Source organism: Adiantum capillus-veneris, chromosome 24 (genome assembly GCF_014529385.1).
Source record: "Adiantum capillus-veneris isolate H3 chromosome 24, ASM1452938v2, whole genome shotgun sequence".
Taxonomy (NCBI): Eukaryota; Viridiplantae; Streptophyta; class Polypodiopsida; order Polypodiales; family Pteridaceae; genus Adiantum; species Adiantum capillus-veneris.
Genome location: NC_140954.1, coordinates 62262755 through 62323702, shown reverse-complemented (window position 1 = coordinate 62323702; position 60948 = coordinate 62262755). Strand labels below are relative to the sequence as shown.

The following is a 60948-nucleotide window of genomic DNA, read 5'->3' as shown; positions in this document are numbered from 1 at the left end:
ACATAAATGCTATGGGGCAGGGCACGAATTCCGTTTCTTATAATTTCTGGAGAGACCACAGTGCCAACTCTCCACCATACTTTTGTATGGCACTTTTTCATGACGTGCACCGTATAATTAGCATTTTCACTTTGCGCCTGACTGCAAGACGAAATATTTAATTATTCACATTGCTTTGATGTAGCTTGACTCAAACATCGTCCTCCGGCTTGCACAATTGGACGACACCCGTACAGGATTATCAGGTCGGTACTACGATTCAACTTTTATAATTTGTTGATGCTTTTCGTATTTTTTGAGTTTGTCAAAGCTTCCTTAAGATTAGTTTAGCCAAATGCTAGAACACGTAACTCTCTCTCTCTCTCTCTCTCTCTCTCTCAAGTTCTACGAGAAATAAAAAAAAATTGACTACGCTTGATTGAGACTAAGATGGGTGTCTCAAAGATGGGTCCAGTGTCTAGAGACTAAATGTTTGATATTACTAGGCTGAATGGCAATCTGCAAACAACTAGCAAAGCAGGTTGTAGGTTTAGATGTAACCCTTTGCTTGATTCAATTACCCTTTTTAGTAGCCCTTTGTTGTATAGGGAGTGCTATGGGACACACCTTGCTTCTTTCCAAAACTCATCAAGTCCGAAGCTGAGCTATTATTGGTGCGTATCAATTGGTTCTACTCATATGCTCGTGTTCCAAAACAAAACCAGAGGTGACAACAATCACAATCGACTAACCAAGTAACCAACTGCGCTCTAAAATCTATCTGATTATGAACGGCAAAGGCCCACCGAGCTTTTCGATCTTTCGTGCCACGTCTTGGGTTCAAAACTAGTTGACAGATTTTCAGCTGTTGAGAGATTCAACAGGAGTAGAGTCGAGTGTCGAGTGTCGAGCAAGATCATGGCTGCTCGTATAGCTTGGTGCTCCTCCTTTTCCTCGCGTTCTCTGCGCTCGCCATCCTTCTCTGTATTCCCTCGCCTCTTCCGTTTCTCCTCTGAAGCGAGGCGTACGCTGCCCATCATCTCCCCCTCTGCTCAGGCGTCCTCTTCGTCGAGCTTCACACTGCCCAAGACATCCGACCTCCAGCAGACAAATCCTCCTCCTCTCCCCATTCTCTCCGACTCCCTCCAGTGGACCTCTCGCAGCCATGGCTGTGGGAGTCTTCGTATCGAGAACGTGGGAGAGAGTGTCCGCCTCTGCGGTTGGGTCGCATTGCATCGCATTCATGGCTCAGTCACTTTCATCACCCTTCGAGACCATACAGGCATTGTACAGGTGCTAGCTTATGCATGGCTGCCTTTCTAAGCTGTACTTTTGAGTTCTCAAATTGTGTGTTGATTGTCTAATTTTTTAACATCTTGAGGCATCCTCAAGATGTTGAAAATTGCCTTAATGTTGTGGCAGTGATTCCTGTAATGACTACCAGTATACAGATAGGTAGATAGTTGAACACCTAGACTATACATATGCTTTTGGTTACAAGAGAATTCTTATATGAATGCAGGAAATGACACATCATTGGGAGATGTTAATGGAGCTTAATTAAGGTGGTAATTGCTTTTGATGGTGGCTTGCCGAATTTTTTCCCAGCCAGCTCATTTTAAGTAGGAAAAAATAACTCTTTGAGGTAGTGGATTTATGTTTGACCCAAGTAGGCCTTTGAAGGGATTGCATAGTGGTGTGGATAAAGCTTGAGGACAAATCTAGCAGTTTAGAAGTTTTGGTCGAAGCAGGACAAATCTGGCAGTTTAGAAGTTTTGGTCTGTGTGCTTCGCTATTGTGGTTACAAGGAACTGAGATTGCTGACATGTATTTTGAAGCACCTTTTGTTTAATTTTTGTCCTCATGTCAGCATGAAATCTTGTCATTGTTGTACCTTTTGTGAAATTCTATTCCTTACCTTTGTTGATGAGCATGGTCCATGTTTGAGCGTTGAATCTAACTTTTGTTTACTTCCCAGGGGATATCTTGTTAAATTTGAAGCCTTTTTTTCTAGTAAAAAGAACTGATTTTCTGTCTACAACTTGTGAAGGTAACCACTGATCCTGAAGACTATTTGAATGCTCATTCAGTTGGCGAAAAGATGCGCCTTGAGTATGTGATCATGGTTGAAGGCCATGTAAGATCACGACCAAAAGATGCAATTAATTCAAGAATGGATACCGGGGCTATAGAGGTACATGTCAAGCCTAGATATGCTGATGCTTCAAATTAGAAGTTTGAGTAGTAGCACTTGCAATTAACGCATTGTCTTTATCATGGAGTGCTATCTTTTCATTTGGGTTGGAAGACCAACGTTCTTTTGGTTTGAACTCAAATAGATTTTGTTGTGCTGGAAATATTCTATTAGATGAGATTTGTGCAGTATGATATCATGCATGACAGGAGGGTGGAGAGATCAGTGTCAGACAATGGGGAGCAACATTCTGATAGACCACCGGATGCTGCACACAAGCAAGAGATTCCGCTTGATCAGGTGGCTCGGCTGTTTGAGGTACCGTCTGAGGGTTCTTTAGATCAGCATGTTCAGCAGGCGGGTCTTCTGATAGACCACCGGATGTTTCCTGGAGGGTGGAGAGATCAGTGTTATACTGGGGAGCAACCTTTTGATAAGGCAACGAATGTGAGCCAGCTTGTTCAGCAGTTGGGGTCTTCTGATATAACACCCAAACTTTTGATAAGGCACCGGATGTGAGCCAGCTTGCTTAGCAATTGGGGTCTTTTGATAGAGCACTGGATGTTTCCTGGAGGGTGGAGAGATCAGTGTTAGGTAGTGGGGAGCAACCTTCTGATAAGGCACCAAATGCGAGCTGGCTTGTGCAAGAACTAGAGATTGCATCAGACCAGCTGCCCAACGGTGTGAGGTACTGATTCAAGAAACGCAGACATTGTATACTGGGGTTGCAGCTGAGGTGTGCCTGCAAGTGGGTAGATGCCTTGGTATGAGGGCCAAACTGCCTGGACATAATGTGGCTTTGCATGGATATTGGTAGTCATACCTTCTTCGACATGACAAATTGCATTGTTGCAAACATGCATTGGAAACATGAAGATGTTGATTGCAAGTAACAAGATTTGTTAAAAGCCTATGATGACAAGGAAGGGTGACATCCAAACCATCATATCCACTTTGAAGTCTTGGGCATTGTTTGGACAACCATCTCTCCCATCTACTTGGAGAATTCCATCTATCCAGAAGAGGCATTGGATCATCATTGATCTATACACAGCTTTGGCAGCATATCAGGTCCACACCATTTGCATCTTCTTAGCAATCGGGAGCCACCAATTCCGAGCCAAAAGGTTCCAATTTGTGGCAACCACCGTGGGAGTTCGCAGGCATTGTGAACCTACATTCGAAGCCATATTTGTTGCAGAGGCGAGGATTCATCTAGAGTTTGCATCGTTCCACAATCTAGTTGAAGCCCTAAGAGGAGCCTCTATCTTTGAGGAGTTTCTTGGCGGTTTCTAGAGACATCATATGAAGTATTTGCGATGGTTTGTGGGCAATCCAAAGGACATACCCATCTTCATCATCCATCTGGCGTTGCTGTTGCCAATCTTACAGCATAGGCTTGCTGCTTACCTCCGTGGATATCAGCATTGGCATATCTATCCATCCGCTCGAGCATCCCCTTGGTTTGTGTTTTGGTTCACACTCCGAGTTGGGGCATTGGTCTTCCAAGGCCTTCGTCTTGTGGATGAGGTCCTTGAATTCTTGTGAGTAAGTGTCCAAAGATTCCTTTCCCATCTCCAACTCAAACAATTTCGTGTAGCATTTGATCTTGTCCACTTGCACAAAGTGAGCTCGAAAGATCGATTGAAAATCTGTCCAATTAGTCAGCTGAGGACGTAACCCTGCCCACCATAGGTAGGCCTTGCCTTGTAGCATGATTTGTATCTGACTGATGCGCTATGCATCGGTAAAATGGTGCAAGTCAAAGTAGGCCGTTCATTTTGCCAACCAATAGTCAATGGCGGTCTCTTCGCACTTCCTCGGCTCCTCTTTGAAGGGGTTGGGATGGAATTGAAGAGGCAAGGTGCACATGGCCGCGGATGAAAACTGGACCGGCATGGAACGAATCTTCAAGAGTTGCTTTTGCATCTCTTCTGGCTGGCGTTGGAGCACGGCTACTAGAGAGGCATAATGCATTAGAAAGGGCTGGAGATGGAGAAGGATGTCAAAGTCAACGATGAGAGAGAGAGAGAGAGAGAGAGAGAGAGAGAGAGAGAGAGAGAGAGAGAGAGAGAGAGAGAGAGAGAGAGAGAGTCTCCTGAACCAATCAACCTTGGCAATGAATAACTGAATGTACAATACAATGGGTGCAAGGGGTTGCATATATACCAACCTCAGTAAATTGCCCTACCCAGACTTTGACAAATAAGTAAAATAAATACCTAAAAGCCAAAATAAATAATGGGATCACTCTGGGCAGTTCACTTTAGATGCCAAAACTCTTAAATAGTGAGACCAAGGTGATGAAGAAGCTACCATGGACACCCAGCACTAGCTCCCTGCTGGATACACCTCGGATTCGCTACCCTCAACTTTGTACCTTGGAAGAATGCCATCTTGAGCATTGGTTGCCTTTTTAGAAAATTTGATATGTAGACCACACTACGTCCAAGAATCCCCATTCGTGATCTGTGAACACATCACGTCCAAAATACTCCAAGATAATGAACTGTGGAACACATCTTGTCCATAATCTGACCAACGACAATGGATTGGTGCACTCATCCATAGTGTTTTAGATTCGTCTGATTGGTTCCCTGCCAGATGCATGTGCCTTGAACTTCGGCCCAAGGTTCAAACACTGAGAACTTGAACTCCAACACAAGGGTCCAATTTAATTATACGGAGCACTTCTTGCCCTTCTCTGCTACTTACAAGCCTCTCTGTGGATGAAGTTGGTGGAGGCTCCGATCTCCATGTGACTAGAAGGAGGGAGTCCATGCCAATGTAGATCCCACTACACCAACAATCTCTTTGCTGTCCTTCCTTGAGTCAATATCACTGTTTTCATTTGTCCCGTGTAGAGCCTTTGTCTTTGCCTTTGGATCTGCAATCTTTAGACAAATGACCACGCTTTCCACAATTGTAATAACGGTTCTTGGTCTTCTTTTTGGAATTTGAAGCAACAGTGCTTCCACGCCTTTCTCAGAATCTGAATTTTGCCTTGAGTTATAACCCGACTTCTTCCTCGATGCGAAAAGAGCTGAGATCATCAAATTCCAGCTTTTCCTTCGTGATTTGTAGTGGAAGTGTTCTAGACATGCTTTCATACGCCTCAGGCAACTTTGTGAGAACCAAAGCAGCTAACTGAGTACTTGTCAGTGCACTTTTCATAGCCGATAGTTGATCATGAATAACTTTAGCCTTCATAAGAAATGATTGCATGGAACTTCCTCGTGGAAATTGCTCGCATCGTAGAATCCCGATCAAACATTCCAACGAGCTTGAACGACATATCGTTGGCAATCTTCAAAGTTTGAATGGTTTGAGAAATTTCCTTTTTAAGAGATTCCACAATGGCCGACATTACCTTCGCATTAGTAGCATCCCAATCGACACACGATTTGAGATACTCGTCATCTTGAAGGCGGGTGTACTTGTTGTTGGGATCCCTTGTAGGACGGGGCTCCGAGCTGTCGACAATGTCCCATAAGCCTTTCCGTGAGAACCAGAGTCGCATAATCAAGTTCCAATGGGCGTAGTTATTTCCGTTCAATTCGTCGCTGGCGCCCGAGTAAGGGGGGCCATGTTGAAGTTGCAAGATTTGGTAGTAAATGCCTTCTCGGACTCCAAAAGCCGCAAAATAATCACTAAGCCGGTCCATTCCTCTGCTACTCCTAAGCGGCTCTGCAAAATTTGCGTTTTTATGCCCTCTCTTAAGGTCCAAACTCCGCCTCTTCGTCTCCCAAGCCACATGTCGATGTGTGTCATTGATTCAAGAGATGGATTTGGGCTTGATGTTCACTGGTTGAAGAATATCATTAATCTTTGTGATTGCTTCTTCAAGGGTGTCCTCGTTTGTACACCTTGGTGGATGGAGCCCTCCTATCCTGACCTTGAGGCTAAGAGATTCTTGGCACTTGCAATCGGCATTCGTGGAAGACCGCTTGTATTTCGGCATCGAGCTTCTCCGTGATTTTATGTGTTGCCTCGTGTGCTTCCTTTTTGACCGCCAAGACTGTTTTGGTGAGGGATGCTTCCACCTTGTGGGCTTTTGCAAGCAGAGTTTGGCTCTCAGTTTGCTTTGTTTCTTCAAGCTTGCGCAAACGTCGCTTGAGTTCTTCATTCTCTCGGATGAGGGATTGAATGTGAGTTTCGAGGGTTGTGATTCGTGCATCTTGGCGTGCGATGGGGTCCTTCCTAGGCGCAGCTGCAACAACAAGAAAAGTCGTGCGTGTGTGAGCAGGGTTACCAAAGCAGGCCATGGAGCTCTTTGAGGCTGAAGAGAGAGAGAGGTCTCCTGAACCAATCAACCTTGGCAATGAATAACTGAATGTACAATACAATATGGGCAAGGGCTTGCATATATACCAACCTTAGTAAATTGCCCTACCCAGACTTTGCCAAAAAAGTAAAATAAATACCTAAAAGCCAAAATAAATAATGGAATCACTCTGGGCAGTTCACTTGAGATGCTAAAACTCTGACAAAGGAGAGCTTGCGGACGATGTCCGCACGCGTGTGTGGAGTTGGGAGGAGAAACTAGCGTTTCCTCTATGGGTTGAAGCATGCTAGTGGCACCAATCCTGTGTGGAGATGCATCATGTGATGCCCTGGTGCGGTACGCGAGTATGTAGTAGAGGCTTGCTTAGGGAAAATGCCCAAGGCACTTAGAAAAATGAGAAAATGATAGTAGATATAAAAGAAGAAAACAAGAGAGAGAGCGGGAGGGGAAGAGAGAGTGTTGTGCACGGGTGAGAGTTTGCGGTGAACAAATTGATCACACTCTCACTCACCGGCATCTATTTATAGATGGAATGCTTAACCTTCCTTTATGCTTAACAGCCTCAAGAGGAAGTGTGCTAGGAAACTTCCTCTAGGAAAGCTTAACCACCCTTGATGCTTAACCTCCTCGAGGGGAAGCTCCTTAGGAAACATCCTGCGGGGGAGGCTTAACCACCCTTGATGCGTAACTGCCTCAAGGGGAAGCTTCCTAGGAAACTTCCTACGGGGGAGGCTTAACCACCCTTGATGCGTAACTGCCTCAAGGGGAAGCTTCCTAGGAAACTTCCTACGGGGAAGCTACTCTCCCTTGGTGCTTAGCCACCTCAAGGGGAAACGTCCCAAGAAATTTCCCAATTATGGCACAAAAAGCAATCGGAAAAATCTCTTTCTTGTCCCCTATTCTCCATGAATCGCTTGCAAAATAAACATGCTCCAGAATGTAAAATCCCTCTTACCATGATGTGCACGCGGAGGTACTACCATGTCATAAGGACACCCTCATATAAATGGTAGCCGAGAGATGAGCTAAAACTTGAAAAACACACGCAACAACCATGTGACTGTCGCTAGCATCAACCTCCACACACGAGAATCCTTGTGCAAATGACAAAAAGGAAAAAAAAGACTTACCATAGATTCTCACCATCAGCTTGCATGTGCCTCCCTTGCTCTCTTCTCTTGCTAGTAGCGTCCCATACCACCCTATGCAAGAGGGTAGAGAGCTTGTCAAGCTAGGCCATCACGGACTCATGAGCTCTATGACATGACACGAGCCATACTCACGCAAAGTCAAGCATACAGAACGGACATCAGACTCATCTCTTAGCTATAGAGCCGATAGAGGCTCACCTCCGAGCCTGGGAGCCTGCAGCCAACGGGCTAGTTGTCACAAATTGCTGAGGTGTCAAGCCACTGAAGAACGGAGCGAACCTACAAATCCCGGCCGAGAAGCCTAAACCCTAAGAAGCATCAGCAGTAGAAGTAAAAGAAGCAAAAGAAGTTCCCACCAACTTATGGGACACCGTCCTATGGGGCCCAAGTGACCTCAAGATAATAAAATAGAGCGGGACCAACACACACACACACACACACACACACACACGCACAGACACAGAGGCTCATTTTTGCAGAAGCTGATGATGTGGCAGGCAATACGGATTTCCGGATTTCGCGCTGACATGATGACGTGGAAGATTGTATGGACAGTCTTGGATTTTGCGTTGACAAGCTGTATCGATTTTCAAAAATTGTATTGAAGCTTTTTGGGCGCCAGCTTTTGGACGAGTTGCTTTTGAGTTTGAAGCTTTTCATGTAACTGCTTTTCATGGCCAAGGGCCTTTAAATATGAGCCAAGGGCTCATTCTTTGGCATGCTTCTTGGAGAAGGTGCAAAGTCTGGAGTACCGACGTTGTACTAAGTTCAAGCAATATAAAGAAATACCGAAAGGGGCACCAACCTTTGGGGCCAGTGCTCTCTTGGGGTGGAACACCGCCACTCCGCGTCTCGTGTCTGTTCAGTGTGTCCTTTTCCGTTGGCACGTGGTGCTCGTCTTGTGACACTAGTCTCTACCACAAGGGCTGGTGTCCTATACCACCAAGCCCAGCTGCCAATGGCCTAGAGTTCAAGTGTCGTGATCATACAAGATGGCTCACAAATGAGACCTCAATCCTATTTATAGGACTTCTTAAAATCCCTTCTTAACCTCTTTTCAACTAAGGGTGCGTTCACATGCAAGGTTGGTTCACACTGGCCGGACATAGCTCAGGGGTCCATCCTAATGTCTGGGGACGTAACAGAGAGGTTGTTTGAAGGCCGCACAAATCCTGCATGCTGCCATACATCCGAAATTCTTGAAGTCATAGATAGACACTCCCAAGCAACAAACTCAGCCCCGTGTACAGTAGCATGGCTACCCCCAATCCTATCCGAAGTGTCCTCAAGCATGTTGAAGTCCATCCTCCCAATTCAACAGTGCTCGGCATGAGGCAAAGACTCCACAATATGTGACAAAAACTCAGTCCGTGCACTCGCGTGGTTGGACGCTTAAATGCTCAAGAAATTCACAAGGCTACCTTGATACTGCATAGTGACCCACTGGGCCTTGCGTGGCACAATAATATCACTGTCCACAATGGATTCCTACCATGAGTTCGAGTCAGTTATACATACACCTCCTTAAATGCCTCCAGGCCCAAAAGTAGTTGACCAAAATGTCTCATAGCAACCACACAAGATCTGTCCACAACGCCAAACACGGCTCTCACAAAGGTGATGCTCCGGGATCACGTGTATATCCATCGCACCATCCACAAGGCATCTGTGAGTGATGCTCCTGGATCATGTGTATATCCATTGCACCATCCACAAGGCATCTGCGAAACTCCCGTCTCAGGTGACCCCTCTTGATGTAAAAATTGAGGTCCACCAAGCCCCTACACATTCCATGAGATAATCCTCATGGCGTTAGTGAGAGAAAACCAATGTTGCCATAGCTGCCAACCTCGCAATCTTCGAGGCCCGCTTGGATGGGGAGTAATCTGTATCTGAGTGACCCCGAGATAAGCTTGTTTGAAGTGTCTGTCCGATCCATGCCCTAGATGAACGTGTAGTCCGTAGAGCTATATCCTCTGTCAAGGTATCCTCATGTACATATACACAACAAGATGCACTCTGGGTGTTTGCAAAGAAGTATACCACAACGTGTGTACAACCTGTTGCATCATGCAGCGTCACTGAGAACTTGGCCAACGGCCATAGGGTCAAGTCTGTCACTCCCAAGTCCCTCGTATGATGAGAGAACTCAAGAGCTTGGACATGGAGCCAATCCAACTCTGTATGTATAGTCTACTCTATGTGATCCCTACCACACAACGGAAAAGAGAAACCAACCGTTGTGTCCAAGGCATTTGCATCTTTGGTTGCTTGAATAAGAACATGTACTCCTGGAGTCAAGAGATGGGTCACCAAGAAAGCGTGCAAAGTCGTAGTCAAAAAATCCCATCGCCGACGGCTGACAAATGTCAAAGCTGGCGAGCTCTTGAGGGACCGAATCAAAAGGAGAAGCGTGCACCAAAAGTGGCATCCTCAGGTAGGGCTCCCCCCCCCCCCCCCCCCCCCCCCCCCCCCCAAGCCAGTAGGCTCGTTGCAAAAGCTTTGCTGAGAGATCGTCGAGTGGCAGGATTGTCCTGTTCTCTAGGCCGATGGAGGAGGGGTATGAGACGGGCTAGGAGCCGAGATTGAGGGTCTAGTGGGTGAGATGGGAGGGGCAAGGGGAGAGGGTGGGGGAGGGGCATGAGGAGGCGGGGTAGTGGAGGCGATAGGCGGGGGAGGAGGAGGAGCTGGCGGTGGCGAGACTAGGGTGGAAGGAATCTCTTCAAATACATCCAGTTGTAGAGGGTCAAAACGGTTCCCTATAGGAACCCAATGCTGCTGGCTTGTCGTAGGTCGGCCAGTAGGGGGGCTTGTATAGCGAGCGTGTCCCCGACGGCGATGGCCATGCACTTGTTGCCAATGCTCAACTCATTGGGCACCCGACTCTAAAGAGTTGCCAACCTGTGCTTCCTTCCCTGATGTAAGGTGCAGCGGATGTAAATGTTGATGATCATGGTGTGTGCAACTAGAGGATATGCATCTACTCTAAGTGTCTGGACATGCACGGTCTGCGAATAGACTCAGAAAGGTGCCAGAACACTTCCTAGGCTAGACTGACTGAACCCTTATCATGAAGTAGCTTGTCCAAATGCACATAGGGTTAGATTTGCACGTGATATTCCCTCCTTTTTAAAGTGAGGTACGGGTACAGATCTGCATGGCTTCTTTGTAGGCTGCCAACATCTCGGGATAATCTTTGAAAAACTCTTCATTAACCCACACTGCTCCGTGGGTTCCTCTATCCTTGAACTTCAAAAAGTACTTCCTCACTTACTTTTTTGAACCATGGCGAAACCGATGCAACAACACTTGCTCCAGCTCCATAACTTCAGCTTCATCGATGATCTCCGGTTCTTCTTCTTCCGAAATGTCCTTTGGAGGCATTCCTTGAAACACTTCAACCAAGAAACAGGGAAAACGTTGTGCATTGACCATGAGTTAGGCAATTGCAATTTCATTGAAACCTCATTTATCTTTTTAATGACAGGAAATGGACCATACATTCGAAAAGACAGCTTTGGACACTTCTTTCCAACTTGCTTAAGACGTTGCTTCATGATTCTTAAATACACTCAATCTCTTCCTTGATCGAAACTTCCTGACGATGCTTATTAGCCTTCCGTGAGCAAGACTCCTGAGCCTTGCTTAGCCGAAGCTTCACACTCTCAAAAATCTCATCCAACGACTGACTTTCAGCATTGGCATCAGGCATTTGACTGATCGAGCGAGTCAAAAGTGACTGGAACGGACGGCCAAAAGCTGCCTCATACGGAGTTTGACCAATGGCAGAGGAAAAAGAGTCATTCAAAATAGCCCGAACCAATGGGAGATAGAGCTCCCAATGAGACTGTTGATCATGCACATATGACTTAAAAACAATTGATTGTAAATCTCTGTCTGACCATTTGACTGTGGATGAAAAGCCGATGAAAAATTCAACTTAGTGCCAAAATTTTCAAAGAGTGCGCGCCAAAAATTGGACGTGAACTTAACATCCCTATGTGAAACAATCGATTTCGGCAAGCCACAGAGGGGGAATCAAAGAAACCGGCCTACTTTCAAAAAGGGCAGTAGACTTTACTTCAAACCTTGATTTAGCTTTCACCCATTATTAGTCATCTATTCTACCTGTACTTTGAAGACACAACAAAGGGGAGAGGGATACAGGCTGCTAGATTGCACCTGTATGAGTAGACCGACACCAAATTGGCCCCTAACTTAGGCGCCCCTTTCGGTACTTCTTTATTGTTTAAAAGAGGGAATAAACGCTGTGGTTCCTTACAAGCTGCCCCGCACAAACTTGGCTGAATTTCAACTGTTCCGGCCCGATTTCGGCAGCATAACTGTACTAGGACCCTTCACAGTCAGTATTCCCACGCATTGAATGACCTTCCCGACGCATACGGGCACTTTGCAAAACCTGGCGAGAATCTGCAGCACGCTGTTCTCTGTTTTCAGCCCCGAAAATGCTCCAGATCACCTGTATAGCGGTCCCTTCGCGTCCCCAAACCTCCTGGGGGTATTAGGGACCGTTTAGGGCCAAAACCCTAAACCTGCAAAAATACACAGCAGGCTGTAATTTACTGTTTCGGGCTCCATTTCGCGTGCCGGTCGCATCCGTAGCAAGTCCTCGAGCTCCCACACCTGTAGGGCTACTTGCCCTTTGAATCGGACGAGATTTTTGGCGTGAAACCTCTCCGAATTCACCTGTACCTGCGGGGGATTAGCCGCTAGCTAATCCAGTACCTGTGCAAGAGGCTCTTGCCTCGGCAATCGCGCATGAACCTACACAACTGTACATTGGTCAAATGAAAAGCCCACTAGAGGGGCATAACATACTGCCATAGGGGAAAGAGAGGGTAGTGCGTAGCGTGCAGGGCATCACTCCTGGCACCGCACTGTACATAGGAGGGAAAGCAAGCACTCCATAGCTCTTAACCTGTGACAAAAACTGAAAATGAGCCTCTCCCAGCTTAAAAATCAGCGCCACTTCTTGTTGCATGAGGAAAGTGCACCAGAATATGCCACTTGGCGCATTTACAAGCATTTTCCCGTTTCGGGGTTGCCGCCTAAAAATCTCCCAACCGGTTGCGCAGTTGACTTCATGGCAGAGTAAGAAAATGTTCTCCTTCTCATTCCGGAGGTAATGACGCAAACACATTTTCAGGTCCCAAAATAGCAGTTCCCTAAATTTTAGGAGATACTGCCATTGTATCTTTCTAGGTCTTCTGACCCCCTTTGTACACTGCAGCCACACCCAGAACTGAAATGTAGGCTCTGTAGCAAAGGATTTCACTTTGGCTAGTCAATGACCCCACTTTGGCTAACCATAGTCTTTGTCCAACCTTAGTGCTCTCTTGCCCTCAGGCCTGGACTCCCTCTGGACAGTTCCACACTAGCTATGCAATGCAGGGCAGTTAGAAATGGGTGTTTCCAAAAAGTGAAAGTAAATAGATAATAAGAAAGAAATCAACAAAAAGGATAGATAGTAGTTACACGCTGGTGACATACTCCCCTCTTGAAATCTCAAACGTCCTCGTTTGTATCTATGTCGTACATGCTCACAGTCAACGCTGATGTATTCAACACCTGTCGACACATACATGCTCATTGTCAACTTTGGTGTATTCAACACCTCGTCAACACATGTATTGCCTGCGTGTGAACCCTGTCCCAATGACATAGTGGTAGCTTTGCACTTTGCCATTGCTTTGAGTCACTAACTTTCCAATGACAAAATGCTAGCTACACATTTTGCCACTGTCCTATAGTACACGCTGGATCCCGTAACACTTTCGAGCATACCCAAACCGACAGTTTAAGAATGCAGTTACACATGTACTCTTTAATAGAAGCAATTACTGTATTCTTGACAAACTGACAAGAAATACTCACTTCTATAGCACCAAGCACACTTTTGGACATTCCATAAGAGCAATTGCCAAACTGACGATGTGTACAGCTCTAACATTCATGTAACAGGTATTTCATTTGAGGTCACTTTAAATACCATGTACATCATTTGTTTCAGAAGCCATTGTCACACTGACAATCCATGTAGCTTTGAAACTCAAGGGGTCAAGGTAGGTTGCAAATCGAAGGCTTCCAGGTAAAGTGATAACACACTTGGTGACTCTGCAAGTTCACCTTCTTCCATCCACTTAGCATCCATTGGTGGATAGTTTCTGAACTTTACCAAGTAACGCCTAGCAACCTTGCCTTTCACTTTCCTTTCTTTATGTGCCAAAATCTGTTCCGGGACCAAGATCTCGTCAAGTTCCTCGACTTCCGGCTGATCTTCAGCTGGCATATCTTCTGGCACATCACCCACATAGGGTCTGAGAAGACTCACATGAAACGCATTGTGAATCTTCCAACTGTTAGGCAATTTCAGCCTATATGCAACATCACTGATTATGTCGCACACTTGAAAAGGCCCATAGTAACTCATGCTGAGCTTTGGAAACAGTCTTTCCTTGCTCTTCATCTTCTTTAACCTTGTCTTTTCAAAGCGTAGAAGCACCCAATCACCAAGTGAAAATACCACTTCACGAAGGTGACGATTAGCTGCTTTCTTTTGCTTTGCTCGAGTCTTTTCCAAGGCCACTTTGACCTTTTTGTACATTTCATCCATGTCCTGAACATACTTATCTGCTTCAAATATCTTGTCCTTTGTATGCAGTATGGGAGGAACTTGCTTGCCACCTTCAACTATCTCAAAAGGTGCCTTGCCAGTTGATGAATGCACTGTATTATTGTATGCATACTCCACCAATGGCAAATATTGCTCCCACTCTCCTTTATGCTCTGACACGTAGCACTTTAGCAGATCTAGGACAATAGAATTTGCCTCTTCTGACTGCCTATCTGTTTGAAGATGAAATGACGAAGAGAATTTGAGCGTGGTGCCCATATTCTCAAACAAGCCTCTCCAGAACAAACTTGTCATGCGTGGGTCACGGTCGCTAACAATCGACTGTGGCATGCCATGATACTTGAAAATATTGCTTATAAACAAGCGTGCCATCTGATCTGGCTTTATCTTCTTCGTGACAGGAATAAAATGAGCCTGTTCGCTAAATTTGCAAATAATGGTCCGAATACCATCGTTTCCTGTCTGCGTTCTCAGAAGATCAAATATAAAATCCATAGCAATACTTTCCCATGGTTTATCTGGAATAGGTAGTGGTTGCAATAACCCTGGTGCCTTTTGCCTGTCAAACTTGACCTTCTGGCAAATTAGGCATTCTCGCACAAAGGCATCCACATCTCTTCTCAATGTAGGCCAATAGAAGAATGTCTCAACCGCTTTAACTGTAGCATCGATACCACGATGCCCTGCATACGGTGGGACATGACTCTCTTCCATAACTTTGCGTCGCAATGGCTTTGTGACACACAATTTGCCATGCATCATCATGAACCCATCTCTGAGAAGATAGTGTTCATGACGTTGTCCATCCATTAGCTGCTCGAAGACCCTTGCAAAATCTTCATCATTGGCATACTGTTCTCTCATATCATCAAGTTCATGATGATAAGGAATTGACACAGCTGAAATTTGTGGCTTCCTTGACAAGGCATCAGCCACAACGTTCTTCTTGCCTTCCACATGCACAATCTGAAAATGGAACATGGACAAGATGTTTGCCCATCGCATATGCTTCTCAGATAACTTTGTCTGTGTCAAGAAGTATCGCAAGGTCTGATGGTCCGTTTGGACAACAAAATCTGCACCTAGCAGGTAGTGTTTCCAACTTAAGAGCGCATGAATCACAGCCAGTAACTCTTTCTCATAGACCTGCATGGTCATCTCTGGCCCTTGCAAAATTCTGCTCTCATAGGCTGCTACCCTGCCATCTTGCATTAGCACTGCACCAATGCTACTACCGCAGGCATCACACTGGACCACAAATGACTTCCTAAGATCTGGCAACACAATGACTGGATCTGAAGTCATCTTTTCCTTTAAGAGATTAAAAGCTGAAATCTCTTTCTGTGTCCATCTAAAGGTGACTGCCTTCTTTTGAAGAGCATGTAAAGGTGAAGCAATCTCAGCAAAATTTCGGATAAACCTTCTGTAATAGGAGCATAGTCCCAAGAAGCTTCGGACATCATGCACCGTCTTCAAATCTGGCCATGACTTGATCGCTTCAACTTTTGCAGGATCCATTTTGACACCATCCTTTGAGACAATGTGTCCGAGAAAATGAATCTCTTCCAGAAAAAATTCACTTTTCTTTGCATTGATGAGCAACCTATGACTGCGTAGCTCTTTGAACACAATGGCCAAGTGATGCCTATGCTCCTCTTCATTCTTTGAGTAGACTATCATGTCATCAAAGAATGTACCAACAAACTGCTGGTGTGGACGGAAAATTCTATCCATCATCCTATTGAACGTAGCACGAGCATTTGTGAGACCAAAGGGCATCACTAAAAATTCGTAAAGGCCAAACGTTGTTCTAAAAACAGTCTTGTGCACATCCTCTGATCTAATGCGGATCTGATGGTACCCACTCTTTAGATCTATCCTGCTAAACATAGCTGCTCCTTCTAATTTGTCCAGAATGTCATCAATTCTAGGTATAGGGAACCTATTCTTGATGGTATTCTTGTTCAGTGCACGGTAGTCGATGCACATACGCCATGAGCCATCCTTTTTCTACACCAACAACACTGGAGAACAGAATGGGGATGAACTGGGCTGAATCAACCCCTTTTCTAACAGCTCCTGTACTTGGCCCATTATCTCTTTCTGCTGAGCCGCACTAACCCTGTACAGAGGCTTATTTGGTGGGCTACTGCCTGGCACCAAATCTATCGCATGGTCCTCGGGTCATTCTGGCGGTAATTGAGACGGTAATGAATCGGAAAAACAGGCACTATACTGTCGTAAAAACATTGACCTTTCTTTATCTAGCACAGATAAATTTGATTCATCACAATCTGACACTTCACGTGCAAAAACCAAGTACGCAGAAAGATGCTTTTTCATTACAGAAGTAATAGCAGAAGCTGATACAGTGGGAATAGGCTCCCCTTTAAGCTTTACATCCAGAATGTGAGTCTTTCCCCTGCTCTGTACAGTGATCTTTTTGTTGTAGGCATCCATGATTCCCTGTACACGAAACAACCAAGGAATACCTAACAACACATCACATCCGTCCAGTGGCATGATGTAAAATTCTTCAGCATCTACATAGGACCGGATATGTAGGCGCAACTTTCCGATGATGGGTGTCACAGCCTATGTATGGCCAGGACATGCCAAATCTGCCTCGGTTGTATACCCCATCTCTTCAGGTCTGATTCCCAACTTTGAAGCCAATTCTGGGGAAATGAAGTTGGCTTTGGCCCTTGGATCAAAGAAGATAAGCACTGTTTGATCCCTGACCTTTCCCCATGCTCTGCAAAGCTCACTTGCATCTGAATTTGGCTTATCGCCCACCATATCTGGCACTAGACCAGCCATGGGCTTCTTTCCTTTCGTGTCCTCCTTGTCTTCAGAATCAACTGGCCTTTTCTTTGTAGGATAGTTGTAAGCAATATGGCCAGGCTGCTCACAGATAAAGCATTTGTTCTCTGACCCAAGGACCTTATTTTGCTCTTCCGACTTGCGAGGAAAACGTCTTTTCCATTTCTTCGCTGGTCCCTTTTCTGATTCAGCCGTAGCTTTGTCTTTCCTTGCGTTGGCTGGCTCCTGAGTCCCTTTCGGAGCCTCCTTGGGAACATACTTCTTCGCTGAATTTTTCTTGGCTGATCCTTCCTTGACGCAAGTATTGAATTCACAATCTTCTCCCTTGAGCAAACCATTGCCAGTGTTTGCTACCTCGATGAGTTGCGTCAAAGTAGTGACTTTGGTCTTCGTGCAGTATTTTCTCAATCCTTTGGGTAGGCCACGACAGTATTTTTCAATCTGTTCTGTCAATGGCACAAACCTATAGGAAGTCACTGGAAGTAGAGCTTTCCAAAACTTCCGATTGTAATCATCTAGATTCTTGCAAGTAGCAGCATTAAGCTGGTGCCATTCTGTCATGACATCTGCTTCAAAGTCATCAGATAACCATGCTGTTGCAAAAATCTGCTTGAAGTAAATCCATGTGGACGGAGCTTGCCCTTGCAGCAATAAAGTTGTCCACCATTGTCCTGCATTCCCTGTTAAGAAAGTGGCTGCGGCTGCCTTGCGGACCTTTGAAGCCTCTGTAAAGTTTCCCCCTGCATAGGCCTTGTCAAACTGTTGGAGGAATGAGAGAGCCTTCTTCCTGTCATCAAACCCTGTAAAGGTCGTGAAAGTCACACCTTTGCCACCTTCTTTGTACGGAGTTGGCTTCTCCAGCGGCGTCAAATTGTCATATGGAAGTGACTGAAACATGGGAACACTGTTAGTGTTCATTTGTGTTCCCTGACCGCAATTAAGTTGACCTAGAAATGCCATATTTGGCTGCTGATTTGTAATTCCAGCCATACCAAAATTTGCCTGTGGCATCCCAAATTGGCCCTGAGTGCTTTGAAACCCTGGTAGCATGCCCGTGACACCATACATGGGGTTAGGCATCATCGTTTGAGCACCCCCGAACACTGTTCCTGGCGTGTAAAACTGATTTCCAGGTGCATGACCAGCCATGCTTTGGAATACCGATCCACCTCCAAAATAGCCAGGGTGTACTGAAGGTGGTGGGAAGACTTGTTGCATAGCCTGTAGGTTGCTTCCCTGCCCATTAGAACCAGCTATAGGCTGCTGAAAAGTGGCTGGCTGAACTGATACAGCTTGAAAGACTGGCATCTCAGCCACCTGTTCCTACACCTTAGGCATAGGTTGTGGAGACTGCATGTTCTCCGTCAAGTGTATAGGTGTTTCCATTGACTATGCAGTATGAATCACCTGTGCTCGAGCCTTAACAGGCTTTTGAATATGATCCAGTGACCCAACTTGCTGAGACGGAAGAGGAGGTTGCAGAAAGGCTAAAAACCTCGGGTTCTGCATTACTTGTGTGAACATAGCCACAACAGTAGCCAACTGGGTCCTGAATATATCATCATCCGTCTGTGGTGGTCTTGAAGACTCACCCACTTCATGTGTCTGTTGACCCTGTGAAGAGGAAACCTCTTCAGTCATATCATCTGGACTGTCAGCCATAATTGCAATTTCCTGTGCCTGGTCTATGATCCCCTGTGTCTTCAAACCCAAACTGACCAAGGCTCACTTCTATGGGAAAAAGTGATTTAGTCCTGTGGATGGAACCATGAAACCGGCATGTACTTTCAAAAAGGGCGGTAGACTTTACTTCAAACCTTGATTTAGCTTTCACCCATTATTAGTCGTCTATTCTACCTGTACTTTCAAGACACAACAAAGGGGAGAGGGATACAGGCTGCTAGATTGCACCTGTATGAGTAGACCGACACCAGATTGGCCCCTAACTTAGGCGTCCCTTTCGGTATTTCTTTATTGTTTAAAAGAGGGAATAAACGCTGTGGTTCCTTACAAGCTGCCCCGCACAAACTTGGCTGAATTTCAACTGTTCCGGCCCGATTTCGGCAGCATAATTGTACTAGGACCCTTCACAGTCAGTATTCCCACGCATTGAATGACCTTCCCGACGCATACGGGCACTTTGCAAAACCTGGCGAGAATCTGCAGCACGCTGAATTCTTTGTTTTCAGCCCCGAAAATGCGCCAGATCACCTGTACAGCGGTCCCTTCGCGTACCCGAACCTCCTGGGGGTATTAGGGACCGTTTAGGGCCAAAACCCTAAACCTGCAAAAATACACAGCAGGCTGTAATTTACTGTTTCGGGCTCCATTTCGCGTGCCGGTCGCATCCGTAGCAAGTCCTCAAGCTCCCGCACCTGTAGGGCTACTTGACCTTTGAATCGGACGAGATTTTTGGCGTGAAACCTCTCCGAATTCACCTGTACCTGCGGGGGATTAGCCGCTAGCTAATCCAGTACCTGTGCAAGAGGCTCTTGCCTCGGCAATCGCGCATGAACCCACACAACTGTACATTGGTCAAATGAAAAGCCCACTAGAGGGGCATAACATACTGCCATAGGGGAGAGAGAGGACAATGCGTAGCGTGCAGGGCATCACTCCTGGCACCGCACTGTACATAGGAGGGAAAGCAAGCACTCCATAGCTCTTAACGTGTGACAAAAACTGAAAATGAGCCTCTCCCAGCTTAAAAATCAGCGCCACTTCTTGTTGCATGAGGAAAGTGCACCAGAATGTGCCACTTGGCGCATTTACAAGCATTTTCCCGTTTCGGGGTTGCCGCCTAAAAATCTCCCAACCGGTTGCCTAGTTGACTTCATGGCAGAGTAAGAAAATGTTCTCCTTGTCATTCTGGAGGTAATGACGCAAACACATTTTCAGGTCCCAAAATAGCAGTTACCTAAATTTTAGGAGATACTGCCATTGTATCTTTCTAGGTCTTCTAGGTCTTCTGACCCCCTTTGTACACTGGAGCCACACCCAGAACTGAAATGTAGGCTGTGTAGCAAAGGATTCCACTTTGGCTAGTCAATGACCCCACTTTGGCTAACCGTAGTCTTTGTCCAACCTTAGTGCTCTCTTGCCCTCAGGCCTGGACTCCCTCTGGACAGTTCCACACTAGCTATGCAATGCAGGGTAGTTAGATTTCCCGAGGGGTGTTTCCAAAAAGTGAAAGTAAATAGATAATAAGAAAGAAATCAACAAAAAGGATAGATAGTAGTTACACGCTGGTGACAACCAATGCTTTATAAACAACCGTGCTACATCTTGTGCGGTGATTGTGGCCTTACAAGGAATTAACATGCAAAACTTGTTGAAATGATCAACAATTGTCAAACATTGAGTGTTCCTTGAATGCAAAGTAGGTGGAAGGTTAGTCACAAAATCCATGGAAATATCTTGAAAAGGTCCATCGGGAATAGGCGGCAGAAGCAAGAGGACTTGCTGCTTACCTTGAGGAGCTTTTATCTTTTGACATATAGTGCACTATGTGACATAACGAAACACATCTTTTCGCATTTTAGGCCAATAAAAGAATCTTTCTATTTTCTCCAAAGTGGTGTTCATTCCCCTGTGCCCACCCGTGAGAGAGTCACGTGCATCATGCAATATGGTTTGCCTGAGAGAGGGCAACACACATAGATGTTGATGAAAATACAACAAACCATCACGAATGAGATAGTTGCTTGGCCCTTGGGAAGCAAGAGCTTGCAACCATTGCTTATCAAACTCGGAATCCGTATACTAGTTCTTAATGCTGTTGAAAGACACACGCTGAAGAGAAACTGTGGATCCTGACTCAAGAGCCAAAATCTGTCCTTTGCAACTTAACGTATCTGCAACAGGGTTAGCTTTTCCAGGCACATACTCAATCAAACCTCCAAATTGCTCAAAAAATTGTGACCACCGTGCTTGGCGATCACTGCAATGTGCACTAGGCATAGACTGGAGCCACTTGAGGGCTTGGTGATGTGTGTGAACTATAAACTCTCTACCATACAAAAAATGCTTCCAATGCTTAAGAGAGTGAATGACAGACAAAAGTTCTTTATCATAAACTGAATAGTTCTTTTTTGCACTATTGAGCTGCGAAAGCCTCAATGACTGCCTCGGGTAAATCTCGCGCTGACGGCGAGTCTTTATCCCTTTCAAAACATTAGTCATGGGTGTGGCAATGTGTGTAAAATTCTCTATGTGCGAACTATATCTTGACATAAACCAAGAAAAGAACGCACATCATATGCAATTTTGGGCAAATCCCAATTACGTACCTGTTCCACCTTCGTGGGGTCTAGCTTGACGCCTTCTGCAGAAATGATATAACCGAGATAAGTAACTTCAGTGAGAAAAAACTCAGATTTCTTAGCTGCAATGTACAATTGACACTCATCCAAATGGGTCAATACCCTTTCTACATCCCTTTCATGTTGTTCCCACGATGCAGAAAAAATGAGAATGTCATCAAGAGAGATGAACACATACACCAACCATATCGCCAAAACGGCCTACCATGAGACGGTTAAATGTACCCACGACACCTATCAATCCAAAAGGCATAACTACATACTCCCATTGCCCTCGCTTTGTGCGAAAAGCGGTCTTGAAGATGTCGCCTTTGAATACCCTCACCTGATGGTATCCACTTTTGAGATCGACCTTGCTAAAGACCTTTGCCCCATTGAGCCTATCAAGGATATACTCAATGCGAGGCATCGGAAACTTGTTCTTGACGGTCATCTTGTTCAATGCCCTGTAATCAACACACAAACGAGACGAACCATCCTTCTTGCTGACAAACAAAATAGGAGCAGCAAAAGGACTTACACTAGGACGTATGAATCCTCTAGCCACCAACTCCTGGAGTTGCCGCTCTAACTCTTCCTCCTGTGTCTTGTTCAGACGGTAGGGAGCCTTACTGACTGGTTGTGCCCCCTCCGTAAGCTCGATGCGATGGTCCTCCGGCTGCTTGGGTGGGAGACGGGGTGGAAGATCATCCTGCAAAAAGAGATGCTTAAACTTGGTAAACAAAGCTGAATACCTGTCTGGAGCCTGAATGCTCTGGGTAACTGGAGTAGCATAGATGAATGCTGCTTGTGCTCCTCGGTGTAATTCACGCTTTACCTACACATGAGAAATGAGAGGCAAAGAATGCAGACCCTCCTCAACACGAATGACCATGGGAGAGTCACTCTTGGCATTTAATGTGAGAGTATTATCCTCCCAATCAATGAGAGGGTCATGCTCACGAAATCATCTAATGCCCAAAAGCATATCACATCCTAAGAGAGGAAACACGACAAATTTTCTACGGAAAGAAGCTTGTTCAACTGTAAACAACACATCAAGGCACTCTTGTGTGATGAGAGAGTCCATACTGGGAGCGAAGCTTGACACCTCGAGAGGAGATGTCTGACTAACCTCTAGGCGAGCTCTCTCTACAAGAGAGGCACTAATCACATCATGCAAACTGCCTGGATAAAACAATATGACAAAACGCTGACCCTTTACATGACCATAACACTTCATGGGAGACTCATCAATGTGTGTGTCAGAGACATGAGAAGATTTAACTTGGTTCATTAAAGTGCTTGTGGTTGCTGTGGGTGCCTTAGGTTCTTTAGTTGGGCTGTCTTAGGACAAGCCGCTTTAATGTGACCTTGACGTGACATTGATAACAATGACCTTCCTTTACATAAATGACTTGTTCTTCTGCTATTATGTATCCTCCTATAATTCCTTTTGCGGCTTTTTCATCAGGGGTGAGCTTAGGTTTAGCAGGTGTTTTAGCTTTACCTTTAGATTTATTGTTAGAGTTCTTTTCCAAAGAATTAGAGGAAGATTGGTTAGAAGAGTTACCGTTCTTACCATTCTTACCATTCTTAGCATTCTGAGGGTTCTAAGAAGTCTGGGAGGTACTTTGAGACGACTTGTTCTCCTTAGGCTTGCCCTTGTTGTGCTTCATCTCTTGGGAGAGAGCAATTGCTACCGCCTTGTTGAGATCCGCGGGGTCGAAGACTTCTACATCAAACTTGATATATTCGTTCAACCCGAAAAGAAAAGCCTCTTTGCGCTCATCATCCGATTTACGTAATTGGGTACCGAGCTACAAAACACAGTTAGAAAAAGACATGATTGGCATACCATTCTGCTTGATGTTGCTGCAATCTTCTTTCAACTGCGCTAGGTACTGTGGAGGCATAAACCGAGCCTTGAGCTTGTCTTGAAGTCGGCCCAATTGAAAGAAAGGGACGCGCCTTCCTCGGCTTCCTCTAGGTGCGCGGTCAATGTGCCTCTTTCCATGCGTGGTACCAATTAATGGCATCACCGGCAATGTACATAGTTGCCGTCAAAACCTTGCTATTGCCTGTCTTCTTAGTTGTCGCAAAATAAGCATTAAATTGATGCAACCAAGAATGAATAACACTAGCATCCATCTTACTGTCATACTTGCTGAAAGTCAACTTCTCAGTGACGCGGTTGTTGGAGTTCGAATCTCGGCTTGTGCCACTTGAGGAACCACCAATATCTTTGGCCGGCTCGGGTTTCGAGGTGATAACCTATCGGACCAACTCTCGCACGCATTGGTCTCTCTGCGCCTCACGCTCTGCCTCCAAAGGCGCTTGTCTCTCTTCGGCCGCCTCCTTTCTTGCTTCGGCCGCCAAGCGCGCTTGCTCACCCTCACGCTCAATAGCTACCTGTCTTTCTTCGGCCACCAAGCGCGTTTGCTCACGCTCACGCTCAATAGTTGCCTGTCTTTCTTCGGCCGCCAAGCGCGCTTGCTCACGCTCACGCTCACGCTCACGCTCACGCTCACGCTCACGCTCACGCTCACGCTCACGCTCACGCTCACGCTCACGCTCACGCTCAATAGCTACCTTTCTTTCTTCGGCCGCTAAGCGTGCTTGCTCACACTCACGCTCAATAGCTGCCTTTCTTGCTGCTTTTCTTTCTTTTCATTCCTTAGCCGCCAAGCACGCTTGCTCACACTCGCGATCCAAGGATGCCTGTCTGTCTTGGCGCTCCCGTTCCATGGATTCTTGTCTTTCTTGGCGCTCCCATTCCATGGATTCCTGTCTTTCTTGGCGATCACGCTCCAAGGTAACGCGTTGCGCTTCTTGGTGTAACATCATGTCCATCATCGATTTGACCAAAGCCTCCATAGGATTTGGTGCAATCCTTGGCGTAGATGGGGAAGGGGGAGGATCAGAAAAACCTCCTGGTGGGGAAAATTCTTCTTCGCCACTGCCATGCTCATCACCTCCATGCGAAGTATCCATTCTGCTTCGGGTAATGACCATACATTGAAGTCTTGGGGTCTTAAGTTCACGAGGAACTTGGGTTCTTGTGGGTCTTGGGTTCTTGGGTTCTTGAGTCTTGAGGTTCTTGAGGTTCTTCTTTAGCTTGCAATCTGTGTTAGAGAAGGATCTTCTCTTTACCCGAGCTCTTCTCTTTCCCGCGGGCGCACCCCTTGGCGGCCTCGCGCTCACACCAAGGTTGCTTTTTCCCACCTCACGTCGATTGGCCGGCCGCTAAGTGCACGGTCCGCTCTCAATGAGTGAAAAGAGAAACAAGGGGAGGCTGGACAAGCCCTTCTTTCTTGGGATTCCTGTCACTTTTCAAAAACACGATCAGGAATTGACACGCCCAAGTGGACTTGGGTTACGTGTGACCGCAACAAGCAAATTTTTTTTTTTGTGGTTCTTTCCTTGAGTGATACAGACACTGCCAAAGCTCTGATACCAATGTAAGGTGCAACGGATGTGACTGTTGATGATCATGTTGTGTACAACCAGAGGATATGCATCTACTCTAAGTGTGTGGACATGCACGGTCTGCGAACAGACTCACAAAGGTGCCAGAACACCTCCTAGGCTAGACTGACTGAACCCTTGTCATGAAGTAGTTTGTCCACATGCACATAGGGTTAGATGTGCACGTGACACCTGAGTCTCTTTTGTGCTTGGCCAGCCTTGGTAGGCTTTGTCTATGGCGCAGGACGTGCCATCTTGCGAGGAAAAGCCTTTGCAAGATGGCCCATCTGTGTGCATATGAAGCACTGGTTCTAGAGACCTGAATACTCCATGCTTTGGGGGAACCATCCACCACTCTCCCTAGGCAGTAGGACTACCTTCGGGAGAGCGTGGGTGTCCCGAACCAAAACGTGTACCGTAGGTATACTTGGGGCCTTGGCAGCGACTGAAACTGCCATGTGCGGTGTCTCCAAGACTGTTCTAATCTTGAGACCAATCTTGGACAACAGCAGGAGGTACTCTCTTCTCAGGCCGGGAAAGCAAACCGAAATGGGCAGATCTGCTTCCCCGACAAGAATATCAGAAGCTGGCCCATAATGTAATGCAGCAAATCATGGTATAAACTGGATCCCGCGGATGTAGACCAAATTGATGCACAACGGGTGGAACATATCAAATGCTTCGACTGTAACCCAAAGATGTGAGCATGATGGGGCCTGTAGGAGAATCGTCAAATGACTGTGTGACCCCCGGAAATCGCAATAGCCATGCAATCACGTCTCACGTCACAAATCCATCATGAATGCAAACGACATACTACCTGCCAAACCAGTTGTGCATATTGTTAAGAGTTACACCACTTTGCTGCTTCATCTAGGGTTAGGGCATGCTTGTATGGCTAGTGTGCTCCTGGTCCCTGGGCTGGCCACCCAGGTGCATCACATTTAGGCTGCATCTACCACTGTCTGTCCAGGCCGGGCCACCTTCGCTGGCCGAACATTTTCTGTCCAGGTGCCATTTATTAAGGCTTTCCCCATATTTTCCAATTTTGGGTCATTGGATGTTTTTTGGGGCTGGCCAACTTGGGCTTGGACCCATATATAGGCAGTCCCCGTCATTGATCTGACATACTTATATCGAGCTGGCGAGCATTATAAAGGGGGAGAGGCATTGAAGATACAGGCTGAGCGGCTGTACTTAAATTTCTTTTGCTGATTTTGTGCAGTATGATGCCATTTAAATTTACAAGTGGCCTTTTGTTTATGTAGGTAGTTGCAGAAAACTTACAGCTATTGAACTCTGTTCGGTGTGCTTTACCGTTCCTTATCACAACTCCTCCAGAATTCAAAGACGTCATTACAGAAGAAGTTCGACTCAGGTATAGCTGAAAACATTTCTGATTTTCTAACTGAATCAGATTTATGGAATGAAGTTTTTGTAAAACAAGAAGTTTTCGTGGATTGTCAAACAGAGTTGTTTACTGTCAGATATCGGCACCTTGATCTGCGACGCCCACAGATGAATACAAACCTGCGACTACGTCACAAAGTTGTCAAAGCAATTAGGCGGTTCCTGGAGGATGAACATGACTTTGTGGAGGTGTGTCCTAATGCTTTTGATAGTAACAGCAGGCAAGTTTCGAAGTTAGTTGCTTTAATTCTTGTTTGTTACAGATTGAAACTCCAATATTGTCAAGATCAACCCCTGAAGGTGCTCGAGACTATCTTGTTCCTTCCCGAGTACAGGTATCATGTTGCTTTGTGTATTGTTTTGTTAAAGGAACATTCCTTCTGTGAATGAAGAAGTTTTGCTATATCTTGATGTTTAGAAGCTGTTATGACAAGGAGACCTGATGATAATGCTACTTGGTTTGAATGCCACCTTGTATGACAAGCCCTTTGAAGTGATAATCTCTTTTGAACAAATTATATTTTACTTCTGTCTTTTGTTTCTTAACCACCTGTTTTTGATACTTTATCATTTCTACTTTTGTAGCCAGGGGAGTTCTATGCTTTACCACAAAGTCCTCAGCTTTTTAAGCAGATGCTTATGGTATCAGGTTTTGATCGATATTACCAGATTGCAAGGTAGTATGTTGGATGGAAGTATCTGTAATTGTTTCACATTCTGAAGAAGTGCCTGCTGAGTTATAAGAAGATTATTTATTGTAATAATGTGCAGGTGCTTTCGTGACGAAGATTTGAGAGCAGACCGGCAGCCTGAATTTACACAACTGGATATGGAACTGGCTTTTACTCCTCTCGAGGACATGCTTAAGTTGAATGAAGATCTTATTAGACATGTATATTAATTGTGAATTTACCCTGCAAGCTTATAAGCACTTCAGAACACTAATGATTTCATATTAATTTTAGGTTTTTCGAGAGGTGAAGGGAGTGGAGCTTCCGAACCCATTTCCTAGGCTTACCTACAAGGAAGCTATGACCTATTATGGCTCTGATAAACCAGATCTCCGATTTGGACTTGAGCTGGTGGATGTAAGTGGATTTCGCTTTATATTTTTGTCCTTGCCAAAGATACTGTACGGGGAATTTTAATTACATTTTTAATCAGGTAACCAACCTCTTCAAAGGGTCAAGTTTTCAGTTATTCAGTAATGCTATTGCATCTGGTGGGGTGGTGAAAGCTTTGTCTGTTCCTGGGGGGGCTGCAAAGTTTTCAGGAACACGTCTCAAGAAGGGGGATGTTTATCAGCAAGCAATCAGTTCAGGAGCAAAGGGTCTTCCATTCTTGAAGATACTAGATGAAGGTAAATTGAGCCTTTGAATTTATATTTCATTCTCCGCCATTGGAACTGGTAGGGTGTGAAGTACCAAGATCAGTAGGGTGCTAGAGCTTGAGTAAAAATTTCAGTTGGAAGTAAGGAAGTCGTTGTCTAATCATGTGGCAAGGCTGCCACTGGCCAAAAAGAAAGGCAGTGGCCTCCATCCAAGAGCCCAAGGAAAGATCTTAGAAGTTTTGGCTTTGTTAGGTCAGCAGTACTTTCTCGGAGCTTATGCCGAAAAGCACAGTGCAGACCAATAAAGAGACGTGTCAGGGCCTGGTGAGTGCGACATAAGTCTTCACCAGGTTACTTCGACTGCATGGATAAAGATAGTTTCAAAACAATGGCTAGTTGCTTGAATTTTACAATGACAAGAGCATGTTGTTTCCTTGGAGTAGCAGGCAGAGCTCTGGGAGAAGAATTGGATGACTCATGGCCATAATTTGTTTCAGACGTCTTAGTCCGGACTGGGTAAGAATTGACTGAGGAAAAAAGGATGGAAGGATGGAGCTGCTTTGCAAACCCACAATGGCGGCTGAGGGAGATGCCATACTTACTTGGGCATTGTGTTTTGTGACCAAGGTCATCATTCATGTAGGTTACTGACAGTCTTTCAGCCGCAATTTGGGGGGGGGGGGGGGGGGGGGGGGGGGGGGGGGTATGTTGGTCATATGCAAAACAAGGGAAGGTGGCTTCAAGGTGGAAGAGAATCGGTGGCTGAACTACGAAGGTGTGGAAGGTGGCAATGCAGGCAGATTGAAAATCAGAAGGGCAAGTGGGGGACAGGTTTCTCCCGCTTGGCCTGAAGCAAGCAGGGGGTAGCCCTGGAGAAGGGAAGGTGAGGAGTGGGGGGGTCGCTGGTGGAGGACGAGCAGGAGAGAATGGGAAAGCAAGGAATTTGGTATTATTTTGAAATTGATTCAGAATTGAACTTCTAGTACATATGCTGTCTATATATTGAAGTAGTTGAAACTTCCTTTTTGAGTATGGGAGTCAGCATATCATTCTGTTGGTGTTTGCCGTAGATGTTTAGCACTACTGTCGTAGTTCATTATCACAAACGTTAATGTAGTCAACACAGCAAAATTTACACTTTTCTTTTTAGCGTCTCCTTCAAATTCTAAGGCAAAGCAATCGCTTGCTATATTGTCTGTCAGGTGAGCTCGAGGGAATTCCCTCTCTCGTATCAAGTTTGAGCCTTGAAAGCACAACAGAGTTTTTGCAAAGCTGTCATGCAAAAGCTGGAGACCTTGTGCTTTTTGGGGTAGGCAAACCATCAGCAGTCAACAAAACCCTCGATGCTTTACGAAGATTTGTTGCAGAGCAGATTAACATCATCATGGAGGTGGTTGATAAGCCTGTGCAAAGAATGGCTTCTTCGTGCTTTTAAAGGAGAGGCTTTGAACAGGTCCTCACATCGTTTTTATCTGTGTGAACAGCCTGTTCATTCTATTCTTTGGATTACGGATTTTCCAATGTTCGAAACAAATGAGTCAGAGCAGAGGTTAGAGGTATTTGATGAAGTTTGTGGTTTAGATTTTTTCCAGTCTATGTATCTTTGTGGCACTCCTATGTCTATGTTTGTTTTCATCACAAGCGTTGCCTTGCAAGCAGGCCTTGCATCATCCATTCACTGCTCCCAATCCGGATGATATGGGAGACCTCAAGAAAGCTCGGGCTTTAGCGTACGATCTGGTCTACAATGGAGTTGAGGTGAACATGTACCAGTTTGTGGACTCAGAAGAGTTTTGAAATCTCAAGTTGTTGCAAATGCAGTAGATTTTTCAGTGTACAATAAGAGCTTGTATTTGGTATGGCAGATTGGTGGTGGCAGCTTGAGGATATATAGGAGGGATATCCAACAGAAGGTGCTGGAAATTATAGGCATTAGTCTGGAAAAGGTAATAATGGGTTGTCCATAATGTAGAAAATGCAAGAATGTGAGTTCTCATTTTTCAAAATGTCTTGCTGCAGGCAGAGGAGAAATTTGGCTACCTACTTGAAGCCCTCGACCTTGGTGCCCCTCCTCATGGTAATTTTTCAGAGACGCTGTTCTTGCATATTTGCCAATTTTGTGTGTGCATATTATTTGCCAGCAGATGATGCTTTCAAATATCAAGATTGGAAAGCAAAGCCATCTATAAGGCTTTTTTCTTGATACCCTATTTTAGCCTTTATCTAGCAATTTGGAGATGTAGCTCTAGTTGGGCCTTCTGTTATATTTGTGGATGTGCGGCTCGTCAAAGTGCTGCTGCTTGTGGTGTTATAAGCTTGAATTGTATGGGCTCATGTTTCATGAGGTGTTCGATGCAGGTGGAATTGCGTATGGGCTCGATAGGTTGGTCATGCTTCTTGCTGGGGAAAAGTCGATAAGGGATGTGATCGCCTTTCCAAAGACAACTGCTGCACAATGTGCCCTAACTCAGTCACCTTCTCAAGTTGATTCACTGCAATTGAAAGAACTCTCTCTCTCCCCAAATGTGAAGGCTGGCTCAACGCAGCACAACTCCTAATAGGTCACGAGTGAAATATTCATTTCATTCATCGCGGTTGCTGGGAGAAAAATATGTTGTTGCACTCAAATGACAGTAAAGCAGCTCCCCTTCATACATGACATTCTTTGGGGAGGATATTATTCCATTGCGTTATGTCAGCACTTGCAAGACTCCAAAATGTACATAGAAAAAGTGGCTTTGGCTTGTAACGGACATGTCTATGCTCGTACACGAAGTGCAGATATGCCCATACACGAAGTGCAAATGCAAGCATAGTTGCAAAAGGTTTTCTACTTACTAGGTCATTTGTACCGGAAATGTCGGCTGCAAAGTGCAAGTGACATTGATTTTGCAGAATGAATGTGTAGTAGTGGGTTTGGGGATTCAAAGCTAAGAGCATAGTTACATTTTACTGATGCAATATGCTTTTTTGCCTGCGGAAGGCCTTAGTAAAGCATGGAACCCTTGGGAGCAATTGTCGACTGTTACATAAAGCTTGTTGATTAATGCCACATGGCAAGTTAGTGATGTAAAACTTGTTTTCTTCCTTTTTTTTTTTGTGGAAAAGAGGCATTAACCACTTATTGTCTTTTGCATATGTAGGCCACTATGAGAGAGAGTTGACATTGGTTTTCCTATTTGTTCAAAGCCTGGCATCAAGAAGCGTGTCATCCTCGTATGTAATTAGTGTGACTTTTCAGCTTGTTTATGTAGGCTAGATTAAATAATGGGAAGGCTGTGTGAATGCAAATAATCAGGTACAGCATTTGTGGTGCTCATACTGCTCTTAAGATTCCCAACCGTATGGTTTGGCCTCTGGACGCTGGCTCTGTACACGTCCTCTTCACGCTGAGTTTGCATACACATATTTCTTTATATCTGTAGTCAAGTTGGTAATGAACTTAGCTGCAAATGACATTTTGCATTCCAAGCTAGATAGATTTGATAGTTTTCAGCTTTCCTCACTAGTGATATGTTCCTTTCTAAGTGTATTGATGGAGGCCTTTGGTCCGCAGACGCATTCTTGTTTTTAAGCTTTTCATAGCTTAGTTATGGTGAAGCTCACTTTGGCCATGTTTGAAGGAGAAAGGGAGTCCATTTATGATGAGATGCATTACATTCATAACCAATCCCCTGGATTGACTCATGTAATGCTGAGAAAGATTCTTGGCAAGAATTAATGCACATTGCAAACATGAAATGTTTCTAGGTTTGCGGGCATCCTTGTGCTTCTCATTTGTTTTCTGCAATCATGCTTCAATTCTTATTGAGGTTGTGCATTACTAACTGCAATATCCTCTTCGGAAAATCATCAAAAGAAGGTGGTGTACCTATTTGATATTCTTTAGCAGATTGGCAAGCCAATAAACAAGTATTCCACCTAAATGCTTTTGCGTCAATTGCCACATCCTACAGTTGTTCTAGTAGGATTCAATATACAATGGAGCTTGAATCTTTCGTTAAACAAAAGCCAATTTGTTCAAGACTAGCCACACATTGACAATGCATTTTTCGGATCCATAGAACCATAACTATGCCTCATGCACCCCACTCGGAGCATACATAGATTTTGAATAAGCACCTTGAAGTCGTCGAAAAAGGTTATGGTGGTATTTTATGAGTGAAAGTGGAGTCATAAAAGTGTATTTTACAAAGCATGGCGATGTGAAGAGGGGTAACTGTTGGTGCATACAGGTGACAATTTCCTTACTAGTACCATTGAGCTATTTGGGCTTGTCCCCAAGAACAAAGTGCTTGTAATTCTTTCTCTAGAGGCACTTGTTTGTAGTTAAGCAGTGGACCACCTGGTTGTTCTAGTTTTGGCAACATTTTGAGCTATCATTAGTATAGATGTATCCATAATCAATGCAGTTTAGGCTCACACAGCCACTCCCAACCACTTTCAGCCCAGGTTTAGAGTTATGCCAAATACTTGAGGTTGTTTTCGCTCTAGGCTCCTTAGGATGGCCTTCATTTAGAGAATTACCTTGTTTTGAATTAGATGGTAAATGTGTGTGTGTATGTGAAGTGAAACAAATTTACTAAAAAAATGTGTGTCTGTGTGTGATGACAGTGTTTCGCAAGATTCATTTGCAGTGAGTTAGTGAATAGCTCCTCTGTCGAGTGGATCTCCTACGCGTAGCAGAAGCCATCTGCACCTTTGCCAGCGTGTGTTTGTGTGTGTGTGTGTGTGCGCTGCTGCGGTGCTCTGCGCCTGCGCGCCAATGCCTCTGTGTGTGCTCGCGAAGCTGATGCGTACTCTGTCGCGTTGTTCTGCTTGCACGTTCTCTGTGCAACGTGTCAGAATTGAAACTTGCCTCTGTCTATTCGCCACTCTCCCAGCTTCTCTGCGCAACTGTCCCAGGTGTGCAGGTGTCCATCTTTGCTGCTACAACAATTGCGCGAGAAAATCTGCAGCTAGTGACAGTATACAGTCTTCCAGGCAGTAACAATATACAGCTTTCTCGACAATATTCAGTCTAAACCCTAATCCCTAGACAGTCCGTGTGACAGAATATAGTTTTTAAGGCATTTATTTTGCGAGATGTATGTCCTCTGTGGGAGATGTACATATTTCTGAGGGCACTGTAAATAGATACAACAAATCAAAATACAAAAAAACTTTTTTTTTTTTTTGGTTTTCGCTCGTGGTTCGCTTGTTGTATGTCAGAAATCCGATGTGTTTTCAAGCATCGTAAAGCCATGGACAATGTCTTAGAGAGTGCTTCTGAAATCAAAAGCTGTATGTATGAAGACTTTGAAGAGGCCCGAAAAGCATGGAATGGTCAGGCACATGCCCTTGAGGTGCGAATTCTAGTACAGGATCTTATGGATCCGGTCGCGCAATATGCTATGAATGCGGTCATCTTGTTTTTCATGGGCAAAATGTCTATTGCGCAGGATGTCGGACAATGGGGTGATTTCCTTTGCAAACGCCAAGCTGTTTGAGGCGTTTATTTTGGTGCTCTGGGTTTCTATGAGGTTTTAGTAGCAGACACTGAAGCTAGAAACCTTTTGCTGGAGATGTCTCCGCTCTTTTTTGGCACGCATATGACTCATGTTCTACCGTGGGCATTTACGAAGGACTACAAAGCCTTATTCGTCACAAATGTCCTATGTAGGTGGAAATTGTTGATTTCTTTCACACGTGGAGGCATTTTCTTCCGTTGTTGGCTGCTCAGCTTGGCAAGGTAATTTGCCCTCCAAAATTGGATGCGAATACCAATAGGTCTTGCATTCTTTGGGATACGGACAAGCATACCCCGGATGGAATTATGGTGGATTCAGGGAATCCATGGGTTGGCAAGCATCCTTTTAAACTCAAATGGGGCAAATGTGCAAACTCCTGTTTCCGATGTGGTAGATTTGGTCACATGCAATCTTAGTGTCCTGAACCAGTTCTACATCCCCCTCTTTTTGTTGTTCTTGCTTTTGCCCCTGCCCCTATAGGAAAATCTGTTTGGTAAAGCTAAATTGAATGGAGTTTCTACTATGAAGGTGATTCCCAATGTAGACAAAGGGAAAAGCAAAAATCCGCAGTATGCAAATGCAAGGAAAGGAAAAAATGTTGGGTCAGGTGATGTTAGCTCATGGGCGGTGCCTAAAAAGAAAGTGAAAATTCATACTCCAACTTCCTCCCGTAATTATGTTCCTCTGGTTAATGCCAACAAGAATGTATCATTTAAACAGCTTCCCTGCAATGACAATCGCACGTTGATTGATGCTTGGGAAAAAGCGATGCATTCTTATAAGGATGTGCTTTTGGGCGAGGCTTCCACCACTTAGGCAGATCCTATGGACAAGTCTCCTGCTTTCACTCAGCGGATGGGTTCTGGCATGGATGTGGTGGATGAAGATGTCCATATGGGCATCTCGACTTGATCCATGTGTTTCTTGCCGTTGTACATATGATTTCTAATGCACAATCGCATTAAATGCATTACATACAATGTGCGTGAGTTATGTAACCTTGACAAATGGCGATTGACCTGGCACTACCTACATACATGTAGGGCCGACATAATTGTTTTGCAAGAACACAACCAACATGAGTTTGATGGTCAATGTTCTTATTTTGTTGGTTATTGGATTGCATTATGCTTGTTTGCAAGACTATTCAGGTTTATTGATGTTGGTTCAGCATGAACTTCAGCCAGCTCTCTTGTACAATGATCCGCAGGGCCGTTGGATGGTGGTTCAATGCCTGTTGAACGGTCAGGTTTATGAATGTGGAGGTGTTTATGTGCATACAACATCTGGGCAAAGGGTTGCTCTATGGCGAGACATCTCTTCTCGTTTATGGACTTCAAATACATTCCTTTGCGGTGATTTTAATAATACCCTTGCAATGGATGATAGTACCATAGGTAATTCACACATGTTGTTTGCGGAAAGGCTAGAATGGGATAATCTGTTTGCTACTACTCCGATGATTGATTTATGGCGGTATTTGCACCCAAGTGCCTCTGGATTTACTTTTCAGCATGTTGCTCACTCTTCTTATCGAGCGTAGTTGGATCTATGGTATTTGCTTAATCTGCAACAATATGAGGATTTTGTATGTGAGGTTAGCATCGACTACACCTTACAGTTATCTAATCATTACTTTGTTTTGTTGAATGTGAGTTTTGGGCAGTCTCTTTGTGATCGACCTCTTTCTAGAAAACGTATGCTACATATTAGCAATGCTTATCTCACTCATGCGGCTTTTCTTGACATGATTTCTGATATTATTCCTCCGCTTCTTGCTCACATGCATTTTGATATTGATGCTGCCTGGTATCTCTTTGTTATGAGGGTGCAAAGTGTCATTTATGACAATGGCACGCATTACATGTAGTGCACTTGGGGGGATATTAAGGATGCGAAGCAAGCTTGTCAACAGTTGCAAGTGTTCGCTGATTTGCGGCCTTGTAAGAATCCCTAATTTAAAGGAAGCCTGCCAAGATTAAGGGGGACAAAGGCTTTGAATGGGGCTATTTTGGTAGGGTCTCCTCCACCTTTGACCCCTAAAAAGGTAGAGGGAAGGGGGGGGGGGGGGGTAACCATTTAAAAAGTAGGGAAGGGGGGGGTAAACCATTTGAAAAGTAGGGGGGTAGGGGGTCTTCTCTCTCTACCTTTTTGGCTAACTTGTAAGTGGCCTCTTAACTCTCCCATGCCACCTAAGCAAATCCGTGGGTCAAAGAGGTCAAAAAAATGACTTTTTTCAAAAACTTTCAAAAAAACTTTATTCCCCCCTAAAAAGTACCACCAACATACACATAATAAAAAAAAGTTTTTAAAGTTAAATTACTCAAAATTCAACATTTTTTGACTCTCTCCAAACTTTTAGAAAATCCCCCCCAAAATTGAAAACTCTCTCTCCTAATCTAAGCTCCTCTCTTACACCCATCCCCCTTGCACCTGCACCTGCTGCTGCACCTACGCACCCATCTCTCCATCCTTCAAGCTCCATCTCTCCATCCTACAAGCTCTATCTCTCCATCCTTCAAGCTCCATCTCTCCATCCTACAAGCTCTATCTCTCCATCCTTCAAGCTCCATCTCTCCATCCTACAATGCCTCTTGACGACGTGACCAATGTCCCAGCAAGCTCTTCACGCGGTAGGTCTCCAGGGCTTTTCCTACGCCTACCTCAAGAGTATGTTCCGACAAAGAAAACATGCTTGGGTACATTACCTTCAGCCAACGAACGCCGCGCTCAAGGGGAGAAGAATGTGGATCTCTGGACAGACGGATGCTTGTATCCAAAGGATCCTTCTCTCAATGTTCATCCGTCTTTTATAAACATTCCATCACTGTTGCAATACGTTGGAAATGGAGAGCAAGGTTTGTTGGGATACTGCAAGAGACTCAACAAAATCTTTGTGGACTTGATATGATTGCAGCAGTCCATGGCTGTTTTCTACAATTTGAGTGATGCAGGTTAGTTTAGAGTTGCCTACATGCTCTATGATGTGTCATAACATGCATTCTGAGGCTTTATGTTGTTGGCAGTTCTTGAAGGCAAGCTTGTGTTCGTGCTGAAGTTGGATGAGTGTGTAATTGTTAAAGGGAGAAAGTTGGAGAGAATGAGCATCACGCTTATGAATGAAGCCCTAGCTTATGCCAAGCAATCTTGCAGTTCGAGTGAAGCGACAAAGCCCTCTTTTAGTGTGCAATCAGAGAAGGATATATGGTGGCTTGGTGCAATTGAAGTTCCGAAAGAGACACATGAAGTCCTTGCATGGATTTTCAGTAGAATCCCATGGGTCACAGAGGTCATTAAAGCTCAAATAAACGGTGAGAAGCTCATGGTTCTAGGACGTGGGGAGTTTGATGTTGAATGGCATTTAGGTGGTGATCTAAAGACCATAAAGTGCATGCTTGGATGCAAACAAGGAGCAAATTCTTTACTTCCCTGTCCATTCTGTACGAAAGGGCACAAGACAAGTCGAGCAACTCAAGTGGAAGGTTAGGACGATGATAATGATGACCATATAAATAGGGAGTGGCAAATTTCTGTTCTTTCATGTGATATGCTGCAGGTGCCCAATAGGGATAGCAAAGATCCTGGGTGGAACCCCATAATTCCCTTCTCCCTCAACAATGTTCACTTTTGCACATTGCATGCGTTTATGCGAATATTTGATAGGATCTTAAAGCATCACATTGATTATGCTTTCACAATGAAGCCCCTTCAACGGTCAAAAGACTCCTTGCAGGAGGTGGAGACGCTCCTTAATGAGATTGGATGTCACCGATCAAGGGTGAACATTGTAGCAGAGACTTGTAGGGAGAAGACATATGAGGTGGCACAGAAGGTTTCCATGAATGGAGCCAAAGCACGTCGATTTTTCAAGAAGATGTCAAAGTCTCCAATGCAGGTATCCAAGGAAAGTGTCGATCTAGCAAGTGAGAAGCGGTGGGAGTTGTGGAAAGATTTGTGTTCATGCACGACGGACAAAGATCCCAATGTGGAGGTTGCTAACCAACGCAAGTTAGTATGGTCATCCTTTCAAAAGGTTGTGCAATTGATGAATCTTTCAAGCACCACCGTTGAGCAGCGAGAGGAGTTCAAGAAGGTGCTTTATGAATTCACAAAGGCCGCTAAGGACGGATGGTCTGAAAGCAAGATTACACACTACATGGTTTGTTTTAACGGACTTAATACATATGCAATGTTTGAAAATGTAACTTTTCTATTCGCTTATCTCCTTTTTGGTTGTTTTAGCACATTCTCTATGCGCATGGTGCATACTTCATGGACCGCTATGGTTCGCTTGATATATGGAGTACACAAGGCATGGAGAAGTCCCACTATCAAGCAAAAGGAGTCTACTTCAAGAATACTCGGCATGGTGGTGGTAGTTCACACTCCAACTACCTCCAAGAGATGTTTAATTGGTTTTTTAGGCACACCTTAGGGAGAACTCGTACTATTGAGAAAGCAAGAGAATCGATGTTAGCAAAGCAGTTACGCAACGCTTCCCGTACTGCAGCATCCGAGAAGTGGAAACGCTCGCGAGCGTCCCTCGGCCACGAAGCTTGGCGTGCAACTAAATATCGAAAAGGCAGCGTTTGGGCGTCGCGTCAGCCGTCCACATGATCCTGGTTTAGTTGTTCAATTCAATTGCTTTATTTGAGTTTCACTCAATTGGCCGCATAGTGTGAAAGGGCCCAAATCTCAAAAAAACCTATTTAAAGGTTGAAGGGGCTCATTTTGTCATCTTCCCTACTAGGTGCAACCATGGCACGAACAAAACAAACGGCTAGGATTGCATATCCAGAGGGGCCGGATGGCCAACGACTCAAAGGTACAGCAACAGAAGCTGGAACTTCACAAGCTCAAGGTGAAGTCCACACAGAAGAAGCTGGAGCTTCAAATCAGCATGGCCAGTCCTCTACAACAGCAAAAGAGAGACGGAAGCATCGTCTTGTTGTCTATTCATCGGACTCCAACGATTCTGATGGCAACAGGGAGGATGAGAGCGACCAGGGCAAAGAAACAAACAGCCAAAAGCAGCCGTCAGAAGGCTCCGAAGAGACACAAACGGATGAAGATGCCCCATGGGTTGGCGTCCAAATACAAACTTATCAGGCTCACATGTCTATTGGGGGTAAGACACTTCCTAAAGGGAGTGGACCTACACCATCACATCCGGTCGATAGTGAAGAGCACGAATCAGATGGAGAGTGGGTGGAATCCGATTATGAGGTGTTGGAAGTGCCTGTGCAGAAAAAAAAGAGAAAGAGCATTGTCTACAAGAAGAGGAAGCAAGCTGCCCCGACTCGTGCCAAAAATGCACCTCCACGTCGACCTCAGAAGGTACGAAAGCGCAGCCGTGCTTTTGCGGAGATTCGACACTATCAAAAGAGCACCGAGCTCTTGATTCGGAGGGCCCTTTTGCAAGGCTATGCAGGGAGGTTTTGCAATTGTACAACACTCAGTTTCGGATGGGCGCCGTGGCCATAGAGGCAGTCCAAGAGGCAGCAGAGCAATATTTAACTGGCATATTCGAGGATTCTAACCTCTGTGCCATCCATGCAAAGCGTGTAACCATTATGCCCAAGGATATGCAGCTTGCTCGCCGTTTGCGCCATGAGGAGTAGCTTGTAATTAGGCATCAACCTTTTTGTATTTACGGAACTCCAAGATTGGGAAGAATTTGAATACAAGCGTCTTTTGATTCTATATCCCACTCTGTGCATTGTATTGGGAAGAATTTGAATATAAGCGTCTTTTATTGTATACCCCAGTGCGCAATGTATTGTTTTAATTCTGCACCATGCAATGTAGCAGTGGTTCAAGTTTTGTCTACCTTCTATTGTATGTATGTAGCCATTAGCTTGTTATTGTGAAAAATTGCCTACGTTTAGCATCTTGGCTAAGTGGGGCATGCACTTCCTGATGTATCCATGCTATGTGACTCACTATTGCATGGCAAAAACATCTACAAAGTGTTCAAAATGGCTTGGAATGCCCCCAAGTTGGCTGCCACAAGGGCGCGCATTTGGGGCTTCCAGAGGCCTATGGATGGACATAATGCGCGCCCTTGTGGCAGCCTCTCCTAGTGCTTTGCTGACACTCTCCAGTGGTTTCCAGACAATTTTTACAAGCAATAAGTATGTTTTTTTTGCTTCAATGCTTCAATTAGCATAGATGCTGCTGGAATTCATCCCCCCTTAGTCCATGTCAGTCCTAAACTCCAGAAAGGGCTTAGATATTGCCACAAAGTTTACTCTTGTGGTTTGTTAATACAACTTTAGGTATCTGGGGCAAGATGGGCTTAAGGTTACCTGGGTATCCATGTCTTCCTGTTTTGCAACTGGGTATTATTGTCTTCTCACTCTGTTTTGTAACTGGATATGCTCCTATTCTCCAAGAAGGGTTTAGATATTACCACAGTTTTGTAGTTTGTTAATACATCTTTAGGTATCTGGGGCAAGATGGGCTTTAGGTTACCTAGGTATCCATGTGTTTCTCTTTTGCAACTGGGTATTAATGCCTTGAAACTCTGTTTTGTACTTGGGTATGCTCTTAGATGTGTCCAAATTCATCTGCCACAAGGGCGCGCATTTGCACACTTCATCTGCTGATGGAAAGCCCTAATGCGCGCCCTTGTGGCAACATTGTTTAGGCACTTCCAAGCCCTTTACTAGGCACATACATAACTTTGGAAGCCTAGAAATAACAAAGTATACATTTTTTAAATTTTAATGCCAACCAAACCCTTTAGTAGTCATAGCAAAAATTATGGTGCTTCTCATACACAATGGAAGCCCAACATATAAGAAATTCAAAACCTTGCAAGAAAGAGAGTCATAGACAGCAAAAAATAGTTTCATTAAAGAAATCAATGCTTTACATGATATCCGGCTTTTGCTTTAGGATCTTTCTAATTACAATTTTCTGGCGCTTGGCCTTTTGGGGTGGCTCCCTGTTAAGTAAAGTGGTTGTGATTTCTTGGGTGTCATTAACCCCTACAGCTTGGTTCATGCCGACATGGGCAATAAGGCACCCGTGAAAGTTTACACCGAAAGTGGATATTGCAAAATCTTTCTTTACAAGCACTACAAGGTTGGCCGTTTGGGCAAGTGTTGTTAAACACAACGCCTTGGAGAGTGAACGGAGAGCAAAAATGTTGTAGCGACCATTGGGAGAGTAGTCGGCATGGACAAACACCACGACACCAGTGGGAAGTGTGCCGAGGTAGTGAGCAAGTGCCGCTTGAGGTCCGAACGGCGTCCTCCTCCCCCCTGACCGTTGCGCCCAGGCGTCAACCTCCAGAACATCCTGCAGAACATAGGTTTTTTGAGATATGGCACAGAATTATGATATAACATTAACAAAATCATTTGTAACAATCAAATGTAAGTGAGCATCTATACCTCTTGTCTACGATCCTCCTCATCGGCATCCGGGTGCAAGTAAAGATCCACGCTTGACTTCCCCTTTGGATCAAGCAAAACAGGTGTTGCAGCAGGTGGTGGTGAATCCACTCTTGCGCGTTTAGCCAAACACATGGCTTGCACGGCCACAAACTCCTCCTCAGAGACCTTGACCTGCTCGGCCGCTGCCACCTCGGCTTGTGCGATCGCCACTGTGTCCGCCAAAGTATTCCCCATGGGCAGTAGGAGATCATAGTCATGGGAGGTGGTGGTATCAAGCTCAAACTTTCCATGGGCATCGAGGATGGCGAAACACTCATCCATGCGAAGCTCAAAGGATTTCTCCAGATCGTGCATAAACACAAACTCCTCCCCACCCACCACAATGGAGGAGAAGCGGGTAATCTCTACCTCAGGGATAGCATCCCGAGTGGTGGTTCCTTCTGGCGGTCCCGAGGATGAACCGACTGATGGAGAGGCCTCCAAGAGGTCTTGAATCCCTACAGGGTAGGTCAAGGCAAGCGTCCTCTCCTCTGCGGATGAGTCAATGGCCGCGGGCTTGGGGTCCTTCACATCAGCCAATACCCCGCCGATCTGCAAGTGAGGTAGCACTACGTCAGGGCCTGCTGGGCACTCGTGAAGGAGGAAGATCATTATGGCCTGAACAGAGAAAAAAGTGTTTCCGATCCTTCCCTTACGCATTGCTCGCACATCATCAGCTTCAAGCCGCACATATTGTCCTGCGGGTTGTGCTATGGTGGCAAAGCGTGCAAGCCGCTGATGAAATGGCCTGTCCCCTTGGTAGATGTGGTGGAGAAGGCCTTCAGGGACCCATTGCCCTGGTCGGTTTGGTAACTCAACAATGAATCTCCCCATGCACGTGGAAATGTATGAAGTAATGTGCTCAAAAGATTGAGAGTGGAGGGTCAAGGTGGTTTCCAAATCGGGTTGGGTTGTGAAAAATGCTTGAAGCTCAGGGCGATTTGCATGCCCAACCTCAGTAAGGAATGCATCTAAAGCACTAGTAGCAGCCATGTCTTCTCTTTGCGTGATTGGGTATACTAGGTCTCTCTGCAATGCTGGGATGAAAATGGTGAAATGAGGAGGTGGTCCTCCTTATATAGACATATTCTATCTCGAAAAAAATAAAAAATATGGATTTAAAAAATAAATTTACACCACCTTAAAACTCAAGTACAACACCTTAAAACTTTTCAAAATCTTTAATAAAATATCCAATATATAAACGATTAAAGTTACAAGCCAATTCACTTAGACAAGATGATTTCGTATGTAGCCCAATCTTTGTAAACAAGCATAGTGGCCTCCATCCGCCTTCCAATCTATACAACCAAAAATGGGCAATCAAAATACAAAAACCCACAGAAAATAAGAAAAGGTAGCTAAGGAAGCACAAAGCAGACCTTGCGTTGTTCTAGTTTGAAACTTGCATTACAGACATCCTCGAATCCCATTATGACAAAGTGTTCCCGAAGATTGGCAAGAGTCCAATGCGGATTCACTGCAACCACCTCCACCTCGTTATTGGGCATGCGGACATGAATTTCAAAGGATTGAATCTCTTCGGCTGTCATCTGCAAGGGTATCCATTTGCCACGTTTGTGCATCCACCTCTCATAGCTAAACCGTGCATACAAGGTGCACCTTGCTTTCAAATACCAAAGGCAAAGCTGTGTAGGGGACACATTGTACTTATAACGGTCACCATCATGCAAACCGTCAACATAGCCCCAATTGACACCTAGAATGGTGTCCATTGCATCTATGTCAACTTCTTTGCAAACAAACATTGTTGGTGTTTCTACAATCGGTAGAGAACGGAATGCATGCACAAACAAATGAATGGGACAATGCCAATTGAGACCCACCGATCTGGTTGCCTTACCAAACTTTAGGGACCCTTGGAAATCTTGCAGCACCTTGCGCTTGAAAGAAAGCAAAGCCCAATGGTCTGGAGTTGGCCATTCTGCACTCTGCAATGAGGGTGTCTCCACGGCTTCTAACCTACCATAGCTTTGGCTCGACTTCGGCACCACGTACTTGTGAGAGTACATGAATATTCGCTGCTCGGTAAGTTTTTTCGATGAAACATTAGGAAACATAAGCTCCCCAATGTGAGCATGCACAACCATGAACGTGCCTGAGAGGCACTCAAGCGGCTGCTCCTCAACTAAGCTGGATGGAAAAACATCTTTACAAATGTCCTTAGTTAAACATAATGATCACATAAACGTAAACATGACATATGCATGGGATAGCTAAACCATGAAAACTTACAATGAGGTGCAAATTGAGTAGAAGCTCTCTTGAGGTGGAGCTCAGCTGCACTGTAGACGTGTTGCACGATGGCCACCATTCCGGACTTTGTTTCTTTGAATGTCAATAGCCGGCCCTTCCAATGACGTTCCAATACGCCTCGACACCGTACGCGATGAGGTCCAGCACGTGACGGCTGCATGTAGATCCATGCACCCTTCTTGAACACTTGTGGGATCCATACCCCCTCTGAGTCTTTTGTGTTGTGCAACACAATCTCCTCTATCTCTGGTTTGGGCCGTCTATGCGTGGACATGCTTGGGAAGTTGGGCTTAGGAAGGGATTTGAAAGAGTTGAGTACTGTGGAGAGAGAATGAGGAGCTGAGGGGAGGGTGAGGTGAGCTGCCTATGGTGGCTATGGTGGCTTTGACAGTGGAGATAGAGAAAGAGAGGAGTGAGAGGTAGAGAGGATAGTGGAGCTGTGGGCTATGGAGTGTGGGGCTGTAGAGGGTTGATGGAGGTGTGAGAGAAGGGGGAGCTATGGAGAGAGAGGAAGAGAGTGGTGGAAAGCTTTTGGCTATGGCTGCCTTGATTGTAGAGAGAGAATGGGAGGAGGGAGAAGAGGGAGAGTGTGGGAGAGAAAAGTAATGAGGGAGAGAGAGAAAAGTGGATTTTGGGGAGAAAAATTGACTTTTTAAAGTTAGTTTATGTTTTGGGGCAGTTTTAGAGGCAAATGGGTCAACTTTGGAACTTTTGAAAAATTTTCAATTTTTTGGGTTTTTAAGCATGCGCGTCTTTTTTTTGGGGGGTCCCTCCCTCTTTTATGACACCTCTCTCCTCCTATTTACCCCCCCCCCCCCCCCCCCCCTAGCCTACCTCCCACCTCTCTCTAAGAACCAAGCATTGAAGAGGGAGACAATTAGGCTGCATCCCTACCATTCCTCCCCCTCTAGGTGATATCCCAAGAGCCTTCTCATTGGTTCTCCCTTAAGCCTTCACTAATCAAAAAGGCCCAAGGAGAGTCCATATTTTTCCTAATGTGTCTGACTCTGAGATGTCGGAGTTGTGCGAAGCCTGTGTGTGTATTCAACATAATGACAAGTGTAAACTTGCTAAATGGCAGACGCGTGCCCGTCAAGAGGCTTTCATGGATAAAGGCTGTGCTTCGAAGAAAATTTTTAAGCATTTGCATCATACGAGGGTCTCACAAGCAATCAAGCGGGTTATGCTTTTCCAAGGTGTTTGGACTTCTTCAAAGCAAGAACTTAATGATGCCAAGATTTTGCATTATCGACAGGTGTTTGTTGCTCCTTCTCATACATCCTCGGTTGCTTGCCATGCGCGTCAATTGATGCTTTCCTTTGTTCATCCGATCATATCCCCACAAGATGCATATTGCCTTGAGGACCCGTTCACTACCTCGAAATTGCATAGTGCGTTGCTTGCTTTTGGCCGTTGGCGGTCTCCTGGTTGGGATGGGCTTACTGTGGAATTCTTCCTCTCCTTTTGAGAGGCTCTTGAACTTCCATTGCTTTTCATGATAAATACAACATGGCAAAAACAGGATTTGGCACTATCTTGGAAAGAAGGTTTACTTAAATTGCTGCCTAAGCAAGCGCTTTGCGAGCGATTCTCTCACTGACGCCCGATTACTCTAATGCCACTGCTTTACAAGGTATTGGCTAAGATGCTGGTGCACCGCATTAAGGACCATCTTTTTGCAGGACTCCATTAGGCTCAATATGGTTTCATTCTACGTCGCTAGATTATGGACAATTTGGCTAATGTTATGATTGGAATGGAGTATGCTAAGTACACTCATTAGGATGTGCTGGTTATGCAAGTTGATATTAAAAAGGCCTTTGACACTGTACAATGGGAATTCATTGCTGCCACGATGAGGTGCCTAGGGTTTGGTCCTAAATTTGCCAATCTGGTTTATTTCTTGTATGCATGTAGCACGTCTTCAGGGATCTTGGAAGGCAAATTAACAGAATCTTGGCCTCTTGGTTGTTCGGTCAGGCAGGGTTGCCCCCTTAGTGCTCTGTTGTATGCTATAGCCACTCACCCGCTGTTGATATATCTTGATCACTTGACCTCTGTTGAGCGTCTTCATGGTTTGTGGTTACCTTCGGGTCGTACCTTTGTTGGCTAGGCTTACACAGATGATTTGTTGTTTATGCCTCGTAATCAGAAGACTAATGTCGAAGTGATTATGGAAGCCTTGGAACTTTTTGGCATTGCGGTTGGGCTTAAAGTCAACTTTTGTAAATCGAAGCTTCTCCCTCTTCGTTCTTGTGATTTGCACAGTCTATTGTGGCCAGGTGAGATTGTTTCTCCAAAAGTGATTACTAGGCATTTGGGTTATCCAATTGGATGGAATGTCACTCATTCTTAGAAAGTGGAGTGGGTTATGCAACGTTTGAATGTCAAATTTCACTATTGGAAGTTATCCACTTGGCCATTACATGTTCGTCTGCGAATTGTTCAGAGTATCATGTTAGCATATGTTCAGTTATTTTTTCCACTGATGCATTGGCCTCGTCGTTGTCTTGGTTCTCTTATGTTGAACATTATGTCCCTTCTGTGCTGGACCTATGCTTAGAAAAAAGGCTTGCGCTTGATGTTTATGGAGAAGCTTTGCACTCCTAAACGCCTGGGTGGCCTTAACATCTTGGATTTGTGCAGGCATGTTCTTGCTCGGAAAGCTACGTTGTTGCCTACACTTGCGCAACAAATTCAGCCTTGGACTCTTATATTTGCACACCTTGGTCAGCATGTTGTTACTTCCTCTTTTGGCCTTTGGCAACCATCTATCTGGGAGGTGGTTTTTGGAAAGATGGAAGGGTACATTCCTGGATGTCCTCTTGCTTCCACTTTAGTGTCTGCCTGGAAAGAGGTTACTATTCATCTTTCATGGAATCCCCAGTAGGAAGGTTATTCGATTCGCTTGGAGAGTCTCCATCGGAGCCGAGCATTTTCTCTTACTTTGGTCGACCGCTCCCCTCGCCAGGCTTACTTTCTCTCTGGCCGTGGTATTCGTGTGGTTGAGGATGTAGTCGATGAGGTTGATGAGTTTCCCTTCGCCGCTCGCCGTTTTGGATTGGGCATGCATTACCGTCAGTTTTGGAGAGAACTTCAAAGTATGTTGCTTGACTTTTTGCCAGTTTCACCTTTACCTGATGGAGATCACATGTTTGATTGGGATCTTTGAGAAACGCCTTTTTGAGATATTTTTGCAGGTCAAATTTATGCTCTTCTTCTACCACAATCATGGCTTGCTGATCATTGCAATGCCCTTTGGCACATGCACAAATCTGATCTCTGGTGGAGGAAGCTTCTCTCTGCCTTGTGGAAAAGCCATTTGCCTTTGAAGGAGCGACTGTTTCTTTGGCGTTGTTTGCTTGGAGTGCTTCCTATTGGCAATTTTCTTAGGGCGCATCATATTCGCCCCTCCTCTTGCGTCCATTGCTCCACTGCAGAAGAGGATATTTGTTACTTATTGTGGGATTGCTGCATTACTAGAGACTTCCTTCGCCGTGTATCAGCCTGTATTGCGGCTCTGCTTTCCTGGGGTTGTTTTTCACAAAAGATTCTGGGTATTTGGCATTTTCTCATCGACACTACATTGTTTTGCGGTCTTCTTTATGTGGGTGAGATACTGGGCTTATTGGACCCTGGGGAGTCAGCGTAATGCTTACATGTTTCATCGTACTCATGCAGACCCGTTTCCACTTTTAAAGCTTTCCCTTAGGCAATCGTTACGGTTTGCTTTGGAAGTTGGTAATATCACCGCAGAGATACATCGGCATTCCTATGAATGTTTCTAGCTACTCTATACAGTTGAGTAGTTCTATGTTCTTCCCCTTGTACATTACCCTTTCAATGGGTTTTCCTTGCTTTGAGGTTTCCCACTAGTAAATTAATCAAGTAGATTTACACAAAAAAAGTGTGTGTGTGTGTGTGAGAGTGTGTGTGTGTGTGTGTGTGTGTGTGTGTGTGTGTGTGTGTGTGTGAGAGAGAGAGAGAGAGAGAGAGGATGCCACTGACCTCCTAGCATCTAACCTCTTTAGGGAAGTTTTCTAGGAATGATCCCACCTTCCTTTAAACGGAGGTTATGCTTAGCCTCCCACTTAAAAGATGCAAACCACAAAGGTGGCTTTCTTTTTCATGAATTAGTGTTGAAAATAAGTAGGTTGCATTGCTTTAGCTCATCTATATCTTATATTAAAAAGAGATGAGTGATCTGCCACGTGGCTGCAAATCCATGCAACCCTGCCTCACTCCTCCATTTCTTTCTCATCTTACTTCACGACGGTTGCCATCGTGGCTATTCTCCACGTTGACTGCCTCCCTTGGATTGCGGGCGAAGTGGGCTACCAACTGTCACTCTCCCCACTTTGCTACCTCCCCCGGCAGTGCTAGATCTTCTTGAACAGTGGCCTGCAAATCCGTATTTTGCGCACTACATTCTACCTTTGCCTTGATTTAGGGAAATAGGGCTATATACACTTCCTCACCCCTCAACCCCCATCTCCTTAATCCTCTCACCTATGCTGCACCCTCAACGTCAACCTCCTTGCACTGAACGCTCACTTGCGCTCTGCATGTGTTGTGAACCATAGCCAGCCTCATTGCATTGCTCCAAGAGCTCTGTCCGCTACCTCAACCCTCGGTCCCCCAATCCCCCGATCTGTTCAGCCCCTCCCCTCCTAGCTTTTGTAGCGCAATTCTAATTTCGTAGAAGGGCAACCTCATAAGTCTACCACCTCTTATACGTCCTTAGGCATGGCCCTTTGATCCCTTGAAGTTGCAGCCCTTCTACTTGCTTGCGGCCAATGTGGCGATAGCCATGCACTCATACAAGCAGGTAGGCAGATCGACACGGACAACCAGACACCTTGATTTACAAGCGTGTGTGCGGCGAGAAGTGGTACAGGTAGCGGCAATTGTTCCAGCCCAATCACCTGAATCACCTTATAGTGCGGGCATCATTTTGAATTTTGTCTATCTTCCATGTGTATAAAACACACTCCTGTTGTTGCAGGCGTTATGGGTAGAGAGAGAGAGAGAGAGAGAGAGAGTAACATTCTATCATTTATTTTGGTTTTGGTTTGCAGCTCTCCTTGAACTATCTGGCATGGTAGGCGTTCTCTCTCTCTCTCTCTCTCTCTCTCTCTCTCTCTCTCTCTTCCTTCTTAAACCCCACCTCTCTCTCTCTCTCTCTCTCTCTCTCTCTCTCTTCCTTCTTAAACCCCACCTCCTTCATGCCGCGCTTTCCTCATCCCTGCTCCCTACAGTTTGCAACATAGCGAGTACCTCGAGCTGTGGGTATTTCCCGACTTTCTACCATCTGCAAGGAGCTCCTTGATCTTCCCCCATCCTCTTTCTCCTCGCGTGTTTCCATTGCATGCCATTCCAGGCATCAAACAGGGCAATGAGGTTGGTTTTTGACAAGCCATATAGCTCATGCAATGAGGAGCTGATCATCTTGGTGTCTTATACTACCGCTACTGCTGCTACAGCCCCAACTGATCACAGCTACGACAACTACAAGACCCACCACGTGATTATAAGCTGAGTTGGAGTTGGGAGTTGTGTGTGTCTCCACGTAGCCCATATTTTCTTTGAAGGTACATCTGAAGTGCTTCAACTTCTCTAATTCCTCCTCCTGTAATATAGCTCTTCCCAAGCAAGAGGCACCAATTTATGAGAAAAAACAATGCACTTTATTATCCCCAATTTTGTGAAAAAGAGTTGCAACATTGTGTGTGTGTGTGTGTGTGTATGAGAGAGAGAGAGAGAGAGAGAGAGAGAGAGAGAGCGCCACCGCCTCTTATCAACGAGGAGAGTGACAAATTTTTGTGATAAAAATACAGATTGTGTGTGTGTGTGTGTGTGAGAGAGAGAGAGAGAGAGATTCTCCAACTGCCAAATAGATTGCAGTTCGACAATTGCAGTAGCCATCTTGACATTTTGCAGCCTACAAAGTCAATGGAACAAGGCACATTAAAGTGGTGATCAATGCAAAGTCCTATGGAAACTGTCGCCTGCATTGTTTGCGAGCAGTTCCCTACGCAAGCTATGCCTGCATACATCATAGATGTTTATCATTTATCAAGTGAAGATTTCATAAGTGGAAAATATCAAGGCTTTTTGACAAATTTATATCTTATTTTGATCTAATCATTTTTGTTTGCACAATCTACTAACATAATATGGCGGAAGGGCTCTCCTTTACACGTATCACAATCTGCGACCTGAAGGCTAAAATCCAAAACGAAAAAAAGCCCAGTTGCACACGATAAAGAGGGAGAAAGGGGGAGAGAGAGAGAGGCCGCCGCCGAAGCCGTACTAGTGTTCCTTTATGGTGGATTTTGTTAGCCTTGTTGAATTCATTTGAGTTATGTCATCCTACTTAAATGTGTCAAATGCCCATAAAAGATTGAGCTGTGATGCATAGTTGTTCCTTCTAATTGCCTCTCTGTGTCAATTGCCTCTCTATCTATCGTTAACCAAAAGTCGGCTTAGTTATCGATTTTTGTAGTTTGGGACAATGTGCCTCCAAAATGCCACTCCCAACATGGATGGATTATTTGTGAGCTCAATTAAAAAGAAGTTACTAGCTAGAAGCAAGTGCACTATTCACATACCACTTTTCCTCTTCCCTTCATGCCCTGTGCTCCTTCAAAGGCTTGAAGTTGCTACCTGAGTTATTTCAATATGTTGTGATTTGGTTGATCATTTGCTAATGCTTGTGGTGCTGATATTTTGTACTTGAAAATAAATTCTCATCCTAATACTTCCTTGTCCTTGGAGATATAATAGTTATTAATGTCTTTTCTCATTTTAATACTTTCAATTCTTACATAAATGTATTTTGTGATGCATCAATGCTCCTATAGCTATTGGCTAATGTAGCATTAATGTTAGGGGTATCTTATGCAAGTGGGTTGAGCTTTTAAGTAGCACATGCCATTCACAAGAAGTTTTGGACAAATTCTCACAATAATTCCCACAGTGTGACTTACCTCAACGTCATGAGCTTATGTGAGGGAGGCACCGCATACCTAGCTAGGTACGATTGGGGGCAGGGGACTGTTCGCCCGATGGGGGGCCGGTGGTGCCCTGCCCCCAATCGTACCTAGCTAGGTATGTGGTGCCTCTCAAGCAGAAGCTCATGACGTTATGCATTGTATGAAAAACACTGAAAAAGACTCTCTTTTCCTACATGAGAAAATTTCTAAATCTTCTTGTGATTTCTAAATTGTACCTAGCTAGGTATGTGGTGTCTCTCGAGCAGAAAGGTATGTGGTGCCTCTCGAGCAGAAGCTCATGACGTTATGCATTGTATGAAAAACACTGAAAAAGACTCTGTTTTCCTACACGAGAAAATTTCTAAATCTTCTTGTGATTGCGCTTACAAGAAGACCCAAGAGGCACGTCACAATGTAAATGCACCACATGTAGACAAGAGGCAATCAAGCTTAAACCAATGATGAGACAGTACCTAGGGCATAAGAGGAAACGACACATGGATCCATAATACACACACAAGGTGGAATTTTCAAGTGTTTCCACCATATTTTTGAGAATAGCTTTCGTTCTCAAAAACCTAAAACTACTTTTTAAAAAACCCTTTGCCTAGGCATGATAAAAATGCCCTCAAAGTGGTGCAAACACACGTGTTTGAAGTCTTAGCTTCTACCAAGGAAGATGCCAAGGGTAAAACTTGCAAGGCAACGCGCTTTTAGAAGGCTCGTAACAACACATTTATTTCTATAGATGACATTTGGTATAACATAAGTAGTGCCTATAATTACTAATAGGCGTCCTCGGATGCTATTGAGTTGAGGCTCATTCGTCGAGGTGGAAGAGCATTTGAGATGAATGTCAGCCTCCTTCAGTCACTGCAAAATCAAACAACATTGGCACAATAATTGAATTCTCATATACAATTAAAAAGCATATGCAGTTGTAGGCAGACAATTTGATTGGTAACAAAATTTTAAACCATTTGTCAGCAATAAACATTAAATTGCAATATAATCAAACGCATAAACAGTTGTAAAGGTAAAAAATTAAACAAGTATGGGGTCGCTAATATAACGGTCGAAAGGCACTAAAGAGCGACTATTAATACCATGTGCAAGCTTCTCAATCTTCTCTGGTCAATTAAGTTGTTTAATCGCGAGAGCCAAGTATTTCATGTCCGAGGGCTGACTAGAGGCTATACCTAGAAGACCTTGTAGTTAAACTACGATAAAAGCAATTGCTCATGAAATCATCGCCTGACTTATTTCCTTTTCTTTGACCCCCCAAATTCTTTTCACATTGTTTCAATTTTGATGTGTGTGCTTATTTTGTTTGCCTTGGGTTTTTTGCTTTTCAAGGAAAAGCGTCCACACTCACTACAACATAACATGAAGATATCGACGCATCATATATCGACGGCCATGCCTTTCCACGCATATATCGACGGAATTAGAGCACGTCGATATAGGCATCGATATATGCGTCGCAATGAGTGTCGCTATACGGGAAAGGCTTTATTTGCCACGCTTATATCGACGCAACCACCCACGGTTATATCGATGCTCATTGCGACGCTAAAAAATTTGGGGGAAAAAAGAGAAACCCGCGTGCGCAGGGGCCATTTTCGTCTGCTCAAATTGTGGCCGAAACCTGCTGCGCAGGTATTATGTCACTCTCCCCCCCCCCCCCCCCCCCCCCCCCCCCCCCCCCCCCCCCCCCCCCCCCCCCTCCCAACCCCTCTCTCTCTCTCTCTCTACATCGTGTGTGTGTGTGTGTGTGTAGGAAAGAGAGAGAGAGAGAGAGAGAGAGAGAGAGAGAGAGAGAGAGAGAGAGAGAGAGAGCGGTGTGTGTGTTTAGGAAAGAGAGAGAGAGAGAGAGCGCGGTGTGTGTGTGTGTGTAGAGAGAGAGAGAGAGAGAGAGAGAGAGAGAGAGAGAGAGAGAGAGAGAGAGAGAGAGAGAGCGGTGTGTGTGTGTGTAGGAAAGAGAGAGAGAGAGAGAGAGAGAGAGAGAAAATTAATGTATGCGCGTAGGAAATTAAAATTAAAGAGAGAAATGAAATGAAATGTTATATTAACGTCTTCGAAAGGCCAAAGTGACCTATGAGACAAGAAAGTTACAATGTGGTGGATCTGATACAAAGTCAGAGTAAAAAGATGACAAAATGACAAAATAAAATATTATGGAATCCTAAATTGTTGGGTGTGGACTAAACGGCTAAAATAGCTAGCTGAGATAGGTAGATCATAGGAGATCTAGCTGTCGTTGGCGGGATCTCATCAATCTCCTCCATGGTCAGTAGTTTGACCGGGTGTTGTGCATATCGAGGCAAAGTGACCTGGATCGTCTGATGCAGCCTATGACTTCATTTGACCAGCTCAAAATACATTCGAAGCTCAACTCTCACCTTTACACATGAAAGTCCTCTAGAGAGCAACAACAGCGTCGTCGTTGCTCTTAGAGACAAGCTTCTTCCTCAAAAAAGGTTGGGCGGGGGCATATAACAAGCCGTAGGTCAAACGATAGAAGAAACGCCCAAAATAAAAGCCGTTTTTGAAGTCCTGTTGGGTTTTTCTACGAAAAAACGCAAACGGACTTCATAAACGGCTTCTACGTCGTAGGTCAAATCCGGTTGCGTTTTTCTATGGAAAAACACAAACGGACTTCGGAAATGGCTTCTATGCCTATCGAAACCATCCATAGTCCATTAGGTAGTCTTAAGGCAATGTCAAGAGCGTGTATGGCAAGCCGTAGGTCAAACGGACAGAAGAAACGTCAAATACACAAGCCGTATGTCAAATCCGGTTGCGTTTTTCTACGGAAAAACGCAAACGGTCTTCGGAAACTGATTCTATGCCTACCGAAACCATCCGTAGTCCATTAGGTAGTCTTTAGGCAATTTCAAGAGCGTGTATGGCAAGCCGTAGGTCAAACGGATAGAAGAAATACCAAATACACAAGCCGTAAGTCAAATCCGATTGCGTTTTTCTACGAAAAACGCGGACGGGCTTCGAAAACTAATTCTACCCCTACCGAAACCATCCATAGTCCATTAAGTAGTCTTAAGGCAATGTCAAAACCGTGTATGGCAAGCCGTAGGTTAAACGGACAGAAGAAACGTCAAATACACAAGCCGTAGGTCAAATCCGGTTGCGTTTTTCTACGAAAAAACGCAAACGGACTTCGAAAATGGCTTCTATGCCTACTGAAACCATCCGTAGACGATTAGGTAGTCTTTAGGCAATGTGAAGAGCGCGTATGGCAAGCCGTAGGTCAAACGGATAGAAGAAACGCCAAATACACAAGCCGTAGGTCAAATCCGGTTGCATTTTTCTACGGAAAAACGCAAACGGACTTCGGAAATGGCTTCTATGCCTACCGAAACCATCCGTAGTTCATTAAGTAGTCTTAAAGCAATGTCAAGAGTGCATATGGCAAGCCGTAGGTCAAACGGATAGAAGAAACGCCAAATACACAAGCCGTAGGTCAAATCCGATTGCGTTTTTCTATGGAAAAACACAAACGAACTTCGGAAATGGCTTCTATGCCTACCGAAACCATCCGTAGTTCATTTAGTAGTCTTAAATCAATGTCAAGAGCGCGTATGGCAAGCCGTAGGTCAAATGGATAGAAGAAACGCCAAATACACAAGCCGTAGGTCAAATCCGGTTGCGTTTTTCTACGAAAAAACGCAAACGGACTTTGGAAATGGCTTCTATGCCTATCGAAACCATCCGTAGTTCATTTAGTAGTCTTAAAGCAATGTCAAGAGCGTGTATGGCAAGCCGTAGGTCAATGGGTTTGAATTAGTGCCAAATACACAAGTCGTAGGTCAAATCCGGTTGCGTTTTTCTACGAAAAAACGCAAAGGGATTTCGGAAATGGCTTCTATGCCTACTGAAACCATCCGTAGTCCATTAGGTAGTCTTAAAGCAATGTCAAGAGCGCGTATGGCAAGCCGTAGGTCAAACGGATAGAAGAAACGCCAAATACACAAGTCGTAGGTCAAATCCGATTGCGTTTTTCTACGGAAAAACGCAGACGGACTTCGAAAACTGATTCTACGCCTACCGAAACCATCCGTAGTCCATTAGGTAGTCTTAAAGCAATGTCAAGAGCGCGTATGGCAAGTCGTAGGTCAAACAGATAGAAGAAACGCCAAATACACAAGTCGTAGGTCAAATCCGGTTGCGTTTTTCTACGAAAAAATGCAAACGGACTTCGGAAATGGCTTCTATGCCTACTGAAACCATCCGTAGACGATTAGGTAGTCTTTAGACAATATCAAGAGCGCGTATGGCAAGCCGTAGGTCAAACGGATAGAAGAAACGCCAAATACACAAGTCGTATGTCAAATCCGATTGCGTTTTTCTACGGAAAAACGTAGACGGACTTCGAAAACTGATTCTACGCCTACCGAAACCATCCGTAGTGTAAAGAATGAGGATGCAAGAGAGCTACACAAGACAAGCACAAAGCACACAGAGATGGAAAGCTTCTTCTTCTTCTTCACAGAAAAGAGAGTACAAAATGACTAAGTGCTAAAGCTGAAAAGTAGCACATATGTACATGCGGTCACTAAGTGTGAACTCGCTAGAAGCGTACTAGGCTGGCACTATAAGTGTAGTCCAGCTGTAGAATCACTGGCAGAGATCCTCCGTGTCGGTCACCTAACGCGCCAGTGAGTAAATGCCGTAAGCGGCCAAGACCCGTAGTGGATGCCAGCTCAAGGTGTAGAGCTCGACATCTGAACACTCCCCCTCGAGCTCTGCATGTCGCAGAGTCCAAGAATAGTCCGAAAACGTCGAAGCTTCTCAGCTCCGAGGGCCTTGATAAAGATATCCGCTATCTGCTCCTCTGTGCCGACGTAGACCAAGTCGATGTCGCCCGCCAACACTCGCTCTCGAACGTAGTGGTAATGGACCTCTATGTGTTTGGTCCTGGCATGGAACACTGGGTTCCTAGCCAACTGCATGCTGCTGAGGTTGTCACAATGGATGAAAATCTGCTGGTCCACCTGCACTCCCAAGTCCTCAAGTAATGTGCGTAGCCAAGCTACCTCGCACGCCGCAACTGCTGCACCTCTGTACTCGGCCTCTGTGCTCGATAAAGCAACCGTAGGCTGCTTTTTGCTGCTCCAAGTAACAGCACCACTCCCAAAAGAGAACATGAAGCCACTCGTAGATCTCCTATCAACAATGCTACCTGCCCAATCTGCATCTGTATACCCATACAATGCTAATGGTGCATCTGTTGCATAGAACAATGCGTAGTCAAGAGTACCTTGAACATACCTAAGTGTGCGTCGTACTCCATCCAAATGTGGCTTCCTCGGAAGTTGCATGAACTGACTCTCCAAGCCTACTGTGTAGCTCAAGTCTGGCCTCGTGATAGTCAAGTAGATTAGACTACCCACAATCTTCCTGTACATGTTGACATCCTCAACAACATCACCCTTCTCTGCACTCAGCTTTGCATTCACATCCAAGGGAATAGAAATTGGCTTACAATCAGCCATACCATACTTTGACAACATGTCCAAAGCATACTGTCTCTGTGATAGCCATACACCCTCTGGAGTCCTGATCACTTCAATGCCAAGAAAGTAGCGCAACTCGCCTAAATCTTTCATTTCAAACTCCTGTTTGAGAAGACCCTTCACATGGTCAATCTCCATAGCATTGTCACCAACAATAATAAGGTCATCTACATATATGGTAATGACCACAATCCCCACATCACTCTCACGTACATAGAGTGAATGATCAGCATGAGCTCTCCTAAAACCAATACTGACAAGATACTTGGCAATCCTGTCATACCATGCTCTAGAGCCCTGCTTCAAACCATACAAAGCTTTGAGAAGTCTGCATACATAATCTGGGTAACCTGGATCGACATAACCAGGTGGCTGATCCATATACACTTCCTCTTGCAACTCACCATTCAAGAAGGCATTCTTTACATCCATTTGATGCATAATCCATCCTCTAGATGCAGCCACTGCTATGACAGCTCTCACTGTCGTCATCTTTGCCACTGGAGCAAAGGTCTCCTCATAGTCTATGCCATACGTCTGTGCATAACCCTTTGCGACCAGCCTTGCCTTGTGACGCTCAATGTTACCATCAGCCTTATGCTTGGTTTTATACACCCATTTACAGCCAATAGCTTTCTTGCCACTTGGCAATGGCACCAACTCCCATGTGTCATTTGCTTCCAATGCAGCCATCTCTTCATTCATTGCATCATCCCAATGCACATTTCCAAATGCATCCTCAAAACATGTGGGCTCCACATCCTGTATCACCTTAGCCATGTAGGCTTGGTGATGCGCTAGATACCCATCATAAGTCAATTTCTGAACTGGATTTCTGACTCTATTAGATCTGCGCGGTCCTGGGTCACTCCTTTGCCCTCTAGCATCTTCTTGTACTTTCCTTACACCAGGTGTCCTGACAGCCGGAATTCCAAATTCCTCATCAAGACTTTGTTCAGAACCATCTGAATCCATGTCTACATGTGAAAAATCTGATGATGCATCAACCATAAAGGGAGGTTCATCAACCTTTTCCTTTCCTTTTCGTGATACATTCCCTGTACCTGTTGGTGGAGTAACCTGCGTACGTAGTCTACCATTCCATGGTTTCTCAACAGAGCCACGAGAAGAGGACTCTTGTGGTCCACTCAAAACCTGTGACTGTGGCCTCACATTTTGTACAACCACATCATCTTTTACATCAGCCCCAATAGTGCCATGTGCATTACTGTACCAGCTGCTCATCTCATCAAAGACTACATCTCTGCTCACTCGTAATTCTCGTGTAGTAGGATTGTAGCACCTGTACCCCTTTTGTTCAAGGAAATATCCCACAAGAATACATTTCTCTGCTTTAGGATCCAATTTCCTACGCAACTCATCTGGTACATGCACGTAAGCTATGCAGCCAAACACTTTCAAGTGTGCCAAATCAGGCTTTGTACCTATAAACTTTTCCTCAGGTGTTACATCATGCACCGCAGCTGTAGGTGTTCTGTTCATAATGTACACAGCTATATTTACAGCTTCAGCCCAGAAATGATGAGGCATGTTCTTCTCATTCATCAATGCACGTGCAACCTCTGCAATGTGCCTGTTTTTCCTTTCTGCGACCCCATTCTGCTGTGGAGTATATCTGCATGTAAACTGCCTGTGTATACCATGCATTTGCAGAAAATCTGAAAAATCATTGGAGAAGTACTCTCCCCCTCCATCTGACCTCAATGTCTTGATTTGCATATCTGTCTCCTTCTCAATCATGACTTTGAAGTTTTGAAAGTGACCAAACACTTCACTTTTGTTACGCATGAAGTAGACCCATACTTTCCTTGTATGGTCATCAATGAAAGAGACATAATACCTGCAACCATGTATACTTGCAGTATCGGTTGGACCCCAAACATCTGTGTGCACCACCTCAAGTGGCTTTTTACATACATTACGCTCATGTGGAAATGAGCCCTTTGACTGTTTTCCAAACTGGCATGCAGCACACACTTTATGCATACCATCCACCTTGAATTTGGGCAAACCTTTTACAATCTGTTTTGATTGCATGCTGCGCAATCTCTGCTCATTGACATGGCCAATGCGTTTGTGCCAAATGTCAACATCAGCCACAACACCTGTGCCCTGTGCAAATAATGCAGCTTTTACCTCAGGCATGTCTACATTCAGCGTAAACATTCTACCCACACATTTGCCCTCTGTGATCAGCTTACAGCCATTCTGGAAATCTTCTACATAACAGCCATTTGGATTGAAGCGAACCTGCAAACCCTGCTCAACCATTTGTCCAACAGAAACAAGATTCTTTGTAATGTTTGGGACATGAAGTACATCTGCTAAGTACTTTGATTTCCCACTCTTCGTATTTAGAGGTATGTCCCCTACATGAGCAATGGGGTGAGCTGTGTCATCTCCTGTCTGCACATAGCCTGACACATCTGGTTTACGCATATCTCTAAACCACTCTCCACGAGACATCATGTGATTAGAGGCACCTGAATCCACATACCAAACATCATCTTGGGTGGAATTCTCTGCAGTCATTGTATTCATTACATGTTGCATAACAAACATGCGCTTGTTTTTGCTGTCATCTGCATCTCTGCTAGTAGATGCATAGTTGCCCTGTTCTCTCTTTCTACTTGCTTTTCCCTTTGGACAGTCACGTAACATGTGACCTCTTTCACCACAAGTCCAACATTCTCTACTATCTGGAGTATGTTGCTGCCTGCTTGATCCTGCACCACGACCTCTTTGACTCCCCCTGCCTTGAGACTGGTTTCCCCTGCCACCTGTATTGTTTTGATTTGATTGACCTTCCATAAATTGGCCCCTGCAACCCCTTGGGCCTCGACCACGACCTCTACCTCTACCTCTGTTGGAGTTAGAATAGAAGGCCTGTTCAGAATTATTTCTGCCATGAGAAGAAGATGTGTCAAGGTTCTTCTCCTCAAGAATAAGCATAGAAATCAAATCTTGGAACACGGGGATGTCGTCTCTTGTATTCATGGAAGACCTAAAATGTACATACTCATCTCCTAGACCATCCAAGCATGCACGGACAATGTCATCGTCTTCCACTGAGACTTTAATAGATCCAAGAGCCTCAATGATACTCTTGATCTTCAAAGCATAATCATTGATGGAGAGGTTGTTCCTCTTAACCTGATTTAGCTCCCACTTTAGTTGAAGCTTCCTGGCCTTGGTGATCACCTCGAACACTCTGCCTAAGTTTTTCCATGCAATGGCGGGGGTTTCAGCATCCTGTAGATAGCCCATCATGCCATCTGTGATGCTCATAGAAAGCCAATACATCACTTTGCTCTGGCCTTGTTGCCAGTCCCTCAAAGCTTTCCTTTGTTCTGCTGTAGCATTTGCCTCGGGAATCTCTGGTTCCTTTTCATTGTCTCCTTCTACATAGTCCCAATAACCTTTTCCTTTTAGGAAATTTGTTATTCTGAGCTTCCATGCAGGGTAGTTATTTTTCTCAAGCTTCTCAGTAACAATATGACTGAAACCGTCAGACATCTTGAAGCACTAAGACAAAATAGCTGCAATCTGCAAAAACCTGCAAATCTGCTGAACCTGCTATCGTGGTTCTTGTAACGCTTTCTACACTCAACGAGTGTCCACAATCAAGCGTACATACAACCACTGTACTTGTACAGTAAATCTCTGTATACTGCACTTTGGAGACCTGTTCAGAAACTTGTGCGAAAAACCCCTAAAATTTTTTTCGCTGCGCGAGGCGCCTTCGGCATCTGGTCGTGGATTGCGAACGAAGGGATTGTGATGCTCTTGCTCTCTTAGCCTCTCTTGCCTGCACCAGGCTCTGATACCATGTAAAGAATGAGGATGCAAGAGAGCTACACAAGACAAGCACAAAGCACACAGAGATGGAAAGCTTCTTCTTCTTCTTCACAGAAAAGAGAGTACAAAATGACTAAGTGCTAAAGCTGAAAAGTAGCACATATGTACATGCGGTCACTAAGTGTGAACTCGCTAGAAGCGTACTAGGCTGGCACTATAAGTGTAGTCCAGCTGTAGAATCACTGGCAGAGATCCTCCGTGTCGATCACCTAACGCGCCAGTGAGTAAATGCCGTAAGCGGCCAAGACCCGTAGGGGATGCCAGCTCAAGGTGTAGAGCTCGACATCTGAACACGTAGTCCATTAGGTAGTCTTAAAGCAATGTCAAGAGCGCGTATGGCAAGCCGTAGGTCAAACGGATAGAAGAAACGGATAGCCGTTGGATGTTGAAGAAACTATGGAACTAAAAGAGGCAAAGGGGTTTTGCCCGCTACGTACATGGATTGCCATGTACACCTGGGAGTGCACGTATGTATCTACCCATATAGGATTTGACCAATAAAGACGAGATTTTGACTCGGTGGTCCTGATCTCCGTACACCTCTGGATCGAGGTGTACGGAGATTGGGCAAGACTAGAGAATGCGAGGTAGTTTACATTGTGAGGAGTATATATATTAAAACAACATTCATAATCATTGTACATGGCAACGTCATCAACTAACATGGAGGAAAAGATTGCATGCTCGTGCACGCTCTGCAAGTATCAAATCCTGCGCAAGCATAGGATATGTAATGAGCATGTGCACAAGTACAGAGAGTTTGCTAAAGAAACCGTACAGAATCTACGATACGACTCCTATGGAACGAGCATTGATTTTCGCGACATAGCACCTACATCTGAGAGAGAGAGAAAAAGGATTATGCGTGAAGGTCCGACCAATATAGAGCCAAGGATGGAAGCAGAAAAAGACTTACAGACAGAAGACGACGGCATGGAGGAGATGCTGGATGCCTTCTTTCAGACAAGCGAGGAGAACGCTAACGAAGCAGCACCAGAAGTCGTGTGCCTATCTCTTGAAGACATGTTGAGGAAGTTGGCACGTCAACCAATTTATGAAGGCGCCAAAATATCGACGCTTCGTACTTATCTGGCGTTTTTGAATCTTCAATCAGTGTACGGGTGGTCAGATGCAAGCGTCACTGCTTTGTTTAGGTACGTAATTTACAAAAGAGATTTTTCGATTGCAACGGTGACGTGCTTGGAGAGCTTTTTAATTTAATGTGGCTTAAACAGGTTGTTGTGGGAGCAACTTCTCCCAGCTGGCAATGAAATGCCCCCCTCCAGGCCAGACGCAAAGCAACTATTGACCTCAGTTGACTTGGACTACAACAAGATTCATGCATGTCCAAATGATTGCATTCTTTTTCGCAATGAATTCGCAGATTGTCTGTCGTGTCCTAAGTGCGGAGCAATGCGCTACAAATAAGATGCAGTTGGCGAGACAGTGCCAGCTAAAGTGTTGCGGCATTTCCCTATTATTCCTAGGATAAAAAGCATGTTTCGTTGTGGTTCCATTGCAAAGTTGATTCTGTGGCATTCTACGAATAGATCCACTGACGCAACATTTAGGGTGCCTGCTGATTCAAAGGCCTGGAGGCACATTGAAGATACCTAGCCACATTTTAAGAGTGAACCACGCAATTTGTGTTTGGGCATGGCAATGGATGGAGTCAATCCATTTGGCTTGAGAAGCTCGTCATGGAGCACTTGGCC

General features: G+C 44.9%; 1 protein-coding gene across 1 annotated transcript; it reads left to right on the top strand.

Moving 5' to 3' along the window:
• Positions 1–840: 840 nt before the first annotated feature.
• LOC147426468 (tRNA synthetase class II (D, K and N) family protein) lies at positions 841–30687 on the top strand. The gene is made up of 15 exons (XM_086498586.1): positions 841–1272; positions 2030–2173; positions 26125–26234; positions 26344–26455; positions 26530–26601; positions 26852–26943; positions 27038–27158; positions 27232–27354; positions 27431–27626; positions 28799–28986; positions 29081–29152; positions 29256–29354; positions 29462–29542; positions 29616–29673; positions 29955–30687. The coding sequence occupies exons 1-15, from the start codon at positions 898–900 to the stop codon at positions 30152–30154; spliced, it is 2043 nt and encodes a 680-aa protein (XP_086354712.1). The 5' UTR covers positions 841–897; the 3' UTR covers positions 30155–30687.
• Positions 30688–60948: the final 30261 nt, after the last annotated feature.

Excerpts from the sequence above, each read along its gene's own strand:
- LOC147426468 (XM_086498586.1), top strand. The coding sequence starts at position 898 with ATGGCTGCTCGTATAGCTTGGTGCTCCTCCTTTTCCTCGCGTTCTCTG. Across the intron at positions 27,355-27,430 it reads TTGGACTTGAGCTGGTGGAT|GTAACCAACCTCTTCAAAGG; the intron begins GTAAGTGGATTT and ends ATTTTTAATCAG. Across the intron at positions 29,543-29,615 it reads TAGGCATTAGTCTGGAAAAG|GCAGAGGAGAAATTTGGCTA; the intron begins GTAATAATGGGT and ends GTCTTGCTGCAG.